Source organism: Camellia sinensis, chromosome 13 (assembly GCF_055761805.1).
Source record: "Camellia sinensis isolate YWXY chromosome 13, ASM5576180v1, whole genome shotgun sequence".
Taxonomy (NCBI): domain Eukaryota; kingdom Viridiplantae; phylum Streptophyta; class Magnoliopsida; order Ericales; family Theaceae; genus Camellia; species Camellia sinensis.
Window position 1 is genome coordinate 82,386,521 of NC_138973.1, and position 72,089 is coordinate 82,458,609.

The following is a 72,089-nucleotide window of genomic DNA, read 5'->3' on the forward strand; positions in this document are numbered from 1 at the left end:
TTATTTTGGCTCTCTACAAGTAGTTGGCATCCATTGTTAGGCAAAGGGTCTTCCTATCATTTTTCCCATATTTGCTTGCTGTCTCCATGTTTTCTATATCTCTACTTGCTCCATATTTGCTGTTTCTTTTTTGCTCTACTCCATTTGATCGTTTGAAGATATTACTGTTGAAAAATATGATCATTTAAAAATATAATAGTGTAAAAATATTATTTATAATATATTTTAAAAAATAAACATTTGTAAATACTACATCAGTAACCACGTCAACACTAGGTGCATATGCAACATGTCATAAAAAAGATTGTATTTTTTGTTTATGTTTATAGCATTTTTCTGTTAAAAATTAGTTAAGTTAGTTTGATTGGTTAGCTAAAATAAAAAGTATGGTTGGAGCACATACTAGCTAAGCTAGTTAGGCAAAATAAAAGGAGTAGTTTTTTTTTTTTTGGGGGGGGTATTTTACAAGGCATTTTGTCTAACAACCTTGAAGTTGCTCTTAAGAGCATTTCCAACTCACTAGGCACATAATATCTGTTAGTTAAAATGCATAGTATAATTTATTTGTTTAAACTCCAATGCACTAGGTCTATGATTAGGCATTTTATCTCAACTAATATTCACTAGCTAAATGAAACTAACCTTCAAAGGCTAAGCAAAATATTTTTGACCCTTACGATTTTTTCCCTCCACCTTTGTTACTGATGTGTCATTCCATAAAATAAGTAATATTTGGATGAATAACTAAATTAAAAAGCACGGTAAGAGTGAAAACATAAAAAAACTAGATAGATAAAATACGTAATGTTAGATACTCTAACATAGTGACATTTCACATTTAAACCAAATTTATATGTTTTTGCCATTTGCTTTATGATTCATTTTATGATTGTCATGCATTGAGAAAAAATTAAGCACAATGAAAAAGATAATAATACTTCTAGTGACATTCACAGGGCCATGTTTGCACAATGAAGATCATTCAGCATATAGGGAAATCCAAGGGCAAGGTATCTACCATATGTACCCTATTATAAATTGGCAAAATATTATCACAAAAATTTATGACATCAGCTATAAAATGTAATCTCGTCATAAATTAACGTAATAAAATCTTCAAAATTTAGTGGTTCATGTAACAAAAAATTGTGATTTGGTTACGGTATTTTTTGTTACGCTAATTTGTGGTGAGGGTACACATTTTGTGATTGATGTTATGAAATTTTGTAATAAAATTATGCTAATTTGTGGTAGGGTGCATATGGTACACACCACAACAATACTATACACTCGTAAAAAAATTACCTAAAAAACTAAATCAATGGACTTCATTTATTGTGAGTGATTTACATTCCATTATTTTTAAATTTACACCATACACTCACTCACTTTTTGGAATAAAATTTATATTATATTTTCATAATGCATAACATTTTATTTTATTTTTTTGTTAATAGTGGTTCTCTATTCAAGTTCTGAACATTTATTTTTGAGTGAGAGGTGTTGGATTTTTTTATTAATAGTTTGTAATATTAAATGTTATTTTTAATTTGAACGATGTTTTTTCTTTTAATTGAAAAAATGTTGTAACAAGCTCTAACTCTAATTTAATTTTTGGGTAGAGGTTTTTTAAAATAATTACACAAACCTCCTTTTTAGTAAGATTAAGAGACCAAAATTAATGCAGAGGGTATAAAGACAAAAAGATATACGATGTGAAATATACATTTTAATGTAAGAGAGATGAAAATAACATTTTTTCATTTATACGACTAATGAATTTCTAATGAAAAAGGAGGAAAGAGTGATATGAATTAAAACCATAAAGGAGTTCAGTATAATTATACCAAATTTGTAGGACTTACTATATTTTCTCCAAAACTTAGGAGAGGTTAGTGTAATTTGTTAGGATTTAAACTACGTGTTCAATTCTTAAACCCTATGAATCTTGGAAACTATAAATCACAGAAAAAATAAATAAACAGAACACACAGATATACGAAGTTCAACAATGTGCCTATGTTCTCAAGAGCCACCAATTCACTATGTTGAGTATAGAATTACAAACACTCTTCTTCTCCCTCACACTAAAAAAGGGCAACAGTATCTCTTCTCTCTAACCCTAAAATGTATAAATATTGTTACATTATATATGGTAAAAGTCTATGGGCTAAAAATAGCCAAACAGGCTTGGAAAAAATTCTGTTGCGGGGGCCCCACCACCCGGGCATGGGCTTTCTGCTGAAGGTTGTCTACATATCCAACATAATTTACCCTTGATTTTTTTTATAAGCTTTGGTCTCAACCATAATTGATTTAAATAGTTTTTGTGCTTCACAGCATGTTTTGCCTTTGCATTTAATTGAGTTTGAATTTTTATGGGGTTTTTGTATCCTGCCTTCCATTTCTATCCTAGTTATAAAGGTGAAAATGTTGATCATGGAGTCAATTGCTTGACATGCCAACTCAATGAACACTTTTGCTGTGCATTTTCCATATAAACAGGAAATAACTGCATCATTTGAGGTTCATTCTGATGAAGTGAAAGCCCTTTTTGTTTTTGGATCAGCAAAGAAAGTAACATTTTATTAATGCTAATACAACATTACAAAAGAGGAGAATGAAACAATTGGCCAGAATCCAACTGCCAAGAGGAAACGTAAAACCCCAAAACACTCCCAACCTTCTTGAAACAGAGGAAACAAGGCATGATAGTCCAACAACTATCTCTAGAATCAAAAGATAGAACAAAAGAAAATATAGCAACAATAAAAAAACTGAGATGATTCAAGTTGGTCAGTGGTAATTGACTACTTTGGATCAATCAATACCACGATGGTAGTGCTACTTGACGATGTAGAAATGCTTATATAATCTTGTATGTCCTGATCACAAGCTATTACAATCAAGTCGTTGTCCTCATCTTTATATTTGACATAATAAGTTCTATCCTCTAAGTGCAATCTATTGGCTATTTGCTGCTACAACTCAACTAGTCTAGATGACAAAGACAGGCGAAACTTTATTATAATATCATTAACATATTTTGCCTTCACAGTCGCTATATTCGCATCTTCGATTACTGTATTATATGGGTTTGCATGAACAACAGTAGCTGAGGCTTGATTAAAAGGCCGATCAGAACTTAATTGTGGTATTTGTTGATGATCAACACTTGGGGAAGATTCACTAGGCTGAGATTGACCAACCATATTCTTCTTGCATGGTGGCCAGCTCGGGAAACCATAATCCCAACAAACACGTTTTAGTGTAGTTCGGCTAACTGCAGAAGGAAGAATCTAGATAAGAGACACAACTCTATGTTTGTTAGCGCAAAATGTCAAATATTTCTTTACGAGAAAAGTGTCTAGTTGAAAATAATAAGTAAAATCACAAGCAATATTCTATTCTAATTTGTTAAGATTGTAAGCATACCTTTGAGGTTGTCTGCAGCAACCTGGATGCTCTTTTTTTAATTTTGTAGGATGTCCTCTAAAGGAATTTCAATTTTAACTCCAATTTTATTGTGCTCTCTTTTTGGCCTCTTTGTTTTGCCTTTCTCCTGTGAACAAGTAACATCAATGTCGCTTCGTTCTGCACTTACAACATTTCTTTCATTGTTTAATGTATCCATTAATTGTTGAATCGATAAATCTAGTTGTGTCATTTCTCCTCCACTTTGTAAGGGCTCCAGCCTAGGCAAAGATTTAGTAGTCTAGGACAATTGAACAGAATCAAGTTTCTCACCATTATGAAAAGAAATTTCTTCAATACATAAATGTTCCCCAAGTTCTTCTCCAGAAGCAAGCTTAAAAGTTTGCAAATTTTCTTCATTGTTTCCATTATTTCCCTCAATGTAGTCTGTTGATCACCATAGTCTTTGTTGCTTAGTGGCATAAAGCACTCTATAGCTTGACTTTTCATGCTCCTTTCAAATATGATCAGCCCTACAGCTCAGACTCTCATGGTTCTGAATCTAATTTCACAAGTGCAATGTGAAACAATGAAAACACAAAAAGAGTCTAAATCCGGCAATTCTTTTGGAAAATCGATGTTTGAATCAAATGCTAAAAATGGACTGCTTTGCCAGATTTCAGATTCGCCACCTAAATATTTTTGGAAAATTTAGGAATCCCAAGACTCGTGCCAAAGGCCATTAATCCGTCATCACCCAAGTGTCTTGGCTCGGGAACTTAGGTACGAGAACGGAAGGTCATGAACTGAGCACCCCACCCTCCCAATCAAAATTGGCCTTTACTAATCATGATGCATTTTTTATTTACATTATATGCTCTTGTTCTGATTTATTAGCTATTTTTACTATGTGATGTGCACACAAGGTATAGACTAGTTGGTAAAAATTGGAACACTTTGATTTCATGTTTATTTGAAAATTGTTTTAATATGCGTCACTTGAAAAGGCTAGTTTGTATGCACATTAATCAATTTATCCCAATTTTTGCAATTAGCCTTCATCCACAAGCATTCAAGTAGATATATCAATTAAGCACTTAGCCTCATGGTATTCATGTTTATCATGGCAACAATCACACGCATGCGGTTATTGTGACGACCCCAACCTCAGAATTAGTATACTATGTTATTTTAATGAGCCTAATTGCATGATTGTGTGTTTACTTATGTGATTCCATATTTAATTTTTGATTATCTGTTGTTACATGGATTATCTGTTCAAATTGACAACTTAAAGTCAAAAATTAAGAGCCTAAATGGCTCTAGAAACTAAAATTGATTGTCCCAACAGGCTAATTATAATATTAAGAATTTTATGGCAACTTTAATTAAAATTTGATTTGAATCAAAATAATTAGAATGATTGACTTGAGTTTATTAGAATGAAGAGGGATTAATTAGTCCTAACTAAGCTTAATTAACTTAAGCTAATTACATACATATATATGAGCTACATAACCTCAAATAGACTGAAATACATCTTTGACCTGAGAATTTGAGAGAGAATGGAGGAGAGTTCAACTTTTAGAGAGAGAACAAGGAGATTTGTAGAGAATTGTGGAAGACTTGAAGATTTGAGCTAGGATTGCACTTGAATTTAACTCTAGGTATGGAAGTCACACTCAATTCTTGTAGATAATCCATATAAGAAATGAATTCACCTAGCTATGAGACCAATTGCATGAATTTAGAAGGTATATGCTAGGATCATCTCGATTATGGAAGAATTGAGCATGATTGCATACATGCATGCATGAATCTCCAATTTGAGTTTGAATTCCATGAAATTCTTTACATGTATGGAACCCTCACACAATCATTTGAAGAGAGGAAAGCGTCGTGTCTGCTCGAGTGAGGAAAACATTGCTCAAGCGTGAAAATCGAGCTCCCAGAAGTTTTCTAAAATTTTACAGGTCGCTCAAGCGACCAAAGTGGCACTCGAGAGATGAACCTTTTATACTTAGTACCCACTTGAGCGACCGTCGAGCGGGAATTTCATGCAACCAGTACTTTTGCAGACCGCTCGGGCAAAGGAAGTTACACTCGAGCGACCACCTTTATCTTTGATCCTCTGCTCAAGCTTGGGAAGTTGTGCTTGAGCGTGGACTCTGTTTTTAGCAAATTTTGAGAAACTCTTTTAAGTGCATATATGCATCCTCATGTCACTCCAAGCATTCTTAGGCACCATTTGGACTCCTATAATCATAGAATAAGTTAGAAACACATAAAGAGAATTGAATTAAAAGGAAATGGAGTTCCAATTGTGCTTTGTTATGTGTTTTGTTTAGGTGGACATTCGAGGTTTAGTGACAACGCAAACCACTGTGAGTAATAACCTTATAAAGATATGTTGAAATTATCTTTACTTTCGATAATGTTAATTCTATCGATATGAATATGTGATTGATTGAATGAATTATTGAAATGACTTGATAATTGATAGCATGGCTTATTGAAACGTTATTTCCTTATAATGAATGAAATTTTGTTTTGAAACGGTATTGTGGCATCTATTGAATATAGGCCCTTGCCTGGGGGTAACAATGCCATGGCTAGGCCCTTGCCTGGTGGTAACAATACCATGGCTAACATATTTGTACTTATGATGGATGTATACTTTTAAGACATAAACGGTATTTTGGTATATGTGTATAATTGGGGTTGTATACTTTTAAGACATAAATTTGTACTTATGATGGATGTATCTTTGAAACAAAACTTTGCTTAACATATTTGTTCTCCTCATATATGCACAGCTCAATGGATAATTTCTATGTCATTTTAGACTTCTGCTAAGCCTCGTACTTTATAATTAAAGGTTCTTTTGTATGGAGGCTGTAGGTAATCTATGATGACTGGCCGGTCATAACGCTAAACCTATAGGGGCAGGTTTGGGTCCTGACAGAATGATATCAGAGCAGGAGTTATATCTCACTCACTTGTCCATTGAGCTATAGAGAGTCTAGAAGATACTTCAGGATTGCATTCATGTGTAATTATATATTAGAGTGAGATAAATTGTATGATTACATGTTTTGAATTTGTACATGCGGACATATTTTATTTGTTGTGTTTATTATAATGCAAGTCTTATAAAGAAAATGGTGAGTACAAAGGGTGATGAGCTAGACGAGGCATCCTCCTCAAGACTGGACAAACTAGAACGAATTATGCACGACATGGCTGAGACCATAAGACAACAACAGCAATGGCAGCAACAACAACAACAACCACCACCCCCACCTCCAATGTCTGTACCACCTCCAACTCCAGGGTGTCAGTGGAGACCTGTACTATTGCTTTGACTAGAGAAATTAAAAAGATAAAGCCACCAGTGTTTCATGGCAGGATTGAACCATTGAAGGCTGAGGCTTGGGTCTTGGCGATTGAAAAGTTGTTTGAAGTATTCCCGTGTACCGAAGCTCAGAAAATACAGCTAGCTGCATTCACCCTAGAAGATAATGTCAGACGTTGGTGGATGTTGGTTTGAGATAATAATAAGGATGTTACTTGGGCTCATTTTCTAGAAATCTTCTACGAGAAATATTTTCCCCAATGTGTGCGGGACAGAAAGGCAACTGAATTCATGGAACTCAAGCAAGGAAATAAATTAATTGCTGAATATGAGGCTCAGTTTACAGAGTTAGCTCACTTTGCACACCATATGGTAGATACGGATTACAAAAAGGCCAGACAGTTTGAGGGAGGATTGCGTGATCCAATTTTGGATAAAATCAAAGTACTCAAATTGCCGACGTACGTGGATATACTTGATAGGGCACTGATAGCAAAGAGGAATGTGGCCAACCGTAAACAGAACTTCAAATGGAAGAGCAGGAAATGGAGTTTTAATAAGGAACTACATCAACGAACAAGAAATTCAAGTCCGTGAGTTCTAGCAATACTAATTCAAGCCAAAGTGGTAATTCAACGCCAACTTGTACTACATGTGGAAAGAAACATAGAGGTGTTTGCTACTGTGCATCAAGAGCTTGCTATCACTGTGGAAAGTTTGGCCACATCGCCAAGGATTGTACACAATCACGTCAGGGTGGCAATCGAGGTGCCACAAGCTCGATTAGGTCAGCTCCCACAACAAAACCAGCTGTAGCACTACCTACCACAAGAAATGAACAAAGGCAAGGAAGAGTTTTTGCGTTGATTCTGGGGAATACTCAAAATACTGAGGTCGTAGTGTCAGGTACAATCTCCATTTGTGGTAAACCTGTTTATGCTTTAATTGATTCAGGGTCTACACATTCGTTTATTTCTATGGTTTTTGCTGAAAATCAGAATAGACCTATGGAAACATTGAACTATCTACTATGTATTACATCGCCTACGGGGGGATCCATGCTATGTTCAACTGTATTTGTTGCATGTAAATTATTCCTTGGGAATGCTACTTTGTATGCCGATTTAATACCTTTAGACATGAGACACTTTGATGTGGTGTTGGGTATGGATTGGTTAACTAAATACTATGCAACTATTGATTGTGCCTTGAAACGAGTAATATTCCAACCTCCTAGACAAGATGAATTTTATTTCGAGGGAAAAGGAATAGTTCCACCACCATACCTCATATCTGCCATGAAAGCCCGAAAACTAATAAATAAGGGTTGTTAAGGGTATTTGTGTAGTGCAATAACTGAACCAACTATAGACATTACTCTAGACAACATACCGGTGGTGAGAGATTTTCCTAATGTGTTTCCGGATGAACTACCTGGTCAACTTGTTGATAGAGAGATTGAATTTACAATTGATGTAATACCCGGAACTCAACCAATTTCTAAAACTCCCTACCGCATGTCTACTATTGAAATAAAAGACTTGAAAATTCAATTGCAAGAATTGCTCGATAAAGGGTTTATCAAACCAAGTACATCACCATGGGGCGCACCGGTACTTTTTGTGAAATGGAAAGATGGCACTCTTTGACTATACATTGATTATTGGGAATTCAACAAGGCAACGATGAAAAATAAATACCCTTTGCCGCGTATTGATGACCTGTTTGATCAGTTGCAAGGGGCACAGATATTTTCAAAAATTAACTTGAGATCGAGATATCATCAACTGAAGGTTAAGGCGGAGGACATTAAAAAGACCTCTTTCCGAACCAGTTATGGACATTATGAGTTTTTAGTCATGCCTTTTGGAGTTACAAATGCGCCCGCAGCATTCGTTGATTTGATGAATAGAATTTTCAAACCCTTCTTGGATGAATTTATTGTAGTGTTTATTGATGATATTCTCATATATTCAAAAAATAGAGATGATCATGAACAACATTTAAGACAGACTCTCCAAATACTTAGAGAAAAACAGTTATATAGGAAATTCAAAAACTATGAATTCTGGCTTGATGAAATTGCATTTTTGGGGCATATCGTTAATAAAGATGGTATATCTGTTGATCCTCATAAAATTGAAGCAATCATTAATTGGCCTACTTCGACTAATGTATCAAAAGTTCGTAGTTTTATGGGATTAGCAGGGTATTACCAAAGATTTGTTAGAGACTTTTCAAAAGTTGTTGTGCCATTGACTCAGTTAACTCGGAAAGAGGAACCATTTGAGTGGACGGATCGGAGAGAACAACCTTTCAAGAGTTAAAGATAAGATTGACTACAACTCCAATTCTTGCTATTCCCTCAAGTACTGAAGGTTTTATGATCTTTAGTGATGCATCTCATAAGGGCTTAGGTTGTGTTTTAATGTAAAATGACAAGGTGATTGCATATGCCTTTCGACAATTGAGGCCACACGAAAAGAACTACCCTACACTTGACTTGGAACCTGTTGCAGTGGTGTTTGCATTAAAAATATGGCATCACTATTTGTATGGGGTCAAATGTGAAGTGTATACAGATCAGAAGAGTTTGAAATACTTTTTCACACTGAAGGAGTTGAACATGCGTCAAAGACAATGGCTTGAATTAATCAAAGATTATGAATTGTAGATACATTATCACCCGGGCAAAGCCAATACTGCGGTAGATGCACTTAGCAGAAAAAATGTGGGGAATCTTGCCTATTTGCTCACAGGTCAAAGAGAGCTCCTACTGGAGTTTGAAAAACTCGAAATTGAAATGGTGCCTTTTGAACAAGGTAGCTTGATAGCTGCAATTTTTTCCCAGCCTGCCATTATCGAAGAAATTCAGCAAAAACAAATGAATTATGAGTTTTTGAAGATTTGTGATGAACTTGATGCCAAGCCTAAACCAGGGTTTATAACTGAAGATTCTGTGTTGAAATATCAAGGGAGATTATGTATTCCGAATGATGTAGATTTGAAAAGGAAAATTTTTGAGGAAGCTCACAAGTCGATGTTTGCTAGGCATCCGGGAAACACCAAAATGTATCAAGACTTGAAGCTAGTGTATTAGTGGCCCAATATGAAAAGAGAGATTGCCGACTTCAACTCTAAATGCTTGCAATGCCAACAAGTAAAAGCGGAGCATCAGAAGCCAACAGGTTTGCTTCAATCTCTTCCTATTCTGGAATGAAAATGGGAACATATCACCATGGACTTTGTTGTTGGCCTACCTCAAACGCCTAGAGGTATGGACTCTATTTGGGTTATAGTTGATAGTTTGACTAAATCTGCTCACCTTCTTGCTGTAAAGCCTTCATTTACTGCATATAGACTCTATACTATCTACATTGAGGAGATTATTCGACTGCATGGGGTTCCGGTGTCTATTGTATCAGATAGGGACCCTAAATTTGTCTCTAGATTTTAACATAGTCTGCAGGATGCAATGGGAACAGAATTGAGATTGAGTACAGCATTTCATCCACAAACCGATGGGCAAACCGAAAGGACTATTCAGACCCTAGAAGACATGCTTCGTATGTGTGTTTTGGACTTTCAAGGTAGCTGGGAAACTTATTTGCCATTGGCTGAATTTGCTTACAATAATAGTTTCCACACTAACATAGGCATGGCGCCATATGAGGCACTATATGGCAGGTAATGTAGATCGCCAGTTTGCTGGACAAAGGTTGGAGAAAGGCTATTTATGGGACTGAACTGGTGCAAGAGATGACAGAAAAGATTAAAATCATTCAGCAAAGGCTCAAAACTGCACAAAGGCGATACAAAAGTTATGCAGATCAACGAAAAAGGGACGTAGAATACGAGGCAGGAGATCATGTATTCATCAAGGTGACACCAATGAAAGGGCAAAGGAGATTTGGTAAAAAGGGAAAACTGACTCCTCGTTATGTTGGACCATTTCAGATCCTTGAAAGGTTGAGTCCTGTTGCTTACCGCATTGCCTTGCCTCCAGGGATGGAACAAGTTCATAGTGTCTTCCATGTATCCATGCTTTGTGGGTATCTTAGAGATCCATTCCATGTGATTGATCACCACCGGATTGATCTAGATAACAATATGATATATGAAGAATGACCCGTGCAAATCATTGATCGGCAAGTGAAGCAATTGAGGAATAAAACTATCCCTATGGTGAAAGACAAGTGGAAAGAACATTACGAGAAGGAGGCCACTTGGGAAAAGGAGGAAGAGATACGGCAACGGTATCCGCATTTGTTTCCATCCAAAGGTAACTTAAGTTTGGAGGACCAAACTTTCTAAAGGGAAGAGACCGTGATGACCCCAACGTCAGAATTAGTATACTATGCTATTTTAATGAGCCTAATTGCATAATTGTGTGTTTACTTATGTGATCCCATGTTTAATTTGTGATTATCTGTTGTTACATGGAGGAGAGCTCAACATTTAGAGAGAGAACATGCATCTTTGAGCTGAGAATTTGAGAGAGAAGGGACGAGAGCTCAACTTTTAGAGAGAGAACAAGGAGATTTATAGAGAATTGTGGAAGGCTTGAAGATTTGAGCTAGGATTGCACTTGAATTTAACTCTAGGTATGGAAACCACACTCAATTCTTGTAGATAATCCATATAAGAAATGAATTCACCTAACTATGAGACCAATTGCATGAATTTTGAAGGTATATGCTAGGATCATCTTGGTTATTGAAGAATTGAGCATGATTGCATACATGCATGCATGAATCTCCAATTTGAGTTTGAATTCCATGAAATTCCTTACATGCATGGAACCCTCACACAATCATTTGAAGAGATTTTCATGTTCTTACATTTTTCATACCATTTGGTCAAGTTTTGTAAAGAGATTAAAAAGTTGGTCTTATGCATGGTTTCAACTTCATAGTTCAAGATGGATTTTGGGAATTAGGTTCATGATTTTGAGCAATTGGTTCCAAATTAACTATATTTCCATGTTTTATAAAGTTTTCCCATGTTTTTGTGCCTAAAATATGACTTTGGAACCTTTGAACAACAACTTTGAAGCTCAAATGCAGTTCTGGAAATCCCAGAATTCGTCGTGTCTGCTCGAGCGAGGAAAACGTCACTCGAGCGTGAAAATCGAGCTCCCAGAAGTTTTCTGAAATTTCATAGGTCGCTCGAGCGACCAAAGTGGTGCTCGAGCAAGAAACCTTTTCTACTCAGTACCTGCTCGAGCGACCGTCGAGCGGGAATTTCATACAACCAGTACTTTTGCAGACCGCTCGAGCAAAGGAAGTCACACTCGAGCGACCACCTTTGTCTTTGATCATACTCTCGTGCGTGGGAAGTTGCGCTCGAGCGTGGACTCTGTTTTTAACAAATTTTGAGAAACTCTTTTAAGTGCATATATGCATCCTCATGTCACTCCAAGCATTCTTAGGCACCATTTGGACTCCTATAATCATAGAATAAGTTAGAAACACATAAAGAGAATTGAATTAAAAGGAAATGGAGTTCCAATTGTGCTTTGTTATGTGTTTTGTTTAGGTGGACATTCGAGGTTTAGTGACAACGCAAACCACCGTGAGTAATAACCTTATAAAGATATGTTGAAATTATCTTTACTTTCGAAAATGTTAATGTTATCGATATGAATATGTGATTGATTGAATGAATTATTGAAATGACTTGATAATTAATAGCATGGCTTATTGAAACGTTATTTCCTTATAATGAATGAAATTCTGTTTTGAAACGGTATTGTGGCATCCATTGAATATAGGCCATTGCCTGGAGGTAACAATACCATGGCTTTTGGATTGATTGACTTATGGTCCATTATTCTGGAATGTTGTTACTTAATGGATGTACCACATAAAACAATATTGAAAGATCTTATTGATTGAAATGAAATTTGGTTTAATAGTGTTATTGAACTTCATTCATTTAAGCTCTTTATTCTATTATTATTCACTGGGCTCTAGCTTACTATTTATTTATGTATATAAATGTTGGTGGACAAGCTGAACAACAAAGTTAGTTAGCCTTGAGTCTACCCAGTTCAGCCTTTTGAGGAGCTTCCAAGTGAAGTGGTCAAGCTCAGCAGGAGCCATGCTTGTTAAACCCCCTTGTGTATTTCCATGTTTTTTTTTGGTATATGTGTATAATTGGGGTTGTATACTTTAAAGACATAAATTTATACTTATGATGGATGTATCGTTGAAACAAAACTTTGCTTAACATATTTGTTCTCCTCATATATGCACAGCTCAATGGATAATTTCTATGTCATTTTAGACTTCCACTATGCCTCGTACTTTATAATTAAAGGTTCTTTTGTATGGAGGCTGTAGGTAATCTATGATTACTAGCCGATTATGATGCTAAACCTATAGGGGCAGGTTTAGGTTCTAACAGTTATGCTAAAGCAATAAGTGCTCACCTAGTACTCTAAGGCAAGCCAAAAGAAATAAAAGAGTTAGAAAAAAATACATGATCCTACGGATGCAAAATGACTAATGCAACACATGCAATATGTCATCTTAAATAGGCTCGGCTATTAACATGGCATGTGAATCAATTTGATAGCATGCAGTAACGCATGTATTCGACGAAGTAATAAACGACAATGCTTGTTAAAATGATGAACCGAGCCTCAATGCATGCAAGACAAGTGTATGCATAGAGGGAAAATGCTAAGAGAAACATGATGTTCTAAACTAACCATCGTAAGCAAATAAGTAAAAGGGAGAAAGACGTGAGGTTGGAAGACATACACGTTATTACATATTGGCCCTCGTGCAAGAGGGTCCGAATGAGTGTCCGAATGTCCGGTTTTAAACTAATTATTACAAAGCCAAGTAAATAAATAAATAACTAACTAGCTAAGCTATAATTAACTAACTAGCTAATTTATTACAACAATGATATTATAATAATCCAAGAAATAAACCAATGATTGCGCATAATGTTCCTCAGAAACTGCTATGTCTGCCCCAGGTTTTGCTCTATTTCACTTCAGCCACTGCCTTCTGTTTTCTACAAAATACATTGTTGACCCAACATTGATGATCGGCCAGCCCTCAATGAAGCCCGGCCGGGCCTACAGAAGGCCGGTCGTGCCTCAATGTCATGCAAAATTTTGTTTTGTGCTCTGAAGTGAAAACAGTGCAGATAGAGTGTTTTGGACTCTGTTTGTCCCTCTTACCCTTCTCTGTCATGGAAAGCCTCAAGAGAAGGACAAAGCCATTTCTGAAATCATCAATGAGCAAATTGATTGCTTGATGAGTTAGGGCATAATTTTGGACAAAAATTAATGAATGTAATGAATCAATAACCACCCCTCCCTCCTACCATGGGGTAAGCTCAAAGAGGGAGGTAGAGACGCTTCAAGGTTCATCAAAACATCATGAATTGACGTATGACGACCCTTGACATGATGGACTCGGCATAACGTCTGACCAAACCCAAGCAATATGACTCATTTTCTTTATGTTGGTTGGTTCATTTTAAGCCAATTCATTAGTCCTTACCATTCTTTAATCCATTTGTCCAAGATGATGATTACATCCACTAAATGATAAGTGTGTCAAACAAGAAGTGCTTCTCAACATGAAAGAGAGACTATGCCGTTGGCAATGAACCTCCGTAGAGATTAAGCCATTAAGCATAGATCTCTAACTTATGTTTTGAACAACCATCAACCGGTTGAAACAACTCTCAAATTAAAGAAATAAAGATAGGTTACTTGTTAAGATGAGGTTCTTCAATATGGAAATTAAACAAAGAAAGGCCAAGAACGACATACAACAAGCTATATGCGAGAACTTATGATACAACAATCAAACTAATCAAAGCACAAACTAATTAAATAAATTAGGATAGCTCTAAAATAGCCCCTAATATACAAAAAAAAAATAGTAGCTAAAACCAAGGAAAGGTAAGTAAAAAGAGTAGAGAAAAAGCTATGGAACAAAGCCTAAGGAGGGGTGGCTAACCCCTCTTGTAGACACCCCATTTTTGACCGACCTTGAGACTCAGACGTCACCAGTTGAGCACTTGGTGATTTGGCATAATGTGCTCGTTCAGAAGTTTCAGAGTCTTGGCTGCGAGCCCCGCCTCCGGATTTTCGAACCCTCTTCTGTGCCTTGTCTCGGTTTGTGAACCAGACTCGGTTTTCTCTGTTTCTTTTCCCGAGGGGAGGGAGAGGTCCCATAGACCATCTCTCAGTGGCTGTGGGCTACATTTTGTGGCCGCACGCCATTTTGCCCATTTCGGAGTCCGGTTTCCGATTTTTCGGGACCGTTGGCCGTGTGCCTCGGTTCGAGACCACTTAACCATCTCCATTTGCTCTGATTTTTGGCATACATCTTATTTTCTCTCTATTGAGGGACACTGGGGTCTGAGAAACCCACTTCGTGGCCGAACGCCACTTTCGGTGCTTAACAGCCCATTTTCGGGACCCCGAACTGCATGTTTTGGCCCCCGAGTATTCGTTTTGCATCGGTTTTTGTTCATTTTTGGCAGGTACCTCTGTTTTATCACCGGGAAGGCCATAGAAGGGTGGGAGGCCAGCAATTATCTTGGAAACCAGTTATGTTCCATTTTCGCCCTTCGACACCCGTTTTTCGCACTCCCGGGCCAATGTTGAACACCTTGGAGCCATTTTCTTCAAACCCAAACTACATATTTGTGATGTACACACATGGGAGGACCCTAAAATTTCATGGCCGGCCACTAATGTTGCTTGACCCTTTTGAACCCCTCCTTCTGAGCCAATGTTGAACACCTTGGAGCCACTTTCTTCAACCACAAACCACATATTTGTGATGTACACACATGGGAGGACCCTAAAAGTTTATGGCCGGCCATTAATTCCATTTGAACCTTTTGAACCCCTCCTCAAAATGGCTTGTTCTCCCTCCTGTTTTAGAATTTCCAAATTCGAACCACAGGGTTGTGAAGAGGAGACCTGGGAGGCCACCTTTTTGTGGTGGCCGGCCACTATTTCAACTTGACCCTTTTGACCCCTAGCCGGCCGGCTAGGGGAGGTGGCCGGCCGGCCACCTGCAACAAAAATAAGGGGCCGGCCATGTTCCTTGCAACATCAACTTTACAGCTGTGTAGCTGTTTCTCCCAGAAAATATCCCAATCCGGGGGATATTTTGTGAGGGAAAACTTGCCTATTTTCCCCCACCTTTTGCCCCTCCTTTCCTCCTCTCTTCTTGTCCATATAACCAGCTGGTGGAATCACATTTAGGGGTTAGAAAATTTGATCTTCAAGCCTTGATGCAAAGTTCATCCTCTATCTCTCTCATTTCCTTGAAAACCTCCAAGTCCAACACCACCATTTCTTCTACACCACCACCCCCCACCCTTCCATCCTCCATTCCAGAAGTGTGAAGGTGTTCTTCAAGGCCTAAGGAGCCACAAACTCAAGCCAAGAGGCAACCAAAGTCAAGCCTTCAAAGGTAAGTCCACTTTCCCCCTTTTTGAGCTTATTTTTGTAACATTTCTAAGCCATACATGCTTATTGATTTGAGATCCGACCAAAACTGAAAATGGCCTTATTTTAAGCTCATTTTCTTGTTTCATTAAGGGCTCAACCCTGTTTGAGGCCCCCATATTGCACTTGCTTCAATATCCCTCTTTTGGTCCCCATTCTTGCATGCTTTGGCAGCCCATTATGCTTCCATTTTTGGACAATTTACAGGCCTAGAGATGGCCTTATTTTGACCTTCTTAACATGTTTTATTAAGGGTCTTTGCTTGTTTGATGAATATTTTGCATACTTTGTGTTATAGCCTCTTTTGGGCCTCATTTTGCATTGCATTTTTAGCATGTTTGTATACTGTTTTGAAGTTTTTACAGTTCTGTAAATAGTCATATTTTTGGTCCCTCTTCAATGTTGTAGAAGGAAATTTTTCAGTTTGGGCTTTGCATATACCACTTGCCTCTTTGGCCACCTTTTGGCCCTTTTTCTTGCATGGGAGTGCAGCCATACTTGTGTTTGTTTTTGGGGTTTTTACAGTTCTGTAAAACATCATATTTTGGGCCCCTCTTCAACTTTGTTGAAGGGCCCTAACCTTTTTGAGGACAGGAGATGTAAGTTGCTTCTTAATCTCATGTTTAGGGCCATTTCTTGCATGCTAGTTTTGCCCTGTCTTGGTTTGCTGTTTGGCCATGCTATAAACTGGAAAAGTGCATATTTAGGGGCTGCCTTGCTTCTGTCTATTCATTGTATGTGCCAATTGTGCATGTTTGGTATAGCTATAGGCCATTTCGGGTGCCAAAATTCATGTTTCGGGACCATTCCGTGAATCGGGTGTACTTTCGCCCCGTTTCGGGGCTGTTTTCCCCCACATTTCAGTGCTGAAATCTCATTAGCATGTTTGCATGCCATTTCCATGCCATTACATTACATATACCATTGCCTCGGTTTGCGTGCCCGTGTGCACGCATTTCGAGGCACTTCATTTTCATCCATCGGCCTCTTATGTGAGTGCGGCTGAGGCTCTCTCATGTTAGTATAAGTCCATGTTGCATTCTATATGCCATCCCATGCCATTACATTGCATATACCATTGCCTCGGTTTGCGTGCCCGTGTGCACGCATTTCGAGGCACTTCATTTTCATCCATCGGCCTCTTATGTGAGTGTGGCTGAGGCTCTCTCATGTTGGTATAAGCCCATATCATGTTTTCATGTCATTGCATTGTGTATGCCATTGCCTCGGTTTGCGTGCCCGTGTGCACGCATTTCGAGGCACTTCATTTTCATCCATCGGCCTCTTATGTGAGTGTGGCTGAGGCTCTCTCATGTTGGTATAAGCCCATATCATGTTTTCATGTCATTGCATTGTGTATGCCATTACCTCGGTTTGCGTGCCTGTGTGCACGCATTTCGAGGCACTTCATTTTCATTCATCGGCATCCTATGTGAGTGTGGCTGAGGCTCTCTCATGTTAGTGTAAGCCCATATCGCATTCCATATCATTTGCATTGTGTATGTCATTTTCTCGGTTTGCGTGCCCGTGTGCACGCATTTCGAGGCATCTCATTTCATAACATTGTGTATGCTAGAATTGTATCTTAGTTGCATTTCATGCATGTCATGCATATTGCATCATGTTCGGAATAGGAGTTAACCTGGGCACGGGAAACGAGGTGTATTTCGTACTCCGAGTGACGGCATGTATCTCAATTCCCCAGTCACCGACACTCCGGATCACCCATGATGGAGTTAGGTCTTGTTGCGTTTTCATGTGCATTCATTCCGTATTGAATTGTGCAAATCGACTCCTCGGCCATCATGCATCGATATGCGTGATTGGTGGCACGAGGATAGAGGCATGCATACATTTGTGAAAATACATTGCCATGCCCCTTTCTTGCTCTCTGTTGCAGCAAAATGAAGAATCAGCGACCTTTTGGAGCTTGGCACGCTTTCCAAGAATAACTGCTAAACAGAGGCAGATTGGGGCATCCCAGTGGATTTCCGCGCAAGACAACCCGGACATGCATCATCCATCAGAAGCAAGGCAGTCCCTGGACTGCATGCCAGTTTTATTTATTTTCTTAGTTGATTTGTTAATTAATTAGGAATTTGTATATTATTTGGACTGTAATATTCTTTTATTCGGGACTGTGTATTTATTCGGACCCTCTGCGCGAGGGCAAAACTGTAATAAGTGTGCGTGTGTGTGATGCATGTCTTCCAACCCCACGTCTTTCTCCCTTTTATTTATCCGCTTATGATGGTTAAATTAGGGCATATTTCAATTAGCATACAGTATGACAGCATGTTTGCATCATTCATCTGTATTGCATGCACCGGGCTCGGCGCATCATACTAACTGCATTGTACTTTCAATTCCAAATTGAATACATGATAGTTGTAGCATTCCATATACCATCTTAGAATAAGCCGAGCCTGCTATAGTTGCATTTTTGCATGTGTTGCATTAGGCATTTCTGTATACTTAGGATTCATGCATGATTTCTAATGAGTCTTTGTTTTGGCTTGGAGTACCCGGTGAGCTTTATGCTTTAGCATCCTTGCATGCGTGTGAGTGATTGGCATGAATAGCATGCTTACCATGAGGCAATATGCTTATGTGATATAACTGCCTGAATGCCTGTGGGTGAAGGTTGGGTTATTTGGATTGGAATAAATCATCAACTATTTGTTTTAAGCCCACTAGATAGTGGCAAAACCATCTTTTCTAAGCCCACCTGCGGGTGGCAAAATCTGCATTTTAAGCCTACTTGCGAGTAGCAAACCATCTTTCAAATAAATAAACATGAAATGTTTTGTTCCAATTCAGGCAACTCAGTCTATACTTATATGTTGTGTGCATCACATAGTAACCTAGGCTAATAACCGGAATAAGAACTCACAATGTTTTCAAAAATAGATATCATGGTTAGTAGAGGCCGATCTTTGATCGGGCGAGCGGGGGTGCTCACGAAGTGACCTTCCCCAATCGTACCCAAGTTCCCGAGCCGAGGCAACTTTGGTGATGACGGACACGTGGCCTTTGGCACCGAGTCAGGGTTTCCTAAATTTCCCATTAAAAAAAACATTTAGGTGGCGACTCTGTATCTGGCAAAGCAGTCCATGTTTGGCACTTCTTTTCAAAAATATGTTTCTCAAAACGATTTGCCGAATTTGGACTCTTTGGTTCAGACTTAGAACCGTGACAAATTTGAGAGTCCTGAGCTGTAGTGACCCCAAAATGAACGGAACGGGAGCTCGTTCCTTCCGGGAGCGTTCGGGGACGTCTACACCTCCACTTTTTGCAATTTTAAATCACCTATTTCAGCCCCAAAACAGTCCAAGAACAGTCCCAAAATAGCCCAAAAATAGTGGCTAAAAGTGTGTTTAAAGGGCACAGAAAGATAGACAAAAGCAAGAGATATAAAGCTAGTAAGCAAAAGCTAGTAAGCAAAATTAAGGAGAGGTGGCTAACCCCTCCAATTTTGAGACTTTTAAACCATGTTTTCCAATCTTTTTTAGCTCTGAAAATTAGTATGAAAACCAAAGAAAAGAGTGCAAAAACAAAGGGTATGAGTTATGAGATAAGGTGCAAGAAAGGGTGTTAAGCCTCTCTACCTTTGGTAGCTCTTCAACCCTAAGTTCCAACACTTGAAATAGGTCCAACACAGTAGGAAAACACAAGAAAAAGATAGAATGGAATTGAAATGAAAGCAAGGAAAAAGGGTGACAAGCTTATACCTCTTGAAAGAGCAAGCTTTGGTTGTTGATCAAATTTGATTCCAAACACCCTCAAGTTTGTGAAACTTAGGTTGAAATCTCAACAAAAAGCTCCAAGAACAAGCTCTAATGGTGTATGTATTCTATATGTATAGCTAAAAGGCGATATGAGGTCAAGAAAGCCTTTGGAAGGAAGATAGATATTCTGTCAATGGCTAAGCCTCTTGGAATTTTTTCTAACAATAAAATCTAAAGTGGGAGGTCCTATTCATAGAATTTGATCCAATTTGGTTGAAAATATCTTCAAACAAAGATATTTGTTGTCACGACCCGCTCCCCGTACCCAAGGGTTAAGCATCGTGATGGCCAGTAACAGAAGTTACCTCCAGCCAATTCTTAAACAAATTAATAAACGCGAGCGGAAGTAATATTTAAGTGAGGGTACCAAAATAATCATTGGAGCTTCTATTTAATTAAATTGTCAGAGCTGAACTATCTCTACAAAGTGCTTCGTGCCTACCCCACGCGCTGGCCCTGACATATCACCTGAAAATGGTAAACAACTATAAGCACATGGCAGAGTGAGAAATATTATACTAAGAGTATAAGGGCATAAAATTCACCATGGATAATTATTGACTAAACAAGGCTTGATATTAAAATACAGAGTATATAATACAGAGATCATTTAACATATAATACAGATATCATATAAACAAAATAGGCATAACCACGGTACAAAACGGAACAGAACAGATGTATGGACTCAAGAGGTGGCTCCCACCATAGTGTAGCACTTAGTTCCGTACAGCACTTTGCTCCACACCAGAAGTCATAACCACAGTACAGAACAGAACAAATGTATGGACTCAAAAGGTGGCTCGTACGAACTCTAGAGGTGGCTCCCACCATAGTGTAGCACTTAGTTCCGTACAGCACTTTGCTCCACACCAGAAGTCATAACCACGGTACAGAACAAAACAAATGTATGGACTCAAAAGGTGGCTCGTACGAACTCTAGAGGTGGTCCCACCATAGTGTAGCACTTAGCTCCGTATAGCACTTTGCTCCACGCCAGAAATTCAGAGGGTTAATGGATCCATGACAAACAAAGGGTCACAAAGTGACTAATCAGAGGGTCAATGGTCATTTGAATCCCCCATGGCGTGGGACTCCCGTGGTGGTATTTACAAAACATAATTGTTTATAAGGTCATTGTCAAATATTGTTTAAAATATAAACAAATATATCCATAGGTTTCATTTTAACAAATAGAGTTCAAAAATTAATCCACGTAACTGAAATATTTATAAAACATAACTTTTATCAATATAACTAATAAAATATAATTTGTATAAAATAAATTATGGTAAATCAAAACATACGTAAAATATATTATAGTGACTCAAGGTATAATATAACTCACCTTAACTTTAATACCTCACTATTTCTTTCCACTATCAAAGACTCTTTCGACTTCCATTATTTTTTCCTTCATTTCCTTCCTTTCTTTCCCTTTTCTTTCCCTTTTCTTTTCCTTTCTTTCTTTCTTTTCCTTTATTTTCCTCATCTTCTAAGCACATCCTCCCCCCCTTATATAGAAAGGCAGCCGTGGGCACCAAGCCACGGGCTGCCACCTGTCACATTCCTATTACTTCCCATTAATTCAAGCTTATCTAAACTTAACTTAGTTATTTATTTATAGTTTGACCTCTAAATTTTTAATAATTATATTATTTTATAAAATTACACATAATAATACAAAATAAATTGTATATTTTTCTGACTGTGATTAAATAATATTAGTATAACTTTTACAGAATAATTAAAATTTTGAGTTGCTACAATCTTCCCTCCTTTTAAAATTTCGTCCTCAAAATCTGTCATATGTGTAAGCTATCCGCTGCACACTCTAATAAATACATATTAGATGATTAATCTGATAGAAAATATTACCTAAAAAAAACTTTACCAAAAACAACTCACTGTCTAGTTGTCAAAAATTGTTTTGGGTCAAAATGAGAAACACTCGGTAATTTTAAAAAAACTTTTCATTAGTTTTATTTCCGAAAAAAAAAAGAACACAATTAAACAAGTGTCTGGAAATGAGTGACAGAATCATATGCAGGAGTTGAAAGAATTTGAGATGAACTCCCATTTCTTTTATCCGTGAACTTTCCACTGATAGAAAATAGTTTCAAAATTAGTATTTTTAAAATTTGAACCCACTTTTAAAAGTTGAAATAATTTTTTTTTTTTTGAATACTGAACTGGAAATTATATGTATTTAATTATATTATAATTTTGGTGGATACTTGAGCCCAACACCCTCTGTTTCTTTTCATTCTTTTGCTGTAACAAATATAAATTATATCTAATATCCCTTATAAATTATGCACTAAAAAAAATTATATATATATATAAAATCATATAAAATTATAATATAATTAAATCGACTAACAAAAAAATATAATATTTAGGTACTAGTTACCCGCTATCCTACTTCTTAAATGTGCGTGTGTCCTATCCACCAATGATGATTTTCTTTTTTTTCTTTTTTTTTTTATAAACCATTGCTCTGATACCACTTGTCACGACCCGCTCCCCGCACCCAAGAGTTAAGCATCGTGATGGCCAATAACTGAAGTTACCTCCGGCCAATTCTTAAACAAATTAATAAACGCGAGCGGAAGTAATATTTAAGTGAGGGTACCAAAATAATCATTGGAGCTTCTATTTAATTAAATTGTCAGAGCTGAACTATCTCTACAAAGTGCTTCGTGCCTACCCCACGCGCTGGCCCTGACATATCACCTGAAAGTGGTAAACAACTATAAGCACATGGCAGAGTGAGAAATATTATACTAAGAGTATAAGGGCATAAAATTCACCATGGATAATTATTGACTAAACAAGGCTTGATATTAAAATACAGAGTATATAATACAGAGATCATTTAACATATAATACAGATATCATATAAACAAAATAGGCATAACCACGGTACAAAACGAAACAGAACAGATGTATGGACTCAAGAGGTGGCTCGTACGAACTCTAGAGGTGGCTCCCACTATAGTGTAGCACTTAGTTCCGTACAGCGCTTTGTTCTACACCAGAAGTCATAACCACGATACAGAACAGAACAAATGTATGGACTCAAGAGGTGGCTCGTACGAACTCTGGAGGTGGCTCCCACCATAGTGTAGCACTTGGCTCCGTACAGCACTTTGTTCCACACCTGAAATTCAGAGGGTCAATGGATCCATGACAGACAAAGGGTCACAAAATGACTAATCAAAGGGCCAATGATTATTTAAATCCCCTAAGGCGTGGGACTCCCGTGGTGGTACTTACAAAACATAATTGTTTATAAGATCGTTGTCAAATATTCTTTAAAATATAAACAAACATATCCATGGGTTTCATTTTAACAAATAGAGTTCAGAAATTAATCCACGTAACTGAAATATTTATAAAACATAACTTTTATCAATATAACTAATAAAATATAATTTGTATAAAATAAATTTTAGTAAATCAAAACATACGTAAAATATATTATAGTGACTCAGGGTATAATATAACTCACCTTAACTTTAATACCTCACTCTTTCTTTCCACTATCAAAGACCCTTTCGACTTCCATTATTTATTCCTTCATTTCCTTCCCTTTTCTTTTGCTTTCTTTCTTTCTTCTTTTTTTTTTCCTTTCTTCTCCCCATCTTCTGAGCACATCCCCTCCCCCTTATATAGAAAGGCAGCCGTGGGCACCAAGCCACGGGCTGCCACGTGTCACATTCCTATTACTTCCCATTAATTCAAGCTTATCTAAACTGAACTTAGTTATTTATTTATACTTTGACCCCTAAATTTTTAATAATTATATTATTTTATAAAATTACACATAATAATACAAAATAAATTGTTTATTTTCCTCACTATAATTAAATAATATTAGTATAACTTTTACAGAATAATTAAAATTTTGGGTTGTTACATTTGTTCAATCCGCCAGCTGTCTGTCTGGCACCACTAAGACCTGGCCGGGCCTCTAAACACACAACCGGGCCTCAATAATACATGGTCGGGACTAAAAATACCAAGAAAGTTCTAAAAAAAACACTCTGGAGAAATTTTCATTGAGAACCGGCCGTGGTCTCAATGACTGCACTTCAAGCCCGATTTCAAATGGGCATATCTCTCTCATCCGAACTCAGTTTTAGGTGATTCTTGAGTCTAAATTGAAGCCCCGGAAGTCTACTTTCCAATGGTAGTGGCTTCACATCTAAATTCTAAGTGTGCAAAGAGATATGCCTATTTTAGAAAAGGTTTCTCATTTCTATCTTAATCAGATTGAAGCCTAACTTCTCCGAACTAGTTTTCTTCCCACCCCTCCTATTTTCGTCAACTCCAAACCTATAAATAAGATGTTTTACAGATTTTTTCAAAGAGTCCACCTCCCTTTCATGTATCTCCACTTTGTCCTTACTCGATTTACCGAAAGTGCAATGTTTTACACGAAATGCGAGCCTCGGAACATCGTAGAAGCATTTGAAAAAATATTTTGAAAGGAGGGTTTCAAGGTTTAAAATAGTTTGGCCAAAATGGGGTGCAAGTTTTGGGATTAGAGCTTGAATCCAAATTTCTTCACTGAGAATTCAAAAGATCGCACAGTGTAACTTTCATCATCAGGTGTTTGGAATAAAGCACCCAACTCTTAAGGGCAGTCAAAAATGGGGTGTCTACAGTTGTCCCTCTTTGACAGAGCTCGAATAGTCATGAAATGACATGAGTGAATGTCAAAGCCCGAAGACGACCCATTTTGACAAGGCCGTAAGACTTGGGCAAACAAATAAAATGCAGATGCAATTGGTTAAACCCAAATGTTGCCTACGTATCCCATTGTAAGGAATCAAACTAGCGTAGTTCAGGGGCAGGATGCAAACGATACACAATGTAACAAAATAATGCAAATCATATACAATGTAAGCAATCTAAACCACAAGCAGTGCTATGACAACCCTCACTTCTGATTAGTGTTAAACTGTGATCAAGCATGATAAGTAATTGATTAAGATGAAATCCTGAATTGATTGCATGAGTTTCTTGTTTTAAAATGCATTTCTATCTGTTGGATTACTGAATAATCTATTCGTGTTTTGACTTCGAATTGCGAATTGAAAGCCTCATCGGCAACCGATTCAGAAATTGAGTAATGTTATATGCTAATTAGGATTTATAGGATTTTATGGTAGGTTTAATTAAAATTTGATTTGGAATGATTAAATTAGAATAAATAAAGTTAAATTACATTAGCTTGAGTTTTTACATCTTTGCCATTGGATGGGGCACCTTTAGAGTCATTGTTTGGAGCTTAGTTTTACATCATTTCTTCATCCATCTTCTTGGCAAAACCATGAGAGAGAGTGAGTTGGGAGAAATTTGAGTTCAACATGAAAATTGGCTTGGAGAATTAGAAGAAATTGAGAAAATTTTGAAGCATTGTTGAATTGCTCAAGAACTTTGCTTAAGTAAAGCTTAATTGAGGAGTTTAGGTAAGAGCTCAACCCCTTTAATCTTGTCATTGAGCCATCTAGAGCTTGTCTACACATGAAATAGGTGAATTCATGGGCTAATTGAGCTAGAATTCAAGGAAATTAAATTAATTCATACATGCATGTCCATATCATAAAATTTTGAGGTTGTTTTCATGAAATCCTTACATACATGTTCATATTTTAGTTGTGGTTCAAGAATTCATCATGTTTTTGGAGGGAATGACTCATTTGATCATGTGTTAGAAGCTTTGAATTCAAATGAACACGTGCATGATATATTTACATCATGTTCTTGAAGTTTTAATTGAAATTGGTGTTCAATTATCACACTCTTGGGCCTTGATTTGATAAAATGGTCTTCAAAACATGTTATACTATGGGTTTCTAAGTGTTTTCCAGGAAATTGGCCCAAAAGGATGAGTTTGGCATGTTTAATTCTTGGTTTGAGCTTTGGGAGCAAATCTGAAAATTCCAGATTTTGGCTTCCACGCTCGAGCGACCATCTTTTTGTTCAAAGCCCCGCTCGAGCGACGGAATGCTGGCTCGAGCATAGATTGCAAGCTCTCAGGTTTTTGTGCACATAGATGCACGCTCGAGCGACGAGACCTATGCTCGAGCGAAGAGCTGTGTCTCACGCTCAAGCAAGCATCGAGCGAGCATCGAGCAGAGAATTTCAGCAACCAGTACTTTTGCATTTTTACAGAACGCTCGAGCGAGGGAGTCTACGCTCGAGCGACCCCTCTGTTTTGGTAAGCTCGCTCGAGCGGAGAAAGCCACGCTCGAGCGAGACCCCTACTTTCAACAAATTCTGAAAAGTGTTTTAAAGTGCAATTTTTGCATCCTCATCCCATCCTAGGCATTCCTAGTCCATGTTTAAGGCATCTTAATGAGGATAATGTTATAGAAGCACACCAAGTCAAGATAGGGGCCAAGCTATTAAATCCGATGTGTGTAACTTAGTGTGTGTTCATTCTGTAGCTGTGTAGGGTTAGCACCCGAGGACGCTAACTAGCCTATCTGTAGCCCAGTAATCTATGAGTAACAATGTTGTAAAGATACGTTCAACTATAATTATTTCTGAACGATTGATTGTACTACTTTCTGAAACAACATTACTTACTGAATGAATGTTTGTCCTATTTGTAAACTATACTCGTGGCATCCATAACAACTTACTGTTACTGTACTGTTACTACTACTATTACAGAGATCTCTGTTAGTTCCAATGTGTGGAACTATTACTGTTTACTGTTATGGTGGCCATCAACTGACTGTTCGGTCTATTAAGACCTACTGTACTGTTTTGCTATTGGACGTACCACGTATGACTGTTATAATTTCTAAATGACTGGTATGGCATAAAATATGAGCCACTGATTGAATAACTGATTTACTGATGCAAATGACTGTTTTAATTAATGAAGGACATTCATTCTTAACCCCTTTACACGTTAGTTATTCACTGGGCTTTAGCTCACTGTTTATATATGTATGTAGGTGTCCAGGCACTGGACCGGAGCTAGGAGCGTCGGGCTAAGCTTATATTTTGTCAAGCCAACCATTGTGCCTCACTTCGAGGTTCCAAGTCCGTTAAAACAAGGCTGTTTTGGGGTGTTTCAGATTCACCCTTTTGTTTCTGTTTTGTAACAGATGAATAAGACTTTCCGACTGTACAGTTATGTTGAACGGATTTGGTCCCTAACCCGAATGTCTTGTGTATATGACGTATGTATATATGTTTTGGTTATGAATGTGGCTTGTGCATAAAAGTCTTTTTGCATTCAGGTTTTCACAGCTCATTGGACATCTGTAGATGCGCCACGAGGGCCTCATGCTACAGTTCAGACTCAAATAGTCACGGTTCTTAATCTGATCTCACAATGTGCGATATGAGATTGGTAAATCACCAAAGAGTTCAAATCCGGCAAATCGAAGAAAGAAGTGCCAAACATGAACTGCTTTGCCAGATGCAGAGTCGCCACCTAAATGTTTTATTTTTGGGAAATTTAGGAAACCCTGACTCGTTGCCTAAGGCCACATGTCCGTCATCACCAAAGTTGCCTCGGCTCGGGAACTTGGGTACGATTGGGGAACGTCAGCTATGAGCACCCCCGCTCGCCCGATCTGAAGATCGACCTGTACTAAGCATGATATTTTGTTTTGAAAACATATGTGTTCTTATTCCAGTTAATTAGCTAGAATTTACTATGTGATGCGCACAACACACAAGTATAGACTAGATCGCCTAATTTGGAACAAAGCATCGCATATCCGTTTTGTTTGGAAAATGGTTTGAGGTTTGCTACTCACAAGTAGGCTAAAACACGGGTTTCGACGAATTATTCCAATTCAAGCAACCCAACCTTCACCCACAGGCATTCAGGCAGTTATATCACATAAGCATATAGCCTCGCGGTAAGCATGCTATCATGGCAATCACTCACACACATGCAAGGAGGCTAAAGCATAAACACTTACCGAGTACTCCGAGCCAAAACAAAAACTAGGTAGTAATCAATGCATGATCCTAGTTCATGTTAAGATGGCTAATGCAATACATGAAAAATGCAACTAAGATAGGCTCGGCTATTCTAAGATGGCATGTGAGATGCTACAACTAACACGTATTCAACTTGGAATTGAAATACAATGCAGTTAGTATGATGCACCGAGCCCAGTGCATGCAAGACATATGAATGATGCAAACATGCATAGCATAAGGATGCTAATTGAAATATGCCCTAAATCTAACCATCGTAAGCGGTTAAATAAAAAGGAGAAAGAAATGGGGGTTGGAAGACATGCATCACACACATGCACACTTATTACAACGTTGCCCTGTCTTGGAGGGTCCGAAAGAATAATACAAATTAACTAACTAACAAGGTAATTAAATATTACAAAACCATAATTAATTAACAAATTAATTAAATATTACAAAACCATAATTAATTAACAAATTAATAAAGCTGCCTCGGGAAGAGGGTCAAATGCTTGCATGCTCGATTCTCCTCGCTCGGAAATCCGTCGCCATGCCACATGTTGCCTCTGTTTACACTGCTCTGCTCCTCTGAAGACTGCACAAGTCCTAAGGTTGCTTCTGGACCACCTTCTGAGCACTGTGGAAGGTCACCGGCCAAGAGGAATAGTCACCGGCCATGGAAAAGTGGTCATCAACTAGTTGTATAGCTCTCAGCCAGAAATGAATAGCCGAGCGGCATTGAATGTGGTCGGTCGGCCAACTCTTCCTGCAGAATCCTGTTTTGCAGCAGCAGAGGGCAAATAGAGCATGGCAATGCATTTTCAAAGCAATGTGTGCACGACCACCCTCCTTATCATGTTATGAACTCAAGGGAGGATGGTCCTCGACCCTCGGGCCACCAATCACGCATTTCCATGCATGATGGCTAAAGAGTCAAGTGTGCAACTCAATATGGAATGAAATGCACAAAACACATAAAGGGCCCCAATCTCTATCATGATTGATCAAGAGTAAGAGATGCATAGACAATGCAATGCAACCTAGGTAAGCAAGCAAGCATGCAAATAACTCAAGTGTGCAACAAATCTAATGCAACATGAGCATGTTAACATGCAATATGCAATAGGCATACAACCTAAACATGTGCACATGTATAGCATGCAACAACATGCAAAATGAAACAAGCATGCAACAACATGGTAAGATGGACTTACACTAACATGGGTAGCTCTCAAGCATGCCAAAATCAGTGGCCAAAAATGATGGAATCAAGGCACCAAAACTCATGCAAACATGCACAATGCAATGGCCCCGTGACTAAGGCACAAAATGTAACTCTCCAAGAGCGTGGCAAGGATGAAACATGAGGTACAATGGCATACACTCCAGGTCTGAAATAGCATACAAAATGACTCCAAAATGATGCAACGACTCGTGCAATGCATGTAGAAAGGCTCAAATACCGAAACTAGTGAAGCACATTACACTAGAGGTATGCAAAGCAATACACAAATGATGAAACCAACTCCTAACAGACCTCATGCAATCCCTAAACAGTGGCAAAATGAGCTAAAATGAGGGCTTGACATGCACTAAAATGAAGCTCATGCAAAGGCTCATAAACAAGGCATAATGATGCAACTCTCAAACGCATCGCAGGCATGCTAAACATGAGAATATGGCACACATATAAGCTCTGAAATAGCATTCCCTATGATACCAAAACATGCAAACACCTCAAGCGACGCACGCAATGGGCTTCAAAACTCAAAGGTAAGCAAGGCTATTACACTACAACCATGCATGGCAAGCACCAATCGACCAAGAGGCCTAAAAATAGAGCTAAGCAGCCCAAAATATGAACAAAACATGTTTGAAACATGGCCAAAATATGCTAGAATGGAGGGCCAAAACAACATGCAATGTGAGTTAGTAAGCATAGTTTACACTACAAGCATGTGAAACAAATGAGGGACCACCAAACCAGCCAAAAAAAAATTTATGGCATGCCAAAATATGACTAAAAAACCACTGAAACATAGTCAACACATGCTAGAATGGGGTGCTCCTTTGATGAGCCAAGAAAGGGGTTACTCTACACATGCAAGAAGCAAACAAAAGGGGACCAAACCAGCCATGGACAGAGGCTAGGCAGGTCCAAAGAGTCACCAAAAAGGGCCTGAACCAAGCTTAGGATGCATGCAAATATGGGCTCTTTTGTAAGGCCAAAAATGCAAGTAAACAAGACAATAAGGAGAGGGGATGGCCCTCTCCTTCTTAGGACCTCAAAACACCATCCACACGTATCCAAATGAGCTATAGGATGTCCTAGAAAAGTAATTAGGGTACTGCATGAGCATGAGGAAGTGTGTGTGGGCATGATATGAATATATGTGCTAATGTGCTAATGTGCTTAAGTAAGCAACTTCTTATGTTTATTATTACTGTATTGCATATAGTGAAATGGAGAATGCAAGAAATGATGATGAATCTAAATCGTCTGAGGCAAGAATGGCAAGGTTAGAAAGAACAGTTGAACTGTTGACTGAGGCTCTAAGACAACAATAGAACCAACAGCCCCTACCTCCTCCAGTACAACTAGAACCTAATGTTCATGATGATGTAATTCCTTTGACACAGAAGTTCAACAAAATGAAGCCACCATCATTCCAAGGAGGCCTTAAACCATTAAAGGCCGAAGCATGGGTTTTAGAAATCGAAAAGTTGTTTGAAGTGTTTCCGTGTTCTGAAGCACACAAAGTGTTACTGGCTACCTTCACTTTACAAGAAGAGGCCAGATGGTGGTGGATGCTCGTTCGTGATACCAATAATGCTATGACTTGGGCTCAGTTTAAGGAAGCCTTCTCTGAGAAATATTTTCCCCAATGTGTCCGAGACCACAAGGTGACTGAATTTGAACAATTGAAGCAAGGTACCATGTCAGTAGCAGAATATGAATCTAAATTCACTGAACTCGCCCGTTATGCACCGCACATGGTTGATACCGATTATAAAAAGGCCGGGAAGTTTGAAGGCGGCCTTAATATAGAGATACTTGATCGAATCAATGTTCTGAAACTGCTCAAATATGTGGACGTCCTTGACCAAGCAATTATGGTCGAGGCAAATATCACTGCATTGCAACAAACTAAGACACCGGTGAATGAATGGCAGGGTAAGAGGCGAGGCTTCAGTTCCAAAAAGGGCCGAAACAACTCACTGAATAAAAAGCAAAACACGGGGTCAACAAACAGTTCTAGTCAGGGAAACAGTTCCATACTACCCTGCTCCGAATGTGGCAAAAGGCATAAAGGGGTCTGCTACAGAATTTCTGGTGCGTGTTACAGGTGTGGCAAGGTGGGCCACATGGTCAAAGATTGCCCTTCCACGTCCCAAGGCAATAGTAAAGCTGCAGCTAGTGCCGCAGCATCAACTGTTACACCAAAACCCAATCCCAGAGCTACTGGAAAGTAGCCTTTAAGGCAAGGCTGGGTGTTTGCACTTGTACCGGGAGATGTGCAGAATAATGAGACAGTTGTGTCAGGTATACTCTCAATTTGTGCCCAAAATGCTTATATTCTGATTGATTCGGGGTCTACACATTCATTTGTCTCACATGCTTTTTCACGAAAATTAAATAGACCACTGGAACCCTTGAACTATTTGTTAGATATATCTTCACCCGCTGGGGGATCCATGACTTGTGCTTATGTGTATCCTACATGTGAGATTGTCATTGGGGATGTGCTTTTGTATATTGATTTACTGCCCTTGAATATTGATCATTTCGATGTAATTTTGGGAATGGATTGGTTAACAAAATATCATGCTACCATAGACTGTGTAACAAAACAAGTTATTTTGCGTCCACCTGGATTGCCTGAATTTGTATTTAACGGAGTTGGTGTAGTACCTCCCCCATATCTGATTTCATCCATGAAAGCATTCAAATTAATTAAAAAGGGGTGTAAAGGGTATTTATGTTGCATATTGATTGTACCTACTGATACTAAAGCTGATGTGGACAGTATTCCTATAGTCAGAGAATTCCCAGATGTTTTCCCAAATGATTTGCCAGGAGACTTGATTGATAGGGAGATTGAGTTGATCATTGAAGTATTACCGGGTACACAGCCGATTTCCAAAGCTCCGTACAAAATGGCTCCTATTGAGTTAAAAGAATTGAAAATTCCACTGCAAGAACTGTTGGATAAGAAGTTTATCAGGCCCAGTACCTCACCGTGGGGCACACCAATTTTATTTGTGAAAAAGAAAGACGGCTCATTGAGACTTTGCATTGACTACTGTGAACTGAACAAGGTGATAGTGAAAAACAAGTACCCATTGCCTCATATTGATGACTTATTTGACCAATTACAAGGTGCTCAGGTCTTCTCCAAAATTGATCTTAGATCTGGATACCATCAGTTGAAAGTCAAAGTAGAGGACATTGAAAAGACTGCCTTCTGAACGAGGTACGGACATTATGAATTTCTTGTTATGCCTTTCGAAGTTACTAATGCGCTTGCTGCATTTATGGACCTTATGAACAGAATCTTCAAACCCTTCCTCGATGAATTTGTGGTTGTTTTTATAGATGCATTTTGATTTATTCCAAGAGTAAAGAGGAACATGAACATCATTTGAGAATTGCCTTACAGACCTTAAGAGAACAGAAACTGTATGCAAAACTGACAAAGTCTGAATTTTGGCTTAATAATGTTATGTTTTTGGGACATGTGATTAGTAAGGATGGCATTTCAGTTGACCCACAGAAGATTGAAGCAGTGGTAAATTGGCCTAGACTGACTAATGTTGCCGAAGTCGGAGTTTCTTGGGATTAGCCAGGTACTACAGAAGGTTTGTGAAAGATTTTTCCAAAATTGCTCTACCATTGACTCAGTTGACTCAAAAGGGAATATTATTTGACTGGACCGACCAGAGAGAATCAACTTTCCAAGAATTGAAGACTCGACTCGTGACTGCACCGATTCTCACCCTACCCTCAGGTACGGATGGATTTACTATTTTTAACAATGCTTCTTATAAGGGTTTGGGATGTGTGTTAATGCAGAATGGTAAAGTTATTGTGTATGCTTCCCGACAACTGAGGCCACATGAAAAGAACTACCCTACTCATGACTTAGAACTTGCTGCAATAGTGTTTGCATTGAAAATTTGGCGCCACTACTTATATAGGGCAACATGTGAGGTGTACACAGACCATAAGAGTTTGAAATATTTTTTTACACAGAAAGAGTAGAACATGAGACAGCGGAGATGGTTAGAACTGATAAAAGACTATGACTTGCAAATTTTGTACCATCCAGGGAAAGCTAACACCGTTGCTGATGCACTCAGTCAGAAATCGATTGGAAATTTGGCCTGTTTACTCACTGGACAGAAAGAACTGTTATGCGATCTTGAGAAATTTGAAGTTGAGATTGTCTTACGAGAACAAGGTGGGACATTGGCTGCTATTTCTCCTCAACCAGCACTTATTGAGGAAATTAAAGAGAAACAACATCAAGATGACTTTCTGAAAAAGATCATCGATGAACGAGAATCCAAACCAAGGCCAGACTTTAAATTTGAAAACAATGTATTGAAATTTCAGGAAAGGTTGTGTGTTCCAAATGATCCTGAACTGAAAACGCGAGTTTTACAGGAAGGCCACAATTCAAAACTTTCCATCCATCCAAGAAACACAAAAATGTACCAAGACTAGAAACTTAATTTCTGGTGGCTGGGAATGAAGAAAGAAATTGTCGAGTTTGTGTTGAAATGCCTACATTGTCAACAAGTCAAAGCCGAACATTAACGACCCGCAGGCTTACTTCAGCCCTTACCAATACCGGAGTGGAAATGGGAACATATTACTATGGATTTCATTGCTGGACTGCCTCACTCTAGTAAAGGTATGGATTCAATTTGGGTTATTGTTGATCGATTGACTAAATCTGCTCACTTCTTACCTGTCAAAACAATTTATAATGCGGACAAATTGGCTACAATTTATATTGATGAGATTGTCAGATTGCATAGAGTGCCTGTATCTGTTGTTTCTGATAGGGATTCAAAGTTTACATCGAGATTTTGGCAAAGTCTGCAAACGGCATTAGGTACCGAATTGAGACTGAGTAGTGTATACCATCCTCAGACAGATGGCCAGTCAGAGAGAACAATCCAGACTCTGGAAGATTTACTACGTATGTGTGTGCTTGATTTCCAAGAAAATTGGGAAAGTCATTTACCCTTAGCTGAATTTGCCTACAATAACAATTTTCACTCGAGCATTGGTATGGCGCCTTTCGAGGCTTTATATGGCAGAAAATGCCGATCTCCTATTTGCTGGGCAGAAGTTAGAGATGGGCCTTTGCTTGGGCTCGAGATTGTACACGAGGCCACAGAAAAGGTGAAACTGATTCAACAGAGATTGAAAACCACACAAAGCCGATAGAAAAGTTATGCGGATGTACGAAGGCGAGACAAGGAATATGAAGTGGGTGATCATGTTTTTGTTAAAGTGACACCAATGAAAGGGCAGACTCATTTTGGGGCTAAAGGCAAGCTAGCACCGAGATATGTTGGTCCGTATGAAATCATTGAAAAGATCAATCCAGTGGCGTACTAAGTAGCGCTTCCTCCTGAAATGGACCATATACATAACGTCTTCCATATTTCGAGGCTGAGGGATTACCTCCGGGATCTCTTCCATGTTATTGAGCCTACCCGCGTGGTATTGAGCGATGATTACACTTATGAAGAATGACCTATCCAAATTGTAAACCGACGAATCAAGAAGTTGAGAAATAAAGAAATTCCGTTAGTGAAAGTGGATTGGCAAAACCATGGTGGCATTTATGCCACTTGGGAAAGGGAAGACGATATGATGAAGAGATATCCTGAATTGTTCCCCCTGGATCCAGTGTTCTTCCAAAATGAAGCTAATCCGAGTTTGGAGAACCAAACTCTTTTAAGGAGGGAAGACTGTGACAACCCTCACTTCTGATTAGTGTTAAACTGTGATCAAGCATGATAAGTAATTGATTAAGATGAAATCCTGAATTGATTGCATGAGTGTCTTGTTTTAAAATGCATTTCTATCTGTTTGATTACTGAATAATCTGTTCGTGTTTTAACTTTGAATTACGAATTGAAAGCCTCATCGGCGACCAATTCAGAAATTGAGTAATGTTATATGCTAATTAGGATTTATAGGATTTTATGGTAGGTTTAATAAAAATTTGATTTGGAATGATTAAATTAGAATAAATAAAGTTAAATTACATTAGCTTGAGTTTTTACATCTTTGCCATTGGGTGGGGCATCTTTAGAGTCATTGTTTGGAGCTTAGTTTTACATCATTTCTTCATCCATCTTCTTGGCAAAACCATGAGAGAGAGTGAGTTGGGAGAAATTTGAGTTCAACAAGAAAATTGGCTTGGAGAATTAGAAGAAATTGAGGAAATTTTGAAGAATTGTTGAATTGCTCAAAAACTTTGCTTAAGTAAAGCTTAATTGAGGAGTTTAGGTAAGAGCTCAACCCCTTTAATCTTGTCATTGAGCCATCTAGAGCTTTTCTACACATGAAATAGGTGAATTCATGGGCTAATTGAGCTAGAATTCAAGGAAATTAAATTAATTCATACATGCATGTCCATATCATAGAATTTTGAGGTTGTTTCCATGAAATCCTCACTTGCATGTTCATATTTTAGTTGTGGTTCAAGAATTCATCATGTTTTTGGAGGGAATGACTCATTTGATCATGTGTTAGAAGCTTTCAATTCAAATGAACACATGCATGATAAATTTACATCATGTTCTTGAAGTTTTAATTGAAATTGGTGTTCAATTGTCATACTCTTGGGCCTTGATTTGATAAAATGATCATCAAAACATGTTGTACTATGGGTTTCTAAGTGTTGTTGAGGAAATTGGCCCAAAAGGATGAGTTTGGCATGTTTAATTCTTGGTTTGAGCTTTGGGAGCAAATCTAGAAATTCCAGATTTTGGCTTCCACGTTCGAGCGAAGGATTCCACGCTCGAGCGACCATCTTTTTGTTCAGAGCCCCGCTCGAGCGACGGAATGCTGGCTCGAGCATAGATTGCAAGCTCTCAGGTTTTTGTGCACGCAGACGCACACTGGAGCAACGAGACCTACGCTCGAGCGAAGAGCTGTGTCTCACTCTCGAGCGAGCATCGAGCGGAGAATTTCAGCAACCAGTACTTTTAGCATTTTTACAGACCACTTGAGCGAGGGAGTCTACGCTCGAGCGACCCCTCTGTTTGGTAAGCTCGCTCGAGCGGAGAAAGCCACGCTCGAGCGAGACCCATGTTTTCAGCAAATTCTGAAAAGTGTTTCAAAGTGCAATTTTTGCATCCTCATCCCATCCTAGGCATTCCTAGGCCATGTTTAAGGCATCTTAATGAGGATAATGTTATAGAACCACACCAAGTCAAGATAGAGGCCAAGTTATTAAATCCGATATGTGTAACTTAGTGTGTGTTCGTTCTGTAACTGTGTAGGGTTGGCACCCGAGGACGCTGACTAGCCTATCTGTAGCCCAGTAATCTGTGAGTAACAATGTTGTAAAGATACGTTCAACTATAATTATTTCTGAACGATTGACTATACTGCTTTCTGAAACGACATTACTAACTGAATGAATGTTTGTCCTATTTGTAAATTATACTCGTGGCATCCATAGCAACTTACTGTTACTGTACTATTACTGCTACTGTTACTGCTACTGTTACAGAGATCTCTGTCAGTTCCAATGTGTGGAACTACTACTGTTTACTGTTATAATGGCCATCAACTGACTATTTAGTCTATTAAGACCTACTGTACTGTTTTGCTATTGGACGTACCACGTATGACTGTTATAATTTCTAAATGACTGATATGGCATGAAATATGAGCCACTGATTGAATAACTGATTTACTGATGCAAATGACTGTTTTAATTAATGAAAGACATTCATTCTTAACCCCATTACACATTAGTTATTCACTGGGCTTTAGCTCACTGTTTATATATGTATGTAGATGTCCAGGCACTGGACTGGAGCTAGGAGCGTCGAGCTAAGCTTATGTTTTGTCAAGCCAACCATTGTGCCTCACTTTGAGGTTCCGAGCCCGTTCAAGCCAAGGTTGTTTTGGGGTGTTTCAGATTCACCCTTTTGTTTCTGTTTTGTAATAGATGAATAAGACTTTCCGACTGTACAATTATGTTGAAGGGATTTGGTCCCTAACCTGGATGTCTTGTGTATATGACGTATGTATATATGTTTTGGTTATGAATGTGGCTTGTGCATAAAAGTCTTTTTGCATTCAGGTTTTCACAGCTCATTGGACATCTTTTACTTACTGTTTGGCTTCCGCCAGCCCCTTACTCTGTATTATTGTTATTACTGTTAAGCAGGCCTTTGGTAATCACGGATTACTGGCCAGTTTCGATGCTAAACCCATAGGGGCGGGTTTGGGTCTTGACAAGTGCTTACCACACAAATATCATAATGAAATGGAGATGCAAATCAAACTACATTTTATAGGGCATGAGCCAAACGACGCCTAACATAGGCTAAGTGCCTACATCCTCAATACTGGCCTCAACACAGCATGGATGCTTACACATAACAGAACCATGTTTTAATGTGAAAGGGTTGTGAGCACCTGCAAAACTACGTTTTTCGTAGAAAGAGAAAAAGTACAAGTAATTGAGCGGTATGATATAAGTGAGGAATAATCTACTGGGGAAAGATGTACTGGGAAATAACAATGCAATGGGATGCAATGGATGCAGTGAATAAGGGGGACAAGTCAAACCACATCTTACCTAGAAAAGACATGGACACAAAACAGACCACGTCTGACACAGAAAAGGTGCTAACACCCTGAATACTGGCCTCAGCGCAGCATGGGTACTTACATATGACAGAACCATGTTTCAATGAGGGAATGGTATGGGCACATGCCAAACTAAGCATAACTTGGAAATGATGCATACAATAAAATAGATACTGATGTAATAAATGTAATGAATAGTGTAGTAGATGCATGCGACAGATGCTATATGCAATGTAATAGATGATACTAGATGATGAATATGATGTAGCAGCTAGGAAATGGAAGTACCTTACATGGGCAATCGGTGAGGACTCACTTCATGCTGCTGGGAATCTTCCTCTTCTTCTTGGTTTTATCTTTACGTGCTTCCAAACCATGGGTACTACTTTTCTCCCTGGCCATGTTTGCAACTTTCCCTATTCTCCAACCGGGTGACAGACTAGGTTGGTTCAGTATCCAGAATTGAGGCATATAAAAGCTACCTCAACCTATGGCGCTGCCATACAGATTTCATGCTGAGGATACACCCTTGGGTATTTAAACCAGACTTTAATCTCATAAATTCCGAACCTTTTCATTCTAGGCATCGCCATTCGAACTCTAGTTTCCACTGTCTCAGTTGTTCTCCTAGGAATTCACTAAAAACACAACCAGGTGGCTATACCAAACCACCTGAAGTCATTCGAGCATAACAAACACCAAAAGAATTGCGCCTTTAGAGGATTTAAGGTCTCCTAGACCAAGTGAGTACAGAAGACAGTGCAGGTGAGGTGCACAAAACAGTGCGATGCAAGTTGAATGCACAAAACAGTGCGACATGGGTGCACAAGACAGTGCGATGCAAGGTGCACAAAGTAGTGCTATATGGGTGCACAAGACTGTGCGATGCAAAGTGCACAAGACAGTGCGATACAAGATGAATGCACAAAACAGTGTGATACGAGGTGAATGCACAAAATAGTGTGAACTCAAGGTGCACAAAATAGTGCAAGTGAGGTGCACAAAACAGTGCGATACAAAGTGAATAAATGCACAAAACAGTGCGTACTCAAGGTGCACAAAACAGTGTTGTGTAAGGTGAATGCACAAAATAGTGTGAACTCAAGGTGCACAAAACAGTGTTGTGGGTGCACAAGACAGTGCGATACAAAGTGAATAAAAGCACAAAACAGTGCAAACTCAAGGTGCACAAAACAGTGCGAACAAAGTGCATGAAACATTGCTATAAAGGTGCACAAAATAGTGTGAACTCAAGGTGCACAAAACAGTGCGAACTAAAGTGAATGCACAAAAAAGTGTGAGTGAGGTGAGGATATATGAATGCACAAACCAGTGCGATGCGAGGTGCACAAAACAGTGCGATATAGGGTGCACAAAACATTTCGATGCAAGGGATAGATGTACAAATGCACAAAACAGTGCGATGTAAGATGCAAAAAACAGTGTGATGTAAGATGCACAAAATAGTGCGATACAAGATGCACAGAATAGTGCGTGATAGGGTGCACAAAACAGTGCGAAAAAGTGAAGATGCATGGTATGTAAAGGGAAATGAGCAGTACTCAGAGTAATGCGTCATGTACCTTATGAAATGATTGTGAAGCAACTTACCACAATTTATTGAAATGTATTTGGAAAAAAAAACTGCGAAAAGTAACTCGACAAAATAGGAGCAACCAATCACGCAATTCAAATCAACTAAAATATATGAGCATGTATGCATAATCCAAAACACATGTATTAATCAGAGGGAAGACGGAATTCCCAAGAGATCATTAGTATCAAGGGGTTAAAGCCTCTCATTAGGCTACACCAGGGGTCTAAAAACTCGAGCTTGAGCCAACCCTTCTCGGGGATCCGGACCATGCAAATCTTCGGCTGGCGAAAGTGGGTCAAAGTTCGACTGGGAGCCCAAGACTGGATATGTGGCAGATGCCCTAGATGGGTATTGGGTATCGCATTTCATCGTTGGTCTCATCTTGCATGGCAATTCCCTGGTTCAACGCTGCTATCACGGCCACAACTTCTTCCGAACTTTGAATCATCACGGGTCTGCTAAGTTGAACAAAGGTGATCTAACTGGTGACTATCGGATCAGTAGTCCTAGCGAGCCCTGTTTGGCCCTTCTTTGCCTTGTCACCGGTGAAGGAAACACTAGTTGACACAATCTATTCGACACTAGTTCAGAGTACCAGGGGGATATTAGAGCCTTCTAAAACCATAGTTCCAGGACTACCTTGCAAAAGAGAAAATAGACAGCACCTCAGATATGATCACAGTTGAATGACTGCACTTTGCATTCTACCCCAAAACAAATACCAAACTACGGATACCAAACTTGCAACTGATACGCATATTCCTGTACAGTTTCACTGTAAAGCATATACCAGTTAAGTGAGAGCCAAAACACCCCTATGAGGGGGGTAAGGTTACCATGTCCTAGTTTTGTCAGGAGCTAGGGTTCACTATTCAAACAAGCGGTTTCACGCAATCCTGTATTCGGGAAGCATCCTGTCCTAGTTTGGAACAGTCACTATGGCTTACTATATGCAACTAGGCCAAATGGTCAAAAAAGGGTACCTTACCAAGACTACCTAATATACCTCTCACACCTGACACCGAGAAGTGAAAGGAGGATCAAACAGTACAGAGGTAGTCCAGATCCAAGGGTTGTGTTCCCATCGTGGCAGAGCCAGCGACCGGTCAGCCTTTTGTCAAGCTTTTAGGCAAGCCTCCGGCAAACCGTCCAGGAATAGCAGATGGCAAACACAGCGACTTAAACGCACCAATGCAAATGCAATGCAAAGAAACATATAAGTGTAAATAAAATTTCATATCATGAATTTCAAGCCAAGTTCTCTAATTTTCCCAGCAGAGTCACCAGAAACTATAGCTCGGCTTTTTCACGCCCCCTTTTAGAAGCTCAAAAGAAAGCCCTACAGTTCGGACTCCTGCGGTTCTGAATCTAATCTCACAAGTGTAATGTGAAATTGATAAGCACCAAAGAGTTCAAATCTGGCAAATCGTTTGGAAAATTGATTTTGAATCAAAAATGCCAAAATTGGACTGCTTCGCCAGATATAGAGTCGCCACCTAAATATTTTATTTTAGAAAAATTTAAGAAACCCATGACTCGTGCCAAAGGCCACATGTCCATCATCACCAAAGTTGCCTCAGCTCAGGAACTTAGGTACGAGAGGGGAAGGTCATGAATTGAGCACCCCCGCTCGCCCGATCAAAGATCGGCCTCTACTAATCATGATATGATTTTTATCAACATTATATGCTCTTATTCCGGTTTATTAGGCTAGCATTACTATGTGATGTGCGCATACAAGTATAGACTAGTTTGCAAGAATTGGAACAGTTCAATTCATGTTTGTTTTTGCGAAAAGGGTTTAATTTTGCCACCTCAAGTGGGCTTAAAGTTTGCGAATTTGCCACTTAACAAAGTGGGCTTAAAACATTCACTGAATCATTCCAACTCAAGTAACAAGCCTTCATCCACAGGCAGTCAAACAGTTTAACAAATAAGCTTTTAGCCTCATGGTAAGCATGCTAGTCATGGCAATCACTCACACTCATGCAAGTATGCTAAAGCGCTAAAAACTCACCTAGTACTCCAAGCCAAGACAAAACAAAAGAGTTAGAAAATATGCATGATTCCTAATTATACCAAATGTCTAATGTAACACATGTAATAATGCAACTAATAGGGTCGGCTACTAATATTGCATATGAGACAATTTGATAACATGCGGTTTAAACACGTATTCAAAGAAGTATTGAACTAACAATGTAGTTAGAATAATACGCCGAGCCCCAATGCATGCAATACAAATGAATGAATGCAAACATGCGATATACTAATTGAAACGTGATGCTCCTAATCTAACAATCAAAAGCGGATAAATAAAAGGGAGAAAGACGTAGGGTTGGAAGGCATACACATTATTACAACTTTGCACTCTCACGAAAAAGAGGCCGAATGAATAAACTATAAACTAGCTAAGCTAAACTACTTAACTAATTATTACAAAACTTGAATAAATAATTAACTAACTACCTAAGCTAATTAATTAAGAATTTAACTAGGCTAAGCTAATTAAATATTACAACACAAACTATTTAGGCTAATTAGTTAAGGTAATTAATTACAACACAAACTAATTAGCTACAACTAATTAATTCAACAAATAAATAATTAATTAATTTCTAATTAAAATAATTAACTAGCTAAATAGTCCCAAGAGGCGAAGGAGGCTCATGCATGCTCGGTTTCCACCCAAAGAACATCCATTGTTTTGTTGTTGTATGCCTCTGTTACACAACACTTACACTTTTTCTTCTCCAGATCAACTCTGCCATGCTTCACAAGCACACTGCTCAAAAATCATCAGTGGCTAGCAGGCCAGAAGTGGTGGCCGGCTGGCCACCATTGAGGGGTTGTCGTCCAACACTGATGGCCTGCCGGCCACTGATGACACACCTTTTCTTTTGCTACAACAGAGAGCAAACAGGGCAAAGAGAGGGTATTCTCACAGGTTATTTGTACTGTGTATCTCTCCTTATCATCAAAATATCTCAAAGGAGTGATACACTTGGTCCTTAAACCATTAATCAAGCAATTTCATTTTGCATGATGGCTAAGAAACCAAGATGTACAAGTTTAATGAATGCATAAACAAGTCTAAACACCATCACCCAATCATGCATGATCAAGAGCAATGGAGACCTAGGAAACTTAGCATATTTCATCACTTTGAGTATGAAATGCCCTAATTTTCCTTGTGTTCAATTAACGTCCAATTGAACACATCAAAGCACAACCAATTTCTTATCTTCCATTTTTATTTACTCATTTTAGATTACCAACCATTCTTTAACCAATTAAGACTATTGGTGAGTAAGTTCTCTAAAAGAGAAGGAAGTGTCAAACAAGGAGTAATTTAAGGCAAGAGAGAAGTGTCATGCCGTTGATAATGAACCCCCAAAAAAGGATTAAACCATTAAGCATGGACCTCAATCTCAAGCTTACACAATCCCAAGGTTGAAACAACCTTCAAAGCAAATGAAAAAATCAAGAAATGAGGGAGGTTGCAGAGATTAATAGTGCTGAAATTAAGTGAGAAAAGCACTAAAACATGGTAATCAACTCAAACAAGTGGTGTCTAAAGTCCTAAAACACCAAGCTTGTGAGGACACTTACACTACAAGCATGCAAAACAAGGCTCAAATGTACTAAACAGCCAAAAATAGAGGCAAAACAGTCTTAAACAAAGCCTAAAACATGCTGGAATTAAGCTACAAAAGGCTAGAAAATTAAGCTAACACATAGAGCTAACTAGGCTAGCAAACAAGACACAAGGAGGGGAGGCTAACCCCTCCAAATTTGGACTTCAAAACATGATTTTCACCACTGAAATTACTCTAAAATTCAGTATTTAAAAGCCCAAAAAAAGATAATGCAAAGGTGGGAAACACAAGGGTAAAGGCCTTGAGAGCAAGGTATAAAGAAGGGTGAACCACCTCTCAACGTTATTGGCCTTAAAACCACAAGTTTCAGCCCAAAAATACAGATTTTATACAACCCAAAAAACAATAGAAAAGATAGAAAACAAGTGGTGTAAAGATAGTACAAAAGCAAGAGAAGTTATACCTCTTGAAGAAGAATGAATCCTTAAGTCACAAACCACCAATTTCACACTCTCAAGTGCTTCAAGAGTTCAATTCCAAAGCAAGAAGTTCTCTAGGTTTGGTGAGTGTTTGGGCAAAGGCTATGCAAGTTGAAAGAGAGAAAGAGAATTGTAAAGAGAGAAAATTGTAAAGAGAGAGGATTTTTTTGCTCCCAAAGTTTTTATAACCTTGAAATATGAGAGATAGATCATGTGTATATAGAAAACATGAGCCTTGGTCGAAAATATCTATTCAGAAATAGCTGGAGCAGTGGACACAGCTGGAGAAAATATTTGCAAAAAAATCTGTTTTTTGACACTTTTGGCCGGTAGGCCATCAATGATGGACGGAAAAACACATTAGGGGATGGAACCCCCCCCCCCCCCAAAAGTGGGTTAATCTACTCAAAAAAAGGTCAAAATTTTCACCACTGGTGGCCAGCAAGACACATTAGTGGCCGGCCACAAAAATCTGCTTCCCAGGCCCGACTTCAAAGAGGCATATCTCCTTCATCCGGACTCCTTTTCAAGTCATTCTTGAGTCTAAATTGAAGCCCCGGAAGTCTACTTTTTAATGATGAAAACCTCACATCTAAATTCTAAGTGTGAAAATAGATATTCCCATTTTAGTGAAGGTTTCTCATTTTTGTCCTAACCGGATTCATGCCTAACTTCTCCCAAACTAGTTTTCCTCCCTCCCCTCCTATTTTCTTCTCCTCCAAACCTCTAAATAAGATGTTTTTTAAATATTTTTCAAAAAGTTCACCTCTCTTCCATTTATCTCCACTTTGTCCTTGCTCAGTTTACCGAAAAGTGCAATTTTAACGAAATGCGAGCCTCGGAACATCGTAGAAATATTTGGAAAAAATATTTTGAAAGAGACGGTTTTAAGGTCTAAAATAGTTTTGGTCAAAAATTGGGTGTTAGATTGGGATTAGAGCTTCTTGCTGAAGAAATTGAGCGATTGCATAGCACAACTTTTATCATCGAGTGATCAATCAATGGTGCCCAAATCTTAAGAGCGGTCAAAAATGGGGTGTCTACAGTTTTCAACCTTGCGAGCTCTATTTTTTTTATTTCTCATTTTTTTCACGCTCTAACTTTTGCCTAGGTCGCCCTTTTGGGCTTTTGGCCTAGTGAGCCTCTCAAAGGTAGCATTACAACATTTGCAGTGAATTTGATCAATAATCATCCTTGCCCTAACACTGGAACTGGCTTCACCTTGATTTAATTTTCGTTCGCCATTCTCTTACGTATGTCTTCGTGCTTTTCTTTTGTTTCATTTTCAGAGTTGGTTCTTCTAATGGTACTTCCTCACATTGGCTTTCCCAAATTCAAACAGAAGTTCCCTTCCTCACAGTTGATTGGATTTCATTCCAATGGATGCCCCTAGCTTGATGGTTGACATCTTTCTTTTCTTTTTTCTTTTTTCCTTTTTTCTTTTTCTTTTCTTTTCTCTTTTTTTCCTCTTTTGGTTTCTTTTCTTTTTTCTTTCTCTTTTCTTTTCTTCATTTTGGTTTCTTTTATCCATTTTCCTTTTGAAGTAATGAAAACACCAAGGGAAGAAATTCTATGATTGTAAGGTCTAAAAGCCATCTTGTGCTTGCAAGTCTGAAAGCCACCTTGTGCTTGCCAATATGATTTCCTGACGACGAAAAGAATTCCCAGAACAATGTAGAACATCACGCACAATTCTGAACCTATCTTCGCAAGTTTTGCAAAAGAAACAGTTTAAAGTTCTTGAAATCATGAATGACTTTGCACTGATAAGTTAGAATTCACTCAAACCATTCGGGGGATCCTTCTCAACACTCGAGCTTATTAACAGAATCTCATTCAAAAAACTAAATTCAAAAACAAGTTCAAAGCCTTTTTCTATTTGTAAAAGGTCACACATGCATCACTATTGGCACAATAAAATGATCAGAAACATGATTTCCACTTTTTATAAAGATGAAGACCTGAGGGTACACGAGAGCGACTCAAAACAAAAGACTCAACTGATGCAACAACACAAGAAAAGACAACAAAAATAAAACACATAACTCAACTATTTATAGGACACGATTCAAAACAAAATCAGCATCCTTGAGACAAAATGGGATTTTCACTCTCCAAGTCCATTGGCAAAATTCAAAAACAACTTCGAGTAGCCCATGGTAAGGTCCAAACCTGCCTTCAAGTTAACATTAACATCCATACCCAGTAGGATTGATTTCAGGCTTCCATACTGAGTCTCACAGATTAAGCCTCACAATTACCCCGGTTATCCCTACACATCTCCTCAATCGTACTGGCTGGGGTCAAGGTTGGTTGTTGGCAAGCCATGGATGGGATTTATGTTACAGGATGGCAATTTATTACAATTAATGAGAAGTTTATTGACACCTTTGGGATTTTCAGGTGGGGTTAATGACCTTATTGTCAATCAAGTCTTGAATTTCATGGCGAAGGCGAAAGCAACAGTCAGTATGGTGACCATACTGCTGATGGAATGTGCAATATTGGGTAGAGTCGGGTTTAGGTGGGAGAGGATTAGGGAAAGGTCGAGCATTGAGTGGTTTGAGATACCCTTTCTACATCAGTACCTTCAAGGCGAGGGTTGGGCTCATATAGAGATGGGTGAAGGTTCATTTTTGAGAGAAAGAAGCATTAGGTTTAGGAACATTGGCAAATGGATTGGCGGGTGTTGGCTGGGTATTCATGGGCTTGGGACTGGACTTAGGATCGGTGTTTCTGGTAAAGCATCCCTTTTCATGGCTTGCCCCCTATTCAAAATACTCTCAACTTGAGTGATAAAAGTGTCATCCACAGTCTTTGCAACGACTGCGAGAACTTGCTGCTTGTTTAACCCTTTGACCTTCAAGGTCTCAACGACCCACCGAAGATGTGCGTAGGGACCAAGACTTACCCCAGGCTCATTCTTGCTACTTGCTTCGATTAGCCCATTTCACCTTTAGCTTGTCCCAAGATTGGAGAATACTTTGATAGGATCGGAACCCCAAAGGTTAAATCTGCCACCGTTCCTTGAAGGTCTTTAATCATTGTCAACGTCTCGACAGTAGTGGGTACATCCATTTGGCGCTCTTGATATACCCGAACCAGATTGGGTGCATCCATTATACACAAATCGATACTTTCAACAATGAACACCTTTGGCTTAGGCAGATGGGCTGCGGTGATGTATATGCTGCGGTCAAAGGAAGGAGGTAGTGTATAGATAAGGTTAAGGTAAGGATAAGGTACTTCCTCATGGATGGGAGGTGGGTTGGTGGTAACATTGGGTTCTTGAGGTGGAGCTATTGTCTGGTTGTCGATGAGATTTTGAACCTCATGACGAAGGCAATAGCAACGATCGGTGCCATGACTGTGCTATTGATGGTACAAACCGTATTTGGTGGAGTTATGTCTAGCAGGGAGTGGGTCAGGAAGAGGTTGGGGATCAAGGGGTTTGAGATACCCTCTTTCCACCAGGACTTTTAGTGCACTAGTTAGGCTCATATGGAGGGAGGTGAAAGTTCTGCCTTGAACTTTGGTTGGGCTGGCTGTTTGTGGGTTGGTATTGGTGAAAGGGCCGGTAGTGGCGACAGTATTGATTTTAGTGGGTTTGGAAATAGTGTTACTTCTAGCATTGGTATTCCCGAAAAACACCCTCCTTGTTAGTTCGCCTGCTCTAGGAATAATCCCTTTGTTGAATGCACTCTCAATCTGAATCTCCAATTAATGCAAATTTTTGAAAGTAAACAATGGAGTGGCTATTAAATTTTAAGTTTTGTAACATATCTGGCTCAAGGTTCTGTGCCACTATCCGCACTAGGTCCCTCTCAGAAGGTCGATCGGTCATTTGTGCTGCCTTTGTTCTTCACCTTGCAACAAATTTCACAAAAGGTTCTTCAGGATTCTAGTGTGTTGCTTCAAGTTCTTGGGTGGTCATTTCAATTTGGGTATTGTAAGAATACTAATTGACAAATACCTCAGCCAAATCTTCCCATTTCTGCTTCACTTTATCCTCTAACTTGGCGTACCAAGTGGCTACAATACCCGACAGGGTTCTTCCATACAGAGAGAGTTTCTGAGGCTTAGTTAGACCCATCGGTTTTAGGACATTCAAGAAAAGCCGGATATGTACCATAGGATCTCCAAACCCATTGAAACGGTCAATATGTGGCATTTTGAACCTGTTTGGGAGCCTTATGGCAACCTTGGTGTACCCATCCTTAATGTCGGGAATAGAGTTAAGTCCCTATGCCTTTTTGAATTGCGTCTCAAGGTTAGCCATTTTTAACAAGGTCGGGTCGGGCTCATTAATATCAAGGGGAAAGATCTCCTCATTAGGCTGCACCAAAGGTCTGAAAACCCGAGCCTGAGCCAACCCTTCTCGAGGATCTGGACCTTGCAAATCTTCAGCTGGTAGAGGTGGGTCAAAGTTTGGCTGGGGGCCCAGATTAGATGTGTGGTATATGCCCCGGATGGGCGTTGCATTTCAACACTGGTCTCATCTTACATGGTAATTCCCTGATTCAGGGTCGTTATCATTGCCACAACTTCTTTTGGACTCTAAGCCATCAGGGGTTTGCTGAGTTGGATGGGTGCAACCTAAGAGCTGACTAACAAGGATTTCGACCTGGTTTATACTTGATATATCTGAACTAGATTAGTCTAGACAGGTTTGACTAGATTGGGCTTTTTGGAATGGTTATTTTGGCATTGGATGGATCTTTTATGAGTTGGCCTTTGCGGATCAGATGGACTGGACCTGGTACAACTCCTTCTTTTGCTTAGACAAACCTAGCATTAAAAACAAATGCCCCATCAAATCAGGATACCGGGTATGCTGGTCAAAACAAAGCAAGATACAATTTTTGGCCCTGTTTCTGGTTCTGGTATGTTTTCACCATATCAAACACAAACCCTTGGATTTTGACCCAAATTCTTATTCTAATATGACCCTCAAGTTTGAAAGGAATCGTCTCAAGATTAAGACTCTCCCAGGATTGCATCACACATTTCCAAAGATTTCACATTTTGCATAAAAGCACTCAAAACACCTCTATAAGAGGTTAGGGTTTCCCTGTCCTAACTTTAGAGGGATCTACAGCTAGACTATTCAAACAAGTGGTATCATAACAGCCTAGTAAATAGGAGGGCATCGCGTCCTATGTTCGAAAAGTCACTAAAGTGTACTATATGCAGTTAGGCCGATTGGTCAAAAGGGGTACCTCAGCAAGACAACCTAATATACCTCTCACACCTAACACCGAGAAGTGAAAAGAGGATCAAACAGTACAAGGGTAATCCAGATCCAAGGGTTATGTTTCCAACATGGCAGAGCCCATGACCGATTAGCCTTTTGGCAAGCTTTTGGGCAAGCCTTCGTCAAACCGTCCAACAATAGCAGATGGCAAACCTAGTGACTTAAGCGCACCAATGCAAATGCAATGCAAAGAACATATAAGTGTAGATAAAAGTTCACATCATGAGTTTCAAGTTAAGTTCTCTAAGTCCCCAACGGAGTCTCCAGAACTGTAGCTTGACTTTTCATTCTCCTTTCGAATACGATCAGCCCTACAGTTCGAACTCCTGTGGTTTTGAATCTGATTTCACAAGTGCAATGTGAAACAATGAAAATACAAAAAGAGTTCAAATTCAAAAATTCTTTTGGAAAATTGATATTTGAATCAAATAACAAAAATGGACTGCTTTGCCAAATTTTAAAGTCGCCACCTAAATATTTTTGGAAAATTTAGGAAACCCAAGACTCGTACCAAAGGCCATTAGTCCGTCATCACCAAAGTGTCTCGGATCGGTAACTTAGGTACGAAAAGGGAAGGTCATGAATTGAGCACCCCACTCGCCCGATCAAAGATCGGCCTCTACTAATCATGATGTGTTTTTTATTTACATTATATGCTCTTGTTCTAATTTATTAGCTATTTTTACTATTTGATGCGCACACAAGGTATAGACTAGTTTGCAAAAATTGAAACACTTTGATTTCATGTTTGTTTGAAAATTGTTTTAATATGCGTCACTTGAAAAGGCGAGTTTGTATGCACATTAATCAAATTGTCCCAATTTTGCAATTAGCCTTCATTCACAAGCATTCAAGAAGATATATCAATTAAGCACTTAGCCTCATGGTATTCATGCTTATCATGGCAACAATCACATACATACGGTTATACTAAAGCAATCAGTGCTCACCTAATACTCCATGGCAAGCCAAAAGAAATAAAAGAGTTAGAAAAAAATACATGATCCTACGGATGCAAAATGACTAATGCAACACATGCAATATGCAATTTAAATAGTCTCGGCTATTAATATGGCATGTGAATCAACTTGCTAGCATGCAGTAACACACATATTCAACGAAGTAATAAACAACAATGCTTGTTAGAATGATGAACCAAGCCTCAATGCATGGAAGACAAGTGTATGCAAACATGGAAAATACTAAGAGAAACATGATGTTCTAAACTAACCATCGTAAGCAAATAAGTAAAAGGGAGAAAGATATGGGGTTGGAAAATATACACGTTATTACATATTGGCCCTCATGCAAGAGGGTCTGAATGAGTGTCCAAATGTCCGGTTTTAAACTAATTATTACAAAGCCAAGTAAATAAATAAATCACTAACTAGCTAAGCTATAATTAACTAACTAGCTAATTTATTACAACAATGATATTACAATAATCCAAGAAATAAACCAATGATTGCACACAATGTTCCTTAGAAACTGCTCTGTCTGCCCTAGGTTTTGCTCTATTTCACCTTAAGCCACTGCCTTCTGTTTTCTACAAAATACATTCCTGACCCAACATTGATGACCGACCGGCCCATAATGAAGCCCGGCCGGGCCTACAGAAGGTCGGCCATGCCTAAATGTCATGCAAAATTCTGTTTTGTGGTCTGAGGTGAAAATAGTGCAAACTGAGTGTTTTGGACTCTGTTTGTCCCTCTTACCCTTCTCTATCATGGAAAGCCTCAAGAGAAGGACAAAGTCATTTGCGAAATCATCAATAAGCAAATTGATTGCTTGATGAGTTAGGGCATGACTTTGGACAAAAGTTAATAAATGCAATAAATCAATAATCACCCCTCTCTCCTATCATGGGGTAAACTCAAAGAGGGAGGTAGAGGCGCTTCAAGGTTCATCAAAACATCATGAATTGACATACGACGACCCTTGGCCCGATGGACTCGGCATAATGTCTGACCAAACCCAAGCAACATGACTCATTTTCTTTATGTTGGTTAGTTCATTTTAAGACAATTCATTAGTCCTTGCCATTCTTTAATCCATTTGTCCAAGATGATTATTACGTTTACTAAATGAGAAGTGTGTCAAACGGGAAGTGTTTCTCAACATGAAAGAAAGACTATGTCGTTGGCAATGAACCTCCGTAGAGATTAAGCCATTAAGAATATATCTCTAACTCATATTTTGAACAACCATCAACCGGTTGAAACAACTCTCAAATTAAAGAAATGAATGATAGGTTGCTTGTTAAGATGAGCTTCTTAAATATGGAAATTAAACAAAGAAAGGCCAAGAACAACATACAACAAGCTATATGCGAGAACTTATGATGCAACAAGTAAACTAATCAAAGCATAAATTAATTAAATAAATTAGGACAGCTCCAAAACAGCCCCTGATATACCAAAAAAAAAGAGTAGCTAAAACCAAGAGAAGGTAAGTAAAAAGAGTAGAGAAAAAGCTATGGAACAATGCCTAAGGAGGGGTGGCTAACCCCTCCACTTTTTGCAATTTTAAATCACATATTTCAATCCCAAAATAGCCCAAGAACAGTCCCAAAACAGCCAAAACATAGTGGCTAAAAGTGTGTTTAAAGAGCACAGAAAGATAGACAAAAGTAAGAGATATAAAGCTAGTAAGCAAAATCAAGTAGATGTGGCTAACCCCTCCACTTTTGAGACTTTTAAACCGTGGTTTCTAGCCTTTTTTAGCTCTAAAAATTAGTATGAAAACCAAAGAAAAGAGTGCAAAAACAAAGGGTATGAGCTATGGGATAAGGTGCAAGAAGGGATGTTAAGCCTCTCTACCTTTGGTAACTCTTCAACCCCAAGTTCCAACACTTGAAATAGGTCCAAAACAGTAGGAAAACATAAGAAAAAGATATAAAGGAATTGAAATGAAAGCAAGGAAAAAAGGTGACAAGCTTATACATCTTGAAAGAGCAAGCTTTGGTTGTTGATCAAACGTGATTCCAAACACCCTCAAGTTTATGAAACTTAGGTTGAAATCTCAACAAAAAGCTCCAAGAACAAGCTCTAATGGTGTATGTATTGTGTATGTATAGCTAAAAGGTGATATGAGGTCAAGAAAGCCTTTGGAAGGAAGATGGATGTTCTATCAATACCTAAGCCTCTTGGAAGTTTTTCTAACCTTAAAATCTGAAGTGGGAGGACCTATTTATAGAATTTGAGCCAATTTGGTCGAAAATATCTTCAAACAAAGATATTTGTTCAATTCCTGCCAGCAGTCTGTTTGGCGCCACTGAGACCCGGCCGGGCCTAAAAATACAAGGCAAGGTCTAAAAAAACACTCTGGAGAATTTTTCATTGAGGCCCGGTGTAGGTGGGAGAGATGTTGGTGAATTATATGCACAAATAGGTGTTGGCAGAGCGCTCTATTCCGATGCTAATGCCTGTTTGTTCCTTCTTCATCGAGTAACTGGCAGGAGAGAAACTAACACTGGCTGACCATCAACAAGATCTTGAGCTTTACACAGTCTGTGGGAACAAGTCCATACAACTTGAGGGATATCGGGACTTTTTGAAGCTATGATGAAAAATTACTTAGCAAAAGCAAGAAAGAAAAAAACAAAATCAAAAATCGGACAGCACCTCGGCCGCAATTTTCAACAACCACAACACGCAACTGAACTGTGATCCCCACTAAACTTTGTTCTCAAACTGACTGCGCATTTGTACCACTGATATGAACCAACCTGTACAGTTTCACTGTGAAAGCACATACCATGTAAAAGAACCAAAACACCCCTTTGAGGGGGGTAAGGTTACCCTGTCCTAGATTTTGACATGATCTAGGTTGCACTATTTCAAGCAAATGGTTTCATAACATCCTGTACGGGTGGCATCCTGCCCTAAGTTGGAATAGTCACTAGAGCGTACTATATGCATTAGGTCAAATAGTCACAGAGGGTACCTCAGCAAGATTACCTAATAGACCTCTCACACCTAACACTGAGAAGTGAAAGGAGGATCAAACGGTACAGCGGTAATCCATATCCAAGGGTTGTGTTCCCAACATGGCAGAACCCATGACCGATCAGCCTTTTGGCAAGCCTCCAACAAACTGTCCAGGAATAGCAGATGGCAAACACAGGAACTTAAGTGCACAAATGCAAATACAATGCAAAGAACATATAAATGTAGATAAAAATTCACATCATAAATTTCAAGTCAAGTTCTCTAATTCCCCAGCAGAGTCACCAGAAACTGTAGCTTGGCTTTTCACGCTCCCTTTCAGAAGAATGAATAGCCATTACAGTTCGGACTCTACTTGTGTGATTCTGAATCTGATTTCACAAGTGCAATGTGAAACAGTGAAAACGCAAAAAGAGTCCAAATCCGACAATTTCTTTTGGAAAATCGATGTTTTGAATCATATGCCAAAAATGGACTGCTTTGTCAGATATCAGAGTCGCCACCTAAATATTTATTTTTGAAAAATTTAGGAAACCCGTGACTCATGCCAACGGCCATTAGTCCATTGTTACCAAAGTGTCTTGGTTCGGGAACTTAGGTATGAAAAGGGAAGGTCAATAATGAGCACCCCACTCACCCGATCAAAGATCGGCCTCTACTAATTATGATGTGATTCTTATGCACAGTATATGTTCTTATTTTATTTTTAACATACAAGTATAGACTAATCTGTACTTTTCTATTCAACTTTGCATTCTGTACTTTGCGTTTCCTATTCATCTTTACTTTGCATTTTCTTTTCTACTTATCTGCTTTGTTCATGCTCATCTGTTTACAGCTCTGGGTTTACACATATTTCACCACTCTAGCTCCGGTCCCAGTAAGGCGGATTGAGTTGTCAGTACCCCACTCTCGGTACTACAACTCATGGTTCAAATGCCGCCGCATAGTAGACCGGACCTTCCTATACTTCTGCCGCTTCTTTGATACGATCACTGCGGACCAAGTAACACAATATCATTCTTTGCATTACATATCACTGTTCCCATATTGTACTAGCATCCTTATACTATTGACATCTGCCACTGCACTGTTTTGCTCATTATACACTGATTTTCTGACACTGCACTAATTTCTGACACTAAATGGTATCTGACATTGCACTGTCACTGCACTGATAACTAACACTGCACTGACATCTGACACTATACGGATTTACAGGTTGATTAGCATCCCTGGGCGGACATCTCCCTATCGTCCAGAGCGACTTATGCTGCTGTCTGGTATGCCTCTACTATGCGGATTCTATTCGAGGGCCGCTTTGGTCAGGCATATTATCTGGGAAAGAGGTTCATCCGCCAGACCCGAGGTGTTGCCCACCCAGACATTCCGCATCCTCCTCCTCCAAGCATAAGGACAGTTGATGAGGTACAAGACGGACCTACGATTGACCTCTTGATGAAGGGAGAGGACAGCAATAGATATCATATGGCCGGCGACTTCACTACCTTTTTACACACTCGGGTGATGGCGCCTCTCACCCCGGGCGTGGCCCGTGTTGTTTTGGAGATCGCGGCTGCTGAGGCTGGTGCTGGTGATTCCCCTGCTAAAGGTGCCCCTGTCGTTGCTCCTGTTCCTAGGTTTCCTGTGATTCCCACAAAGATCACATACATGCGCCCAAATGGGGTGCTCGAGCAAATTTTGATCGATGATATCAAGGAGAGGGACTGCTGAATAGTTTTTGCTCCAGGCATCGAGCAGGTACACATTTCCTTATTGTTTCCACTCACTGTACGTCATCTTGTTTTATTGCTTTTGTTTCTAGCTATATTTCTCAAACTCCACTCTTTCTTTTACAGGTACCCCGGGTAGTTGCAGATGACCCTGCTCGGACAGTCGACCGGCTACTCCTCATCGTACGAAGGAGTCAGACCATTCTAGTCGCTCACGGGCTTGAGGTAAGCTTTGCCCCTAGTTTACAGTCATCTCATTCCGACTATGTTTGTCATCTTATAACTATCTACACTCTCCTTTCCTTTCTTCTTTTCAGCTTGGACCAGCACTAGTGGCACCTACAGGACCTCCTCCAGCTAGGAGACAAGGACAGGGCTTAGTGAGGGGTAAAGGAGGGGTTGATCGAGGGAGAGGCCGAGTAAGGCAGCGCTCACCTTCTGAGGAGTCCTTTGAGGGCTCTCCGACCCCTGAGAAGGAGGGAGAGGAGTTTGACATACATTCTAGGAGTGCCAGCGATGATAGCGATGCATCTCCTGCGTAGCTGAGGAGAAGGAGAGCTGTGACAGACTATTAACAACGATGATGACTTTCTCTCTTTTATTTTGCTTTTTTTTTTTAATTTCTATTTCTTTGCTTTGTAGTTTTGAACACTAGCTTCAGGTAGACTCTTTATTTGTGAAAACCTTTCTTTTGTTTTATGTTTTATTTTGTAAAACAATGATCGATGTTGAACTAGCTAGTTTATAAAAACAAGTTTTTTGTGGATGATCTCTTCTTGCGAATTTCTTGTATTATGTTTGCATATGACGAATGGACAGCAATTTGCATGATAATCTTCCTGATACTTGTGCTTGATTCATGAATCGAATAACAACTTTCAACTGGACAAAATGTACAATACAACTCGATAACAAGAAAACATAATAGAAACAACTCAAAACCATTACAACAGACTTGGTATAAGCAAAACAAGACTCAAAATACATTCACAACACAAGAGGACAAAGAGCAGCCTTTTCTACTATCTGGCCCACCACTGAGGTACAGCCGGACTTTAGTAGGCACGGCCGGACCCCACTGAGGTACGGTCGGACCATTATGAGAGGTTTGGTGGGTGCCCAGTTGTCACCCACTACTCCATCCAAAATTCTATAAATGGTGCTCCCATACTGTTGTTTTTGGCAGAAGAGCAAGTCTTTTACATTTTGCTCTCAAAATGGAGATGTTGCCCATCCATAGGCTCCAAGACTGGATAATCACTTTGGATGGCTTGGAAAAGGCGAACTTTTACGATTTCGGGCTAAACGCTCTTTTTTCATTGAGCCATACTTCACTTTGTTTTCCATTTCTCCATACCGCTGCTCGGTACTGGAATCCAATCACGCATGTATTCCGCTTTGGTTCACAAGAGATGTGTCCAACACTTGAAGAATTTCAAGCATTGATGGAATCGCAATGTGATAAAGAAATCATGCTTCAATCCCATTTTGGCCATGCTCAAGCTTTAGGATGGATGTGTGGGCTTACTTTGCATGAGGCTCGATCCTTGGCTCACAATGGGGAGTTAGGCATTCCAGATTTGATTAGTCGGTTTTCCAGTACCGGTGATAAAGAAAACCTCCTTTGGCGGGGTTATCGTCAGCATGCCCTCTGCTTATGCTTACTTGCACACTTCCTTCTTGCCCTAGTCACGGGGGAGCTAGTATTAAACTGATTGAAGTAGCCCAATATCTTAAGGAGGGTAAGAGTTGTATGGGCTTAGTGTTGGCCGAGACTTTGATAGGTTTAGATGCTTTTCATCAACTAGAGACTACTCGATTTGCGGGGATCCATTACTTCTCCAGGTATTATTTCCTACCCTTCTTATTTATGTTCCTCACTTCACTTAGCACTAAATCTCTGTTTTTCTCTCGAAATCCTTTTCTTACTTTTCCCTCAACGTACATCTCTCTATTCTTTTGTTCTCTCTTATTTTCCTTCTCTCCCCAGGTATGGTTAGTGGATAAGTTGAAAGTAATAGACCCCTGCCCCGAGTACTCGGCCATAACTTATTCTCTTCGCTCACAGCTAGTGGTGTTCTCCTCAGAGAGAATGTGGTGTGACTGGATGTGTAGCAGGTCTGTAATTGACATTGCTTGGCGTGGCCCCTGGCTTAACTTGGCTAAGATGAGTTACAGCATGTCCCGCCAACCAGGTATATATTTGATTGGCCTTACACACTGTGTGTTCTATATTCAGGTTCAAACGCCAGTTTGGACATGATCAGACTTGTCCGGATAAAGGGATAAAGTACCGAGCTTCATTTCCCATTCGTAGTTCGTACTTGCCTCGATACCTCACTGCTTGAAGTACGAGAGAACTTCTGACTCCTGCCCTAAATTTCAGTTACATCCTTCCTGGCGGGTACTTGGCTTGGCTCGAGGACGAGGAACAAATTAGGCCGACTTTGGTTACAGAGACTTCCACGGGTACGAGAAAGAGACAGAGAATTGACACTTGACTCATTTATGCCCCTAGTTTATTGCTTTGTCTTTTCTTTTTCTTTTTTTATGTAAAAACAACTTTTTTTTGGAAAATGTACCTGTGTTAGAAATCAATAAAATTAAAGTGAGTACTGAAAAGTTTCCTTTTGTGTTATAAAAAGTAAAATTGTGAGAAACTTTTCAAACCCATTTTCGGAAATGGTCACCACCGGATACACACGGAATCAATCCTAAACTGTACAACCCCAAATCAGAAAATCATAACTGCCCCTCAAATTGCATTGATCATTACTGCTTCATCTTGTGACTAACCTTTCTGCCCGAATGGAAGCCACACAACCAAGCTGACAAACGATGAAGAATGATGGATTGATTAAACTAATGAATAGGACAGTTGAGTTGAAAATGGTTATGGCCAAACTTCAGGAGGAAGTTGCCTACGTATCCCAAAGATGAGAATCAGGCCTTACGTAGTTCGATAATGGTTCACTCGAGTATTTATTCTCTCCTTTTGCGCTCTAATTTTTGCCAAGGTTGCCCTTTCGGGTTTTCAACCTTGCGAGCTCAGTTGTTCTTTATCTCTAATTTTTCATGCTCTAACTTTTGCCTAGGTCGCATTTTCGAGTTTTCGGCCTAGCGAGCCTTTCAGGGATAATATTTCTTCAACTTGTCCATGATGATCGGTTGTGAAAACTCCAGGCCATCCAAATCCATAAGAATAATTGCTCCTCAGACCAGATTGACTTGATGATATAAGGGCCAATCCAATTGGGTCTGAACTTGCCCCTAGGGTTATGGATTGGGGCTCGGTTATCTTTGAGCACCATGTCTCCTTCCTTGAGATTTCTGGACTTGACTTTCTTATTAAAAGCCCTAGCAATTCTACACTGGTAGCCTTGGATGTGATACAATGCCTTCAACCTCCTTTCGTCGAACAACATCAATTCTTCAAATATGCTCTGTTGCCAATCCGCCTCCGCTATTTGACATTCGGCCATAATTCTCAATGACGGTACTTCAATCTCGATTGGCAGAACAGTTTCCATCCCATAGACTAGAGAATAGGGGGTAGATGTTCGGATTGACGTTTTGTAGCCCTAGAGTGCAAATGGCAATTTCTCCGGCCAGTCTCTGTAGGTTTCTACTATCTTCTGCAGGATTCTCTTGATATTTTTGTTTGCAGCCTCAATGGCTCCATTGGTCTGCGGTCTATATGTTGATGACTTACGAAAAGCCACGTTATATTTCTCAACCAGGTCTATCACCTCTTTCTTGAAATGTGAGTCGTTATCTGAGACGATCTCATTGGGCACCCCATACCTACAGATATTATTTTTGATGAACTTAGCTACATGCGATGCTTTTAGCATGGAATAGGACTGGGCCTCCACCTACTTTGTGAAGTAGTCGATTGCTACTAAAATGAACTCGTGCCCGTTTGACCCCTTTGGCGTGACTTCGCCGATAACATTGATTCCCCAAACTGAGAATGGCCAGGGCGAAGCCATATTGTAGAGCTTCGACAGCATAATGTTCATGCAATTGGCATGGATCTGACATTTGTGGCATCGCCGTACAAAGTCAATACAGTCCTCTTCCATGGTTGACCAGTAATAGCTTTGTCTAAGGATTTTCCGAGCTAGCATTAAACCGTTCATGTGAGCTCCACACTCTCCTCCGTGAATAGCTTCCATAAGGCGCCTTGATTATTCTACCTCAACACACAGCTTATGCATTCCCAGATGGCCTCTTTTGTACAACTTGTTTCTGTAGATGATAAAATGGATGGCTAGCCGTCGTATTCCCCTTTTGTCCTTGGCATTTTCCCCTGGTGGGTACGCCTTTTTTTCCAGGAAATTCCAAATGTCGTAATACCAGGGGTTCGTATCTTGAATCTCATTTATCGCGGCAATGGTCTCATAAGCCGGCGTATACTTCTGTTCAATAATAATCGAACGCATCTTTACTCCAAGCGGGATGTCTACCATGGAAGATAGAGTTACTAAAGCATCAGCAAACCGATTGTTCTCTCTTAGCAGATAGGTGAACGTTAATTTTTCAAACCTCGGAATTAGCACATCCAGGGCCTAATGATAAACCTTCATTTTCTCTTCCTTAACCTGCCAATCTCTGTTGGCCTGAGAGACAACCAAATTCGAATCCCCAATGACGTCCAATCTTATTGCCCCAAGTTCTAGGGCAACTTCCAAGCCAACAATACACACCTTGTATTCTACTTCATTGTTAGACACTTTAAACCAAAGTTTGAATACTAGAGGTATATGTGAATCATTAGGTGCTATGAGCAATACACCTATCCCATAACCATATTGATTTGATACTCCGTCAAAGTACATCGTCCATGTTTCCTCTTCTATCGGTATTTGATCCAATTTGGCGTAGGAAAATGTAGGGAGAAGGGAGAGGAAAGGGTTTTTAGAGAGAGAGAGACCTAACAAGAGTGAGATACACTTAGCCTAAAGAGAAGAAAAGACTAAAATTTCAGACTCACCTACCACCGTACGTGCGGCGCTTCTCGCGCACTTGCACTCCCGCACCTACATTTATTGCAGTAGCCAAACAAGCCCTCCCCTATTTTCCACATGTGTGGCTCAAGCAACTTCGAATGCATTTTGTATTTTTACTTCGGAGGCACTGCACTTCGACCCTGCCAGGGCGCTGCCCTCGGAGCAGCCAAGGGGCGCTGCCCCCTAGACCCCCGCGAGCTGATCGGGTAGCTCAATCCCCAACCTGCCCAGTCGAAGTGGCAAAACATGAAAGAAAGATTGAAACCAAGATCGCTACACGCTGCTTGTTTCTGGCTGGCTCAGGTCCTACCACCCCATCTATACACTGCTTGTATCCTCCTCTTTGAAGAAGTACAAATCCTCCAAATCCTCCTCCAAATCAGCCAAATCTTCTTCTAAGTTAGCCAAGTCATCTAGGCCTTGTTCGGGCCGATCATTCTAATAATGCTCTAACTAGCCTTCTCTGATAGCATTAATGTTGAGAAAGTCCGACAGTATGACTACTGGCTTCGACTGATTGATGGCCACAATGTATAAACTGAATCGTACTCCTCTGCAAGCAAGACCCCCTTCTCTATGACACGGGTATCAGACAACCCTGTCTTCAATGCATTCTTCTCTCTCTCCACTTCTACTGCCATGAGCTTGAATTAGGTTTGTGGTGTTAGATCCATTATACACATGTCTATGCCTTCTGGAATAACTACCTCCGATTTTGGTGAGTGGGATGAGGTAATATATGTGCTAGGGTTGAAGGTGGGCGGTAGTGTATGGATGTGGTTAATTTTTCTAGGCGGAGGGGACTTGGTTGTGTGCAAGAAGCAGGTTGGTTGTTACGTTGGGTTTAGAAGGTGAGGCGATGACTTTATTGTCAATGAGATCCTAGATCTCATGACGCAGATGATAGCACATATTCATGGGATGGCCATGTTGTTGGTGGAAGATACAATGCTGGGTAGGGTCATGTTTAGGTGGCAATAGGTTTGGAAGTGGATGGGGATTGAGAAACTTGAGATGTCCCTTTTACATTAATAGCTTGAGGGTGTGGATTGGCCTCATATGAAGGGGAGTAAAAACTCTTCGATTCCGGGTAGACCGGTACTTTGTGAAGGTGGTGAGGTTATGGCAATAGCAAAAAGATCAGCCATCTTGGCTGTTGAAACAACAGTACTAACATCCGCAGGTCGTGGAATAGTGCTACTGCTAGCATTGGTATTCCGAGAGAATGGCCTTCTTGCGAGTTCACTTATTCTGTGGATAATACCCTTTTTGAATGCACTCTCAATCTGGACCCCCAACTCGTATAAGGAAGCAAATGTGGACAATGGTGCCACTATCATTCTCTACAACATGTCTTGCTCAAGGTTCTGGACCACTAGCCAGACTTGTTCTCTTTCTCAGGTCTATTTGTCATTCGGGCTACCATGGCTCTCTACCGAGCGACAAAATCAATGAATGATTCTTTGGGGTTCTGGGTAGTAGCCTCGAGCTCGCTAATGGTTACTTCTATCTTGGTGTTATATGAATATTGATTGACAAACGCCTCAAATAGCTCCTCTCAACTCCACTTTGTTGAGTCTTTCAATTTAGCATACCGGATAGCCGCCACATCAGACAGGGTTCTCCTAAACAAGGAAAGCTTATGTGCCCTAAACAAACCTATGGGCCTCAATACATCTGAGAATAACCGGACATGCACAATCGGATCCCCACTTCCATCGAATTTATCGATGTGGGGCATCTTAAATTTCTCCAGTAATCTAACCGAAGCCTCAGTGTACCCATCTTCGATATTTGGAATGGAGTTGAAGCCTTGGGATTTCTTCAATTCTTTCTCCAATCTAGCAATCTTGACTAAGGCCGGATCAATTTCATTGATATCAAAAGGAAAGATTCCTGCGGGAGGTTAAACCAGAGGCCCATAAGCTGGAGCCGGGGGAAACATTTCCTGAAGATCTCGGACTTGCAGATTTTCTACTGGTGGGGGTAGATCCGCGTTTGGCTGAGTAGCCGAGATCAGATGCACGATTGATGCTGATGCCCCAGATATATGTCGTAGATCAGCAATAATTTCATCTTGTGCAACCATTCTCTGGTTTAAAGTGTCCATGGTTCTTTGGGAAGCTACCATCATGGCAGCAAATTCCTCCGTGTTTTGTACTGTATTTTGTGCCATTGCTAGTCTAGGTGAAATAGATGTTGGTGAAATGATTGAGTAAGAACGGATAGGTGTTCGCAGAGTGCTTTGTACTGATGCTACTGACTATCTGTTCCTTCTTCGTCAGGTGACTGGCAGAAGTGAGACTAACATTGACTGGCCACCAACAAGGCCTTGAGCTTTGCAAAGCCTGCCAAAATGAGTCCACACAACTTGGGGAATATCAGATCTTTCTGAAGCTATAATGGTGAACTACCTAGCAAAAAGAAAGAAAGAAAAACATGATCAAAACCAGACAGCACTTCAGTCCTTATTCATAACAGTCATAACACATAGCCGAACTGTAATCCCCACTAAACTATGTTCTCAAACTCATACTGATATGAACTATCCCGTATAGTTTCACTAAAAAGGCACATACCAAGTAAAAGATCCAAAACACCCCTATGAGGGTGTAGGGTTACCTTGTCCTAGATTTTTAGCATGATCTAGGCTATACTATTTCAAATAACAAGTTTCACAACATCCTACAAATGGGTGGCATCCTGTCCTAAGTTGGAGTAGTCACTATAGCTTCACTATATATAACTAGGTCAAATGGTCAAAAGGGTACCTCAACAAGATTACCTAATATACCTCTCATACCTAACACCGAGAAGTAAAAGGTGGATCAAGCGGTACAACGGTGATCCAGATCCAAGGGTTGTGTTCCCAACATGGCAGAGCTCACGATTGGTCAGCCTTTTAGCAAGCTTTTAGGCAAGCCTCTGGTAAACCGCCCAAGAATAATAGCCGGCAAACACAGTGACTTAAGTGCACCAATGCAAATGTAATGCAAAGAACATATATATGTAGAGAAAAGTTCACATCATGAAGTTCAAGTCAAGTTCTCTAATTCCCCAGCAGAGTCGCCAGAAACTGTAGCTTGACTTTTTGCACTCCTTTTGGAAGACAAATAAGCCCTACATTTCGAACTCTACCTGTGGTTCTGAATCTGATTTCACAAGTGCAATGTGAAATAGTGAAAACACAAAAAGAGTCCAAATCTGGCAATTCTTTTTGGAAAATCGATGTTTTGAATAAAGTGTCAAAAATGGACTACTTTGCCAAATTTCAAAGTCGCCACCTAAATATTTTTGGAAAATTTAGGAAACCCAAGACTCGTGCCAAAGGCCATTCGTCCGTCATCACCAAAGTTGTCTCAGCTCGGGAACTTAGGTACGAGAGGGAAAGGCCATGAATTGAGCACCCCCCTCATCCGATCAAAGATCGGCATCTACTAATCATGATGTGATTCTTATTTACATTATATGCTCTTATTCTGATTTTAAACTAACTTGACTATGTGTTACACACAAGTATAGACTAATTTTTGCAAGAATTAGAACATTTGATTTCATGTTTTACTTGAAATTGTTTTGTGAATTTGCCACTCGAAAAAGTGGTCTAAAATGGACATTAATCAAATTATCCCAAGTCAAGTAATTAGCCTTCATCCACAGGCATTCAAATAGTTATATCATTTAAGCAATTAGCCTTATAGTAAACATGCTGGATACGGCAACAATCATATTCATGCGATATGCTAAAGCGAATAAAACCTCACATAGTACTCCAAGCCAAAATAAACAAAAGAGTTAGAAAAAATGCATCCTAACTAATGCAATATGGCTAATGCAACGCATGCGATATGCAATTACTAGGCTCGGTTGCTACATGGCATATGAATCAATTTGATAGCATGCGGTCTAAACACGTGTTCAAAGAAGCATAAGAAATAACAATGCAAGTTAGCATGATGCGCCGAGCCTCAATGCATGCAATACAAGCGGATGCAAACATGAGAGATGCTAAATAAAACATGATGCTTCTAAACTAACCATCATAAGTAGGCAAATAAAAGGGAGAAAGACGTGGGGTTGGAAGACATACACATTATTACAACATTAGCGCCCTCATGCAAAAGAGTTTGAATAAACTAACTATCTAAGCTAATTAACTAATTATTACAAACCGAAATGAAATAATTAGCTAAGCTACGTAAATAATTATTACAACAACAATTAATAAACTATTCTAGCTAATTAACTAATTATTACAGCAAATCTAATAGTTTATGTAACTAGCTAATTAATTACACTAATTAACTATTTAACAATTTAGAACTAACTAATGAATTACAAATTAACTAATTACAACATGAATACAATATGAGAGAAGTATTAAGCTAATTACTCTAACTACTCCGCCTCGGGAAACGAGGAATGCTCATGTATGCACGGATTTCCACCCGAAAAAGCCACTATTCTGCTGTCAGATGCCTCTGTTGCTCAGTAGAGTACTTACACTGTTTTTCACATCAAAAAATAACTCTGTTTTGTTTCAAAAGGGCACTACTGGGTTTTGCAAAGGTGGTCGGCCGGCCAAAAGTGGTGGCCTGCCGGCCACAAATGACGGTCTGTCGTCCACAAAAAGTGACTTGCTGGCCACTGATGCCTGGTTTTTCTTGCTGCAACAGAGAGCAAACAGAGCAAGCACAAGGTATTCTCAAGAGTTTTTTGCACAACTTACCCCTCCTTATCATCAAACAGCTCAAAGGAGTAGTAAACTCGATTCACAAACCATCAATCAATGTAATTTCATTGCATGATAGCCTATGAACCAAAGAGTGTAAGTTCAATAAATGCAACAAATAAAGACTTTCAACCCTCCTCCCTATCATGAATGATCAAAGGAAATAGTTGACAATGACTCTTGAACCGTTTTCAAACGATCCAAGACTCAAGGGTTCAATTAATGTCCGATTAAACCCAAACCAAGTTATTATCTTGCATCATTTTAGTCCAAGTTTTATTATTCCAATTTGATTACCTTTCCATTCTTTAATTCATTAAGTCCAAAGATGAAGATTAAGTCCTCTAAAGGAGAGAAGTGTCAAACCAGGGGTTAGTTTAAGGCATCAGAGAGATGTTATGTCGTTGATAATGAACCCTTAAAAGGGATTAAACCATTAAGCACGACAACCTTTATCTCAAGCTTACAAGAACAGTCGGTTTGAAACAACTCTCAAAGCAAATAAAAAGCCATGAAATAAAGGAGGTTACAGAGATTATTAGAGGTGATCACAAGTAAGAAAAGCAAGAAATAAATGCTATCAACTCAAATAAGTTGGTGGCTAAGGCCTAAAACACCAAACCTATGAGGACAACTAAACTACAAGCATGTAAAACAAAGCATAAATGCAATAAACACCCAAAACAGTCCCAAAACAGTCTTAAAACATGCAAAAGAAGTGCTAGAATTAAAACCAAAAAAAAATAAAATAGTAGGTTACAACATGGAGCTATGTATGCTAGTGAACAAGACACAGGGAGGGGAGGCTAACCCCTCTAATTTTGGACTTCAAAACATGTTTTTAGTCACTAAAATAACTCTGAAAATCAATGTTTAAAAGCTCAAAAAAAGATAATGTAAAGGTGGGAAACACAAGGGTAAAGGCTAGAAAAGCAAGGTGGAAGGAAAGGTGAACTTGTAACGCCCTCAAAATAATACATCAAACCCCACATTCTTGACATACATAGACATAAGAGAATAAAGCATATTTTCATAAATTAGAGTATTTATTATAAGAGTATTACATGTTGACATCAATAGTAAATGCCCTATAGGCTTACAACTTTCCAAGTCAACACTTGGATATAACAAAAGAAAAGTCCTAACTCTTTATACAAAATAAGCCCTTGGCTTGATTAACATGTAATACTTAAGGAAAACAACAAAAAAGATCTTCAAGACTATCCTCCACCAACATCCCCCAGAAACTCGTCCGGGTTAGATCGAAAAAACTCCCTCTTCAAAAAAGAAGGCCCTGCCTCAGCAACATGGGCCTGGACTTGATTCTCAGCCCTAAGAATGCCCAAAGATCCCTCAACGCTCCTGCCATTTCACAGGCCAAGGCGCCCATGGCCTGCTGACCTACTGGCTCGGCCACATTGGCCTGACCAACACCCTCCTACTATGCCAGAATCTCATCTGGTATAGGCATCTCCTACCTACCACGCTTACCTCCGCGTCCTCGTCCTGACATCCTAATAAGGGTAACAGGAACATTAGCACATTCACAAATGTGCCGAAGCTATAACACTCACATCCTAAAGCAATGGACAACTGTAATTCATTCCACGTAAGCACATAATCACATAAGCACTTACGAATTTCATTTCCGGATAATGATAGTCCCTAGGCGTTGCTAGAGTTCCAGTTAGAAATGGCAGTGATCAAGTGCCCCAAGGATCCAATCAACATCCTAGAAACTAAATCCTATACCCAAATAGTCACGTAAACATCTTATCAAATAAACACATAACATTACATCTAAGTCTCTAACAAGCGAGACAAACCCATTGTGGTACTATAGACACCCCATTTTTGACCGTCCTCAAGACTTGGACGTCACCACTTGAACACTCGGTGATCATCCATGTTTGTGTTCGTCTTGAGTTCCCGAAGGTCTCGGCTACGCGCCTTGCCTTAGAATCTCTCGACTCGACTTTTTTGTGTCTGGTTTTGCACCAAACACTTGTGCTTTGCCTTGAAGGGGCAGGGAATGGCTTATGGGCCATCCCCACACTCCACCGGCCATGGCTTGAGGCCACCGGCTGTGTTTTGTTGCCACCGGCCAAATGTTTGGCCGGCCGGCACTATAGATGGCCGGCCGGCTATCTTTTTTTGGTCAATTGCATTTTTGGCAGGCCTACTACTGTGCATCTACTTTTGCAAATATTTTTGTGCAGCTAGCATACACTGTCACCCCCTCCATACACGTGTATGGAGGGATTGCCCTCTTGTTAGCTTCCTTTGGAAGCTTTACAAGACTAATTGTCTATAAAAGAGAACCTCTTCTCTCTTGTTATGAGGTTAGACAACTTAGACAATATTTTCAGAGCTTGAGCTTTAGGGTTAGGGTTTACATATATCCTCTATCTCTATATCTCTCTCTCTCTTGTGTTTAGTGTGTGTTTAGTCTTATTTTTGTGCACAAACACCCACCATCACACCTTTTCTTAGTTGCTGAGGTACCAAAGGTCTTTCCTTAAAGCTTTTGGACTGGTTTGGAACCAAAAGAGCTGCTAGAACATTGTTTGTGAAGAAGGTCTACAAGGGTAAGACTTTTGTCCCTTTTTACCCCATTTTTGCAAAGCTTTTTAGCCTATCTTGCATCTGTTTTTGAGCTTAGCATATAACATATAAAAGTCTTGTTTTTGTCTACTCTAAATAGTTTGTTAAGGGTGTTTTAAGCTTTGGGGTTGTTTGACCCCTCTTAAGGCTTGTTTGGCCTTTGTTTTGTGCCATTTTGGTTGAGCTCTGGGACCGTTGTGTTTGGGCCTCCTCACCACTGAAATCTTGAGGGATTTCAGAGGTGAGGATGGTGCCTTAAGATCCTAGGAAGAAGAGGGCCACCCCCTCTCCTTGTTGTCCTTGAAAAGGGCTATTTTTGCCTCTTGAGAGAGCATCTAGTTTAAGTGTGTGTTGACCATGCCTTGACTAATATTTATGCTTATTTTGCCATGAAATAGCATTGTGTTGAGTTGGTTTGGACACACCTTACATGCTTTGCATACATGTCTTGTAATGCCATCATTTAGCCTTAACATGCATCTAGGCTTTGACCCTTGTTCAAGCATGTTTTAGGCCCTACTTTGTGAAGATTTTGTACTTGTTTTTCCATGCTTAAGGTCTGCCTTTAGTTGTTTTGGTCGACCATGGCACGCATTGCATAGCCCCTTTACATTGTTTAGCTTGTAGGCTTTAAATGTGTGAAGTGTTGAGCATGCATTGTTTGATTTATTTCAGTGGTTTGACACCACTTATAGCATCATTTCAGTCCTCATGACATGCTTGCATGCTTGCCTTTGATGCCTCTTTGATGCCTTATGAGGTTGTGCCTTATGCTCCATGTTTGGTCATTGTGCATGCCCTTGAATTTAAGTCATTTAGATGCCATCTAAGTGGTCTTTAGGCTTTGTTTTAATATGCTAAAACTCTGTTTTTGGTCATTTAATTCATGCCATGTTTGGTTTTGCTAAGGGTAGTTCAATACCTCCTTAGCTTGCCTTGAGTTTTAGACCTCTAATTGCATGCTTATGCTTGTCTTGTTGGCTTGGTTTGGCACCATTTTAGCATGATTTTTAGAGCTTATGTTGCATGTCATTAGTCCATGTTTTTGTGCTTACAAGTTGTCTTCATATGCTTAAGTGTTGGACCATATTTGCATGCATGTGTGTGTGTGTATTGGACCTCACTTCCATAGTATTGGCCACTGATTTTGGCAAGCTTGCAAGCTACCCATGTTAGTTTAAGCCCACCCCTTTGCATGTTGTTGTATGCCCACCTTGTATGTTGTTGCATATTTGTGTGTTGTTGCATGATTGGAGTTGCATGATTGAATGAAGTCACATGCTTGCTTGCATGCTCGAACACCCACATTGTGCCTTGCATACTTGTTAGTTGCATCGTCTCATGCCCTATGTCTTGCATGACCATTGTATTCCTTGTATGCTTCTTAGCATTGTCCATGTTGCATACTAGTCGACATGCTTAGGATTGCATTGCATTGGCATGCATTCTTCGCCTCTTGAATTGCTTGTGATAGAGGTTGAGTTCAATTTGCTTGATTATGTGCATTGCATTCCATATCAACATGCACACTTGATTCTTTGGGCCATCATGCATGGAAATGTGTGATTGGTGGCCCGAGAATCGAGGCCCATCCTCCTTTGAGTCATAAATATGATAAGGAGTGTGGTTGATGCATACATTGCTTGAAATGTATTACCATGCCAAGTTCTGTCCTCTGCTGCTGTCAAACCAGTTTTTGCAGGAAGATTTGGCCGGCCGGCCATCTTAAGTGCCAACCGGCCATCCATTTTTGGCCGATGGATTATTCTGTGGTCGGTGACCATCATACATGGCCGGTGACCAATCCCTTCAGCCGATGGTGTTCTACAGCACTCAGAGAAGCAACCTTGGGACTTGTGTAGTCTTCAGAGGAGGATAACAGCCAAAGCAGAGGCATTTTGTGCATGGTAGTGACTTTCCGAGCGGAACCGAGCGCGCATGCATTGGACTCTCTTCCCGAGGCTGTTGTTTACTGCGTAATTAGATTAGTTAATTTGCTTAACTAATTTAATTGATTTGTAATATTTAATTAGCTTATAGGTTAATTAAATTATATTATTCTTTCTGTCCCTCCGAGTGAGGGCTAACTTGTAATAAGTGTGGGTGCGTGTGTGCATGCCTTCCAACCCCCACTTCTTTCTCCCTTTTACTTACCTGCTTTTGATGGTTAGGATTAGGACATGTTTACTTTAGCATACCTTATGCTATGCATGCGTGCATCATTCATTAGTCTTGCATGCACCAGGCTCGGCGCATCATGCTAACTGCATAAAGTATTTCAAATCTAACTTGAATGCATGCTATCTGTGCATTTTCACATGTCATCCTTAGATTAACCGAGCCTATTCTAGATTGCATTCTGTATGCGTTGCATTAGCCACTTAACATGGACTTGGATCATGCATTGATTGCTAACATATTCTTGTCTTGGCTCGGAGTACATTGTAAGTGTTTTTATGCTTTAGCATCTCGCATGAGTGTGAATGTCAACATGACAGCATGCTTACCATGTGGCTAGATACTTATGTGATATAAACTGTTTGAATGCCTGTGGGTGAAGGTTGGGTTGTTTGAGTTGGAACAACTCGTTGAAATCCGTGCTTTAGCCTACTTGCGGGTAGCAAACCATTTTGAAAATAAACACGAAATGTTTTGTTCCAATTTAGGCGATTTGGTCTATACTTGTTTGTTGTGCGCATAACATAGTAAATCTAGGCTAATAACCGGAATAAGAGCATATAATGTTTTCAAAACAAGATATCACGGTTAGTAGAGGCGGATCTTTGATCGGGCGAGAGGGGGTGCTCATAGCTGACCTTCCCCAATCATACCCAAGTTCCCGAGCCGAGACAACTTTGGTGATGACGGACATGTGGCCTTTGGCACCGAGTCAGGGTTTCCTAAATCCCCCAAAATAAATATTTAGGTGGCGACTCTGTATCTGGCAAAGCAGTCCATGTTTGGCACTTCTTTTCTAAAAATCTGTTTTCTCAAAACGATTTGCCAGATTTGGACTCTTTGGTTCAGATTAAGAACCGTGACAATTTGAGAGTCCTGAACTGTAGTGAGGCCCAAGGGCGCGTCTACAGGTACTAACCACTTCCCGCGTACCCAAAGTATTCGAACCCGGTACGCTCTGATACCAAGTTGTAACGCCCTCAAAATAATACATCAAACCCCACATTCTTGACATGCATAGACATAAGAGAATAAAGCATACTTTCATAAATCAGAGTATTTATTATAAGAGTATTACATGTTGACATCAATAGTAAATGCCCTATAGGCTTACAACTTTCCAAGTCAACACTTGGGTATAACAAAAGAAGAGTCCTAACTCTTTATACAAAATAAGCCCTTGGCTTGCTTAACATGTAATACTTAAGGAAAACAACAAAAAAGATCTTCAAGCCTCTAAGCCTCCCAAGCTACATCCTTGGAGGTGGCATATCACCTGGACGTGAAAATGATGTCCCATATAGGGTGAGTCAATGCCCAGTAGAGATATACTAAACCAGATATGAGCAATGACTAAAACATTAGCATATGATAAATGGCCAACGCTTATAAAACAACTTGTAACACAATTCAGTACCATGACAAATAGTCCATGTTTGATTTCACTTTCCATTACTTATCCAATTTTCTATTTATATAAACATGGCTCAGAACCTAGCCAAACAATTTTCATGAGACAGCAGCTCATATAAAAATACCTCCAATATCAATAATTCAAATGAGACTAAAGCTCATATTAAAACACTTCCATTTCAAATGAGATAACACTCATATTAAACACTTCCATACTTCAAGTGATACACATATTTGTTGTAACAGTGGAGTCCATCTCCTATCTCCTTCCAAAACAGGTTTGAGACTCTATCCCCTATCTCTTCTCAAACCATGGAGTACATCCACTATCTCCTCCCAAACAATATGCATATACAATGTAATTAAACACTTGTCATATACAAAAAAACAAAACCAATCAATACACATATTTGCTGTATTGTTCCAACCGTCACACTCAATGACATATTACAAATGATTAGTTTTAGTTTTCCGTAGTCAACATATAGTGTCTACAACAATCAAGACTATCCTCCACCAATAGCCCAAAGTAATTATTTCTAAACAGATAATAAATGCATAAACAAATAAATTGTCAACTTTTTCATAAGTGAGTGATTAATCAATCCAACTCCACCATTTATTCTCATAACATCTTAATTTCATTATTTCACAATGAATGTCATTAATTACACAAATGACCCAATAAAACCCAAATATGGCATTTTCCCCCTCTTTCTCAATATTAATCCTTAGGCTCATTTTCATCATTTCAACAACAACAATTCCATTTTCCTAAGCCTTATATACAAATGGAGCTTTTAAATTACAAAACCCCTCTTTACATAATTACGAATCAAACCCTAACTTTTCCCAAAATTACCCAATAACACCATATAATCAAAATGACTAAAATTTATGACAAAACTCATAGGATGGAGTAGGGTATCCCTACCTCGAAATTAGAAGCCCAAAGGAGAAGATGGTGAAAATCCAAAGTGCTCCAAATCCACAACTTTTCAAATTAAAAGAAAGCCCACACCACTCTCTATCTTTCTTACAAAGAGGTTAGAGTAGAAGATCACTAAAAATAGATGAAACCTAAGAGAGAAGGTGTATAGAGAGAGAGAGAGAACGGTTCTAGGGTTTGAGAGAAAAAAGAGATAAAAAATGAAGTGTAATCCCGCTACTGTGTATTGATATAACAGAGGCTCGCTCGAGCGAAGGAGTGGTCGCTCGAGCGTAGAAAGCCTCGCTCGAGCCAACAAAGCTTCAGGTCTGCAACCCAGAAGCATGCTCGAGCGAAGAAAAGCTCGCTCGAGCGAAGAAACCCAAAACATAGTCCTCACTCGCTCGAGTGAAGGAAAGCTCGCTCGAGCCAAGAAATACAACCTTCATGTCAAAAAGAGACGCAGATGCATGCTCGAGCGCAAGACTTCTAGCTCGAGCCACCAGACACAAAACTCAACTCTTGCTCGAGCGAAGGAAGTGAAGGATCTAAAACAAAGAGCTCGCTCGAGCGACAAAAGTTTCGCTCGAGCGGAGACACCAAAATCTGGGCAGCAACCATTTGTTCCCAAACACAACCAACCTGTTACAAACCTGCCCAACACATCCTAAAACTCATACATAAGGAATTAAAGAACGGAAACAAGACATAATAACAACCAACACCACGGAACCCAAGT

The 72,089-nt window shown here is 39.5% G+C and overlaps 1 protein-coding gene across 1 annotated transcript; it reads left to right on the plus strand.

Moving 5' to 3' along the window:
• The first annotated feature begins 6,682 nt into the window (after positions 1-6,682).
• On the plus strand, positions 6,683-9,869 carry LOC145805519 (uncharacterized). The gene is made up of 4 exons (XM_082900673.1): positions 6,683-6,954; positions 7,045-7,362; positions 8,118-8,382; positions 9,444-9,869. The coding sequence occupies exons 1-4, from the start codon at positions 6,683-6,685 to the stop codon at positions 9,867-9,869; spliced, it is 1,281 nt and encodes a 426-aa protein (XP_082756799.1).
• Positions 9,870-72,089: the final 62,220 nt, after the last annotated feature.

Coding starts and splice junctions, on each gene's coding strand:
- LOC145805519 (XM_082900673.1), top strand. CDS start 6,683: ATGGCAGCAACAACAACAACAACCACCACCCCCACCTCCAATGTCTGT. Junction 6,955..7,044: donor AATGTCAGACGTTGGTGGAT/GTTGGTTTGAGA, acceptor TGTGCGGGACAG/AAAGGCAACTGAATTCATGG. Junction 8,383..9,443: donor CATCACCATGGGGCGCACCG/GTACTTTTTGTG, acceptor TATGAATTGTAG/ATACATTATCACCCGGGCAA.